General features: G+C 41.5%; 2 protein-coding genes across 4 annotated transcripts; one reads left to right on the top strand and one right to left on the bottom strand.

Annotated features, from left to right (window-relative positions):
- Positions 1 to 3980: 3980 nt before the first annotated feature.
- Positions 3981 to 59913, bottom strand: LOC146490469 (protein NLRC3-like). Of its 3 annotated transcripts, XM_085153184.1 has the most exons (8): positions 59322 to 59913; positions 57358 to 59155; positions 48444 to 48596; positions 48045 to 48218; positions 46676 to 46849; positions 37146 to 37319; positions 31114 to 31160; positions 29178 to 30966 (listed from the first exon to the last, which is right to left on the bottom strand). In XM_085153184.1, exons 1-8 carry the CDS (start codon positions 59356 to 59358, stop codon positions 30431 to 30433), a joined length of 3093 nt encoding a protein of 1030 aa, XP_085009310.1. In that variant the 5' UTR covers positions 59359 to 59913; the 3' UTR covers positions 29178 to 30430. The 3 variants fall into 3 exon arrangements, with proteins under 3 accessions (XP_085009312.1, XP_085009310.1, XP_085009311.1); XM_085153186.1 differs by lacking the exons at positions 29178 to 30966; positions 31114 to 31160 and adding an exon at positions 3981 to 10510 and having other exon boundaries at positions 59322 to 59911; XM_085153185.1 differs by lacking the exons at positions 48045 to 48218; positions 48444 to 48596 and having other exon boundaries at positions 59322 to 59912.
- On the top strand, positions 14376 to 17334 carry LOC146490470 (uncharacterized). The gene is made up of 2 exons (XM_085153171.1): positions 14376 to 14379; positions 14461 to 17334. The coding sequence occupies exons 1-2, from the start codon at positions 14376 to 14378 to the stop codon at positions 15102 to 15104; spliced, it is 648 nt and encodes a 215-aa protein (XP_085009297.1). The 3' UTR covers positions 15105 to 17334.
- Positions 59914 to 63277: the final 3364 nt, after the last annotated feature.

Raw genomic sequence — 63277 nt, forward strand, 5'->3', positions numbered from 1 at the left:
TAGTAGCTGCATGCAGCATAGTTTCAGTTTTCAGAACACCTGATCTCAGTGATGCACCAATGGTAACAACACTCATTTAACAGAGCTGTATAAAGGCTAAGAGACATCAGGGGTTTGATTTGGATCATACATTTGATTTATTTTATGTCATGACATAAAATTAATTTGTTTTATGTCAAGTGAATTAAAATATCTCACTTCCTGTTCTGTTCTATCAACTCCATCAGTTTCTGTGATGCCTCAGTGATCAGCCATCAACAGAAGAATGTTTAACTTCCTCATGTTTAAGTGCGTCACACTATGCCTGTGTTTGAACATTAAACATGTTATTACATGTAACTTTACTGTGTGCTGTTTCTTCTGTTTTTGAATCAAGTCTTCTGTTTTTCATGAATAAACGAGTCCTTGTTAAAGATGTTAAAGGAAAGCATCAGCAGTCAGGAACAGATGGCTTCGAGCCCTCTGCTGACCAGGAGCAGCACAAGGTCTTAGACAGACTCAGACCTGATCTTCTGGACACAACCGTCTGATTCTTGTTAAAAAAGTTCAGATCTTTCTATCTGAACATTTCCCACACAGGTAAGAATTCTTAAAGGACCAAACAACTAATTACTTTTGTCCCTTGAACAGTTCATTTGTGTTTAATTTGAAACAGATCAAACACTAGTATCAGGCTTGCGTTCTGCACTTTATATCTTACACATCTTCAGTTATGGAGTGAGAGGTTTAAATGCGTTTGAGGCTGTGAGACTTTGCTCTTACATTAAAGTCATGATTTACTGAGAATTCATCACAACAAACAGAATCGTAACATGCATCAGTTCAACTATTTAACTCATCTAAATGTACCATTAAGTGACTGGATAAATGTATTTAATACAAGAGTAACCTGGTTCGTTGGCAAAGGTTTGTAGCTAAATTCAGGGCAACAAACTTAAATACAATCAAGTGACTCTTCATTCAGACTGAAAATAGTTCAAAAAGGACAAAGTTCAAAGTGTTCAACAAAAAATTGCAAAGACTTCAATGGGATGGCAACACACAGACACAAGAGACACACTGTGACCAACTAACAGTGATTAAAATCTTCAAACACTAAAAGAAGTCAGACTCAGGTCCCTGATTAAAACACAATAAACACAAAACCCTCAGAGTGTGACAGCAGCAATCAATGTGTTCATCACAATAGAAAGACACAGAAAAGCAGAAGAGTCCAAATATATTTTTAAACTTGTGTATTTTAAACTTGCAAACTCCATATGCAGATATTATCAGCACACACAGCATTTAAAACATGAATCTTATGTCTGATTGACTTTGCAGTGACCCTGAACTAAACTGAGCTGCTTTGTTTTGTGTTTTTTCACTTCAGTAAAACCTGAATGCCAACTTCTTAACAACAAACTGATTTGATCTCTTTGTCCTTGTTTAAAGGGAAAAACAATGTTACATGACGATACTGATTAGTGTCAGTTGGGTCTAAAGTTACACACAGAACCATTTAAACTGTTGATCACAGTAACAAATGTTTAAGTGCAGAGTAACTGACTGATAATCAGTGTGGATTCCAATCAATCAATAATCTATAATCATGTGTCTTCAAACACAAGCGATCCAAAGTGTGTCCTGAAATAAGAGCTGAACATCTGGTCCAAACATCACAGAGCAGAAACAAACAAACTGTTAAAGGAGGAAACAACACAAACGTACAGTTTCTTCAAACACCAACAACAAGCTCCACAGCTGGACACCAAACACAGAAACCCAGGTGAGCTGCTTCCTGGAAGGAGGCGGGACTCCACCTGAAGTAGGACAGGAGTCAGATTTTCACATTAAGAGCATGCTATTCTCTAGTTAATTTAAGATTTGGCTCATTCCTTCTCATTGCCACTTCAAGGTACTAACACTTATTTCATGTGGGAAAGCGCCCTTAACCCCTTCAAAGTTTATACGTCACAGTTCTTTAATACGTCGGCTCAACTGTCAACAACGTTGAGTCCAGATGTGTGGACAGCTTTCGTGCTTCCTCAAACCTTTGTTCAAGTTCACTACAGTGCTCCCTCATTATAACGCGGTTGTACAAAAGCCAGTTGGCAGAACTGACGAACAGAGCCACATCTGCCGAGTAAATATATCAGGATACAGCTGCCAAATAGCCAATGAGCGGGAAGGCAACCCATCCTCTTCACCAATCAGAAGACACAATTCTACCTCATCATTACGCTTCGACGCAGAGAGTTCGGTCAGAGCTGCAGGTGGGGAGAGTCAGCAGAGGTGTGCGTCCATGAGACTGTAAGTTTCTGTGTTTTATCCTGTTTGTTCTTTGCTGCGGCCATTATCCTCCTTTGTTTAAATCCTTGGCGCACACTTAGTTTACCGAATGTTACTGTCATTTACTGCGAAGCAGCCTCTGCCAGGCGCTCATTATGGGACCGTCACTAATTTCTCATGTTGGCACTTGTGTAAAGAGCCTAGTTAGGATTTATGTAAATAGTTGTGACGGAGTTACACCGTCCTGGGCCGCAGACAGCTGATCTGGGCGCATACACGCACCACCACCATTAGTTTCTACAATTACTGTGAATGACGTGTTTGTACTGCCATTTATATCCAACAACATCAAGCAGTTAAATCAGAGAGTTCATGTTGCTAACAGCTCAGCTCTCTGCAGCAGACAGAGGCTGGACTTTAAAATCAATGAAGCGATCTTTAGACGCGTCACTCTTTAAGGACACACAGCTGGGTTCAGGTCCAGCAGGTCTCCCATAGATCCTGTTAGAGAAGAAAAATGTGTTTTTCATTTGCAGGCACAGAAGCTATTGAAGACTAAGCACACCTTCATTATCCTAAAGAGAAACTGGTTTGCAGGCTAAACATAAGCAGTGTAAGTCTCTGCAATGTAAGAACAGAGATAAACACTGTCATTTACACTGTTCAGGATTATGGTCGCACTGTGAGCAGCTGGAGTTTAAATGTATTGTATGTATGTAAGAATTCCTCTGGGTTATTCAAAGAAAAGGCTGAGGATGAGTTGGTTAGAGCACAGAGTTTAAATACATGGACTGAACCATGTGACCTTTACAGACAGCTGGGACCAGAGTCTAGCTTTGCATGAACAGTTTCTAACTGGAAGCTGGAAAATAACAGATCAAAGACCAGTGAGAGTTTGAACTGTTGAAATAGAGACAGAAATATAAACAACATTTCCAGTGCACATTAATTTATGCATCACAATCCCAGGATATACAAAAAAAAAGCAAAGAGAAATCTCTCTTCCTGTCCAGTTCAGGTTTGGCTTTAATCCGGATCTGCGTCAGCAACATGTATGGCTGGATTATTTTCCTTTAGGGTTAACTTAGATTTTTAAGTTAATCAGTTCTAAGTTATCCACTCAGTTCTAATATCTTAATGTAACTAGGTGCAGTTCAGATTAATGCAACCCTTTCACTCACTGGACCTACAGAGTGATCATTTAGGAACGTTCAGTGACACCTAAATGAGTTACCGGTCCAATGCCAACAAAGTGATTGGAATTAGTGCTAGAGGCACAAAATCAAGTTTCCATAAAACTCAGAGAGAAACTATTCAAACTGACAATTTGTAATCAGGTCTTGCGATAACCCCTTTAGACATTATGGTCCTATTAAAATCTTTCTTTCTTAAATGGGAGGTGATCCAGCGTTAACAAAGAGGGTGGAAGCTGTGCTAGGGCTGTCTCGAGACAGTCGAGGATTTTCAATGAGAAGATCTCTAATTGGTATAAAAACCTGGCTTGTCGGCAAAATGACGCAAAATACACTCTCTAGTTTTTACCTATCAGTGCTTCAACAGCAGATTTGGTAAAGAAAACAAGGGAACAAGGTGCTAAATGATAGTATTGAAAAAAAACTTTGACTCAGGTCTAAATAAAAACCCAAACAAACCAGATTTTAGCTACAAGGACTAAAGTTTACGTCATTACTCTCTCTTACTCTTTTCCCCTTGTCCAGCTTTCTCTTGCTTGCTCTCTTCTGCTGCTTTCCCCCTCCCACTAGTGAGTGGGACTCTGGTTACAGGATGGATGGGAAGCTTGAAACAGACATGTTGACACTGTGCCAAGCTTCCCAAGCGCAGATGTTTCGAAACACTGAACCACACCAGTGTTTTGAACCACACTGCTCAGAAGTTTGGTGTAAAACAACCAGGTGGCCTGACCCTGACTACACAAGGTTTTAGTGCCCCAGTCTCAACAAGTGGCATAGCTGCTGCTTCTCGTCATTGCCGGGCACAAGGAATCCTATTTTTTAATAACCAGACTCTATTGTAATTACTGAAATAATGTTTTTGATACTATCACTTCTATTTATTACAGAGAGAAAGTGAGAGACAGAGACTAATGACTGAGAACATTAACTCATATTAGCAGAGAGAGAGTGGCACACTGAGCTCTATAATAATTAAAATATCTCAATAAAAGCGGCGTCTGCTTGTGGACGCACAGGTAAGACTTGCTTGTAAAAAGCTCACCAGTCTGATCACCTGAGTTTATTCCAAATAATTGTTGCACTAACAGAGAAATGCTTCTCATCCTTGTTCTAAGCAAAGGCTTTGGGATAACCAGCAGAGCCTCTGCTGGGGACCTCAGATTATAATTAGGTTATGAATATTATGAATGGATTATGAATAATATGTGACAAGATCTGATTCCAGAGCATGATGATGGGTTACAAAAATCTAAGCTAGAGAAAATCTAACATGTATATCACCATCTTTAATGTCTTTTGGACAGACCGTGCTGATGTAACTGAGTCTTCTACACGGCATAAAACAAGACTGATTCAGGATCAGGCGGTTGTCAAAAGTGAAGTGAGGACGTTTAGAAAATTGGTTCATCTTCAGGGACAAAGCACTCAGAAGTGTTGAATATGGGTTAGCTGCAATAGGGCAGGAATAATGACAACGGTTTGATCTGTATTTAGCTACAAGATGTTTTGTGCCATCTAGGATTTAATATTATGGATGTGGTCATTCAATGTGCTGAGTTAGGGTCACAAATCATTCATGTGCACATCAACTGAAATCCTCCTTTCATCATGTGTGCTGTCCAAATATCAGCTGCTTCTTTCCTGCTTCATCTCAGTGTCAGCTGAGAGAATGACAAACCCACTACGTGTCAACATTTGATGGATGATGACACAGAAATTAAAATGATATTGACCTAAATCTGTCCTGATGATGATGAGAAGCTCTGATGAGTTGTGACTGTCTGAGGTGTTACTAGGATGTAGAAACACTGGAGCTCAGCCCTGAAATCTTTGCTGTTTTCACTTGATAACAGCAGCTGTTTAAAGTTACTGAGTGTGTTTGACAGTAAAGTGAATGTAAATGTGAGACACTGTGTGCTCACAGCTAAAGGCTGCAGTCAGCTGTGTCAGAGCCTCTTTCACACAATGATCCTTTAATAAACACTCAGAGCTCCATGTTGATGAAGCAGTCATGTGTGAGCTTGTGTGCTGACATGTTGACAGTTTGACTTCAGCTTTTACTGAAGAAAATCCACAGAAGGCTGAAAGTGAAGCATCACTTCCTGTTTGAGGAGAGCCAACAGTCTGTTTACACGTCATGTCTGAGTTACAGCTGGAATAAATGATCATTTGCAAAGTCTGCTGCTCTTTCTGTAACCATCTGACCATCAACTAACTCTGTGCTGCTGCTGCTCTCATTCACAAAGTGCTCAATTACATTTTTAACTCGTGTAAGAGCTCTTAGTGTTAGCTTAGCGTTAGCTTAGCGTTAGCTTAGTGTTAGCTTAGCGTTAGCTTAGTGTTAGCATGCTGTGTGGCGAGCTTAGCGTCAGAGCTCTGCAGGTGTCTCGTGTGTAAATATTAATCACAGTGACAGTAAAGGAGGTAAAGGGCTGTGACGTCATCACGTACGCTGCGTCCTCTGTGGGCTCTGAGTGAACTCACAAAGTACAAACTACAAGTACACAAACACGAACGTAGCTCAGAGTGGCGGACACACTCGGTCTCGTTGGTCCAGCTGTGAGTCCGTTACCGTGAACTATGGAGCGGCAGATTTGTGCTGAACTAAGCTGCACACAGCTGATGTTAGCCAGGAAAACATTACACACTGACTTTAATGGAGAGACCGGAAATACAAACACACACAGTTTGTTGTGTGAAGAAATCAAACATGAGCTGAACAAACAGTAAAGTTCCTAAAGACAAACTGTTAAAGGAGGAAACAAAGCAAACTTACAGCTTCTTCACACACCAACAACAAGCTCCACTCCACACCTGGACACTAAACACGGACACACAGGTGAGCTGCTTCCTGGAAGGAGGCGGGGCTCCACCTGAAACTCAGCACAGGTGGGAGGGGCTCAGCTCTGTGTGTGCTGATGTGTTAACTTTAAAAATCTGCGTCTGACTGCTCAGACTGAGTCAGAGTAAAGTTCACATGCTGACGTGTGGAGACATGAAACCTTGTTGTAGCTGCAGGTGTGAACACACTGATCCCAGATCAGCTCTGCTGTATTTGTAACATGAACATTTCTGCTGCAAAGCTTCAAATGTTCAGCATGTTTCTCTGTTTCCAGTCTATAGATCCAGTCACACTTTCTACCTTCACCTGTGCAGGAAAGACTGAGAGCAGAGCTGAAACCAAGCGTCCAATCAGTGAGCAGCATCAACACCTGAGCTTCATTCAGACTCTGTTATGTTATCATTGAAGATGTTGTGTGAATGAAATGATGTAAATATCCAAACAACTTCTTGTATGAAGCAGTCACTGATACACTACTGTGTCGCTGACACACACTGTGCGAGGTCACTTCCTGTGTTTGCTCTTAGAAACATGGCTGTACAGTGTTGTATGTGAGCAGCACACAGCCATACGTCAGCACATCTTCTACATTTACACAGTCAGGCTGTATTAGCAGAACAAAGAAACGCTGTGGATGCTCCTCATTTGAACAAATGTCACTCTGATCCAAAACAAACAGGAAAATGCATCAATACAGAAGATGACAGAGCCAATCAGAAATGTGCATATTACTGCTCAGAGCTGCAGCTCAACAACTTGTCATATCCAGATTGTTGACACGAGTGATGAAAGGTGTGCTTGTGTTCTCAGAGCTCTGCTTTTTAAACTGGAGCTTATTCCTTCTTCTGATTGGTCGATCTGTGAGCGACTTCCACAACAATGAAATACAGTCAGACTGAGATCCACCACAACTCACAGCTCATCTTTACTACAATCATGTTTTTCAGTCCCATCAGGAAAAGTTTGGGATCCAATAAGATCCACTTAGAGTGGATGTTTCCACTCAGTGTTCCCACATCTTCCAAAGCCAACAACAGCTGAGCTGGACAGAAACAATCCCAGGTTTCCCTGACTGAAGGTCACCATGCTCACCTCAGCGTGGGAGGAGTTTCAGGCCTTCAGACAGACGGCTGCAGGTCAGTGCTGCACCGACGTTGTTGGGTCCTGAGTCATGGGGACAGCAAACGACTTGTCAAAGCATCTGCAGGAGAAGAAAGCTGAACTTTATTAAGCAGCAAAAGGACATCAAAGCACTAGATGTGAGTAAAGAGCTGCTCCTCGGCCCCATCATCGTGTGCTCGCTGCAGCTTCTACATCAGCTTCTAGTGGACAACCATGAACCTGAACTCAACACCTGAAACTGTCCAGCAGCTCTTTGTGTCTCCACGTCTCTGCTGGATGGACTCACCCACTGAAGCCAGGACTCAGTGTGGAGCTGGGTGTGGAAAACGTCCTGTATCACCATCACATGACACAGAGGGTCCACAGAGGGTGTCACGGGTAAGCTCACGGTCACTGGGAGGCTGAGTGTGGAGTCAGTGTTGCTGTGGTTTGTGTGTGTGTGGAGATGAAACACACCAGTGTGTCCTGTCACATCTGTTTGACCTCTGTCACAGTGAGCTGACCTCTGCTCCTCCTGCGTCTCTCACTGGACTAACTTTGTTAGCTGGACAACGATCGTGTCCACAAAATGTTTCCTTACAAGGTGAACGACGTTTCATTTAAACTGAATCTTGGATTTTATTGTGAAAAACCTCCTTCAAACATGTCCGAGCGTTACAGAGTCTGTGGATTTTCCCACAGACGTTGCTCCTGTGCTTCCACAGCTGTCACACAGACACATTACCGACTTCATGTCCAACGAAAGCTGCCAGATTTGTACTTTTCCACATCCTTAAATGTGTTTTCAAAATAAAAGCAGCACTTCCTGTTTCCATGGAGGAAATGTAAACCACGTGGAAGCTTTAAACATTAATGTGTTTTCAAATTAAAAGCAGCACTTCCTGTTTCCATGGAGGAAATGTAAACCACGTGGAAGCTTTAAACATTAATGTGTTTTCAAATTAAAAGCAGCACTTCCTGTTTCCATGGAGGAAATGTAAACCACGTGGAAGCTTTAAACATTCCCACAGAGGGACAAAAGGACCCCTGATGATCCTCTAATCGCCTGAGCCAAGGTGTAAACTGGGTGTGGGTCCCAATCAGCCAGAGTTTCAGGTGAGTTCATTGTGAAACCTGGCCCCACCTTATCATGTGATTTCCTGAGGTCAGATGGCCCAGGATGTGAGTGGGCGTTAATGCGTCTGGGGAGGAACTCAAAACTGGATTATAGATGGCAGAGAGTTGGTGTCGTAAACCACCGCCTCTGTTCAAAGATGGTCGCTCACAGTGGACATAGATGCTTCTTTCACTCCTCTTTCAAACCATCTGTCCTCTCTGTCCAAAATGTGAACACTGGCATCCTCAAAGAGTGACCTTTGACCTTTAGATGCAGATGAACAGCTGAGTCTTGTCCTGTGGAGGTGGCTCTTCTGTGTTGTGCGCTTGTGAAGTGGCTGTTTGGTCTCTCCGATGTAGAGGTCTGGGCATTCCTCGCTGCTGTACAGCAAACACCACATTGTTAAGTCTGTGTTTTGGAGTTTTGTCTTTCGGGTGAACCAGTTTGTGTCTGAGTGTGTTGCTGGGTCTGAAATGCACCGGGATGTCGTGTTTGGAGAAAACCCTCCTGAGTTTCTCTGATACACCGGCTACATAGGGGATGACAATGTTGTTGCGTCTGTCCTTCTTATCCTCCCTCGCTGGTGTCTGATCTTCTTTTTTGGGCCTCTTTGCTGACTTTATAAACACCCAGTTAGGATAACTAGGGTGACCATCTCCCTGACTGCTCCTGCTGCCCTCCAACATCTCCAGCTTCAACGCACTTTAGGATTATTTTCCAACTGTTAATTATCCGAGCCATTTCCTGTCATGTTTGATATATTACACTGACATGTTTTTCACCTTATTTAGCCTCATTTTCAAACTTGCGAGATAAATAAAGCATTTCTTATGTTAAGTAATGATTAATTATGACGTCACAAAGGAATCATCCTATTATCACATCCTGATGAGTTTGATCCTGAAGCAGCTTTATGTCAAACTTGCTGCCTGTTTGACACCCGTCAGTCTCTGCAGAGGTTTTAGTTGCAGGCTGACGCTGCGGTGATGTGCTGCCACCTGCTGGCAGCTTCCTGTAACTACACAGTCTGTGTGAACAGCTCCACAGGCGTTCAGTCCCTGTAGTGTCTACTCCACAGTGGGAGCTTGTGCACTCTGTGTGCTGGTGTGAACACTGAGCTGAGAGCATCAGCGACCATAACCATCCATTTCTTAAACACAGAGGTCTCTGCTGTGGTTCCTCTCACTCACCACCAGGTGAGGATTTCCTGTCATTGACACTCACTGGACCCAAACAGGTAATTATAGTGTAAAAAGCTGTTTGTCTACGAGCTTGTCTCTCACACTATCATGTGATTTCCTGAGGTCAGATGGCCCAGGATGTGAGTGGGAAGGGATCTTAGGGGGACACTCCAACAGGGTTAAATCTGGGACTCTTCACCATTTGAAGATTTAAGCCCTAGAATTGAAGAAGCTTCTCAGATGAAGGTGAAACGTCTTCAAGCAGCTTAAAGAAGTCCAGACGCTTTTCTTTCCAAGCTCCTTCGACTACGATGACCTGGATGAACCTTCATGGACATACTGACATAAACTGATCTGTAGAAGAAAATGTAGAAAAATGACTTATATGATAAAACATGTTTATGATAGTTTAAGATATATTTCATACATCACACTGACTCCACTCTGACATCACTGATCAATAATCAAACAGATCAAACTGATTGATCAGCCATCAGAGGAGTGGGATCAATGGAGCTGCTTCTGTTCCTGATGTTTGATCCTGGACCTGCAGAGGAGACACGACAGCTTCACACAGAAACACAATAAAAGAATAAGTGAAAGCAGAGAGAACCAAGTGAAAGTGAACAAACACCTGTAACTGTGAGCAGCACGACTCTCCATCGATGATGTTTCCCTGGCTCCAGGCCACACAGCTGTCTCTCTCTGTGGGGCGTTTAAGGGTCAGGCTGAACCGTCCGCTTTTCACACGCTCGTCTTTCTTTCACTCGGTCTATGTTGCAATCTGGACTGCAGAAACTGAGCCCTTTGAAAACAATGACGCATTTTAGTCATATGATGCAGTCATGTGACCAATTAAACTGAGTGGGTGGACGGCATTATACAGCAGTTCTTTTGTTTGCTCTCAGTTTTGACAGCCCTGTTAAAGATTAATATCAGTTTATACATGCTGCAGATAGCTCCACATAAAACTTTTCCTCCACATTTGGCAGCGAAGCTTCAAAGAGCCGGAAAGTAAATAAACAGCACATGGAGATGACTTCCTGTGTGAGGCTTCAGTGTTAGTGGAGCCGCTAAAAGTGGTGGATCTAAATCTGCACCTCAAAGTGCGTTTGCATACAAGTAGAAGGGGAGTGAGGGGTCAGCGCTCAGGGCTCAGACACTCAGCTGGCCTTAAACACACCATTTATTTCCATGGAAACAGACACAAGCAGAGTTACAGGTTAAAATCCCCTATACAATAAAAAGAGTCTCAACACGCTAAAAACCAGCCGCAGAAATAACTCTACACTGTCAACACAAAGGCTAAACTAATGTTTCCATAGGCTAAAATTCCCATAATGCCACAGTCCAGCCACACGCGGGCAGATGTTCCTGATCTGAAACAGGAGAGGAATTTCTCTTCCGGGATGGAAACCACGCCGGAACAAGGGGGCGGGGCTCCTGTCGCAGACCTGTCTCCTCCTGACAGCGCGTCACAGTCCCGCCCCACTCCACACCTGAACACGGCCTCCGTCGTAGCCAGATGCAGGCAGAGGGACACCTGCTGTGGATTGCATCGCCTCCCACTATGCTGGCTTGTGCGCGTTTCTTTTCCTCCTGCTCGCCTTTCGTGCGTCGCCTTCCCATCTCTGCCTCACTATCCCCTTTAACAGGTCAGCCTGGCAGCTGATAGGCCGCCTCGGGGAACGCCCCCACCTCCACAGGTGCTACTATTGTCCGCTTAGTCCACAGTGGATTAAAAGAATATTGTGCAACAACACTAAAACACACAATATCAGGATAAAACCTGATATTTAAATAAACAAACATATAAATATGACAATAAAATCATGGAAGTAAAACCAACACTATGTACCAATGCACAGTCTGATCAAACTGTGTGACATCAGCATGTTTCACACAGCTGTGACATTAAAGATCAAACTAATAATGAATCACTTTGTTTGTGCAGCAGCGTCAGGAAATGTTCAGGAGCTCGTCTCTTCCTTCCAGCTGCTCTGATGGATCAATAAACCTGTGATAATGTTGTAAAGTGAGTTTGTTTCTGCACTGTGTGAACTCGACACACACACTGAGTCAGTTTCTGGAGCATCCAGCACACAGTCTGAGTGCAGCTCTGCTGGACCTGAGCGATCCCTCTGATCTTCTTCTTTCTAATCCTGTCCATCCTGCTCACCTCCAACCAAACTCTCAGCATCTTCAGCTCTGCCACCTGCAGCTCCTCCTGTCTGTGTGCCACCGTCTCCATCACAGCAGGTCTCACTGCATCTCCTCCTCTTCACTCTTACTGCTCTCCTCCTGTCATAGATCAATCAGCCCTGACCACCTCCTCATCTCTCCTTGTTTGTACTTTCTCTTCTCTGCAGACTCTCCTCCTCACTCTCACTGCAGATCATAACTTTGTCTGCAAACATCAGAGTGTTCATCAGCACTGCAAACGATAAAGGGCTCAGAGCCACCTCTTTGTGACCCCCACTGCCTGAGCCTGTGAGTATTTAGAAAGTAGAAGGACAGAAACTCCAGGTGTGGACGAGGCTCGTTGCATCATCCCCAAAAACAGCTGCTGCTGTGATTCCTGCTGAAGTGTCTGAATATCAGGAAATGTTAAAGAAACAATCGTAAAGTTGTGTTTCCAGTTTGTCGTTATTAGAAACATTATCAGCCACAGGCTGAATGGATTCAATGGAGTAAACTGATACTGGTCCCACCATGACCTCTGACCTCTGACCTGCATCTACAGCACTGAGCCCTGACAGTGAGCAGCACTTGTTTCTTCAGCAGGATGTTTCCCTCCCTGCTGCAGACGGTGCAGGTGGAGGTGTTTGTGTCTCCATCTGTGGGTATTTCAGGGTCAGACTGAGGTCTCCAGGTTACAGCAGCTTTCTCTTCATCTTCGTTGGGTCTCTGTAAAACTTGTGTGTCTCAGTTTGTTCCTGATGTGTTCCTGACTCGTTCTTTGGTAACTAGTCTGCAGCGTCCTGTAAAGTGCTGCAGACATGTTGGATGAAGAGCAGAAGAACAGACAGACTGAGCCTCCACAGTCGGCCGTGTCTCACACGCTTCGTTTCTTTGGGCCTCAGCATCAGCAACGTGTCTGCGGAGGATGTAGGTTTGAGTGACCACACCTGCGTCTTTGTTGACCTTCACTTGAGGACATGCCATTGGATAAAAGAGTCGATTTTAAACTTTAGACACAAAACTCAGATCAGAAAATGGGAGAAATTCCAAAGTTTTGTTTGACACAATCAGCTGTTGCGTCTCGAGCTGCCTCACCTATAAATGTGCGCTCTACAGCAGACAGCAACAAAAGTCTGATTTTCTGTAGATAAGATCAAAGAAATCGATGACAACCCCCCCAGAGCGTTCTTGTTGTGGCAGCTCACTGCTGCTCTACTTTTACACCTGTGACGTTTGATGATAATTAGCCGTCTTCAGCTCCCTCAGATATTCTCCCCACAAAGCTTTTTGCCTTGTAAACCGTTTTAACGCTTTTCTTCAGACTGGAGTGTTCCAGCTTTTTCAAACATGCTGTTGTGGAAGCAAAGCTCAGCAAACCCAGCTTAGAACCAACATTATAGATCAGTTTCTCCTTCAGGTCAAAGCTTGTTGAGAAGCCGCTTGCTGCCCACCTCACAGCCTGCTTGAAGAAACACGACATCTATGACCGTTTCCACTCTGGTTTTGGTCAAATGCATCCACTGACACTGCACTACTAACAGGAACCAGTTATACTGTGATGTCAGCAGATGGTGGAAAATACACAGTCCTGGTCTTGTTGGAGCTCTCCTGCTCTGAACATCTGAAGCTCTCCACCACATGACTGAGCACAACTCAGGGAGGAACATTTACTGAAGCTGCTGCAACATTTCCTGTCAGCACATGATTGTGTGACAGTCAAGGAGCCACCAGAGGACACCTGCTAACAGGGCTGGGTATCCTCACTGATTTCTACAATCCATTCACTTTTAATCGCTGAAGTTTGCCTCAGACAGTCAGAAATATTATCATTCATTTCCATATTTTTATATCTATAAAAAGAAAGCTGACACTGTGAGACTTCATCAGAGGTGTGAGCATCACAGCAGATGTGTCAAAGTAACTGAGGATCAAACAGAAAAACATGAAGCAGATTTTCCTGGCCTGGCTTTTTATAGCAGATGACCTTAAAAATATTCTGCAGTAGAACAAAAACACAAGTGAACATGACCTGATGAAGTGAAGCAGAGCAAAGTTACAGAGGTTTGATTACAGACACAGCTGAGAGTTTTGCAGTTTTGCATCATTTTACAAAGTTTGTTCAGTTTGAACAGCAGAAATGAGACTAAGTCAAAAACAACAACAAACCCAGCGGCCGACAGCGCTGTCAACAACGGTAGACTGGTGGGTAATAACAAGCCAATAATGCAGAAAACAGAGATTTTTAGATGGAAACTGATTCTGATGCGTCTTTGTGCAGAATCCATGTTCCTGCTCTCAGTTACTGTTTTAGCTGTTTGATGGTTGTTGAAACTGTGGCAGCTTTAACCTGAGATTCAGGCGTTTCAGGTAAAATACATTTATATTTAAAAATCGATTCAGGATTTTAATGGATCAATGTGACGTTATCCAAGCTAGAATCCATTTAATCACTAATCAAAACCCACCCCTACCTGCTAACCATCGGCATTATGGGTAGTGTAGTAGGAGACACTCACCTGACTTAAAATAGTGCCGGAAATGAAATAAAAGATCTCCAGAGATGATGAGTACAAGAACCAGGAGAACCAGGAGAATCAGGAGAACCAGCAGAACCAGGAAGACCAGGAGAACCAGGAGAGCCAGGAGAGCCAGGAGAACCGGCAGAGCCAGGAGAGCCAGGAGAGCAGGGAGAACCAGGGGAGCCAGGAGAACCAGGAGAACCAGGAAGACCAGGAGAACCAGGAGAGCCAGGAGAACCGGCAGAGCCGGGAGAGCCGGGAGAACCGGGAGAACCGGGAGAATCAGGAGAACCAGGAGAGCGAGGAGAAACCGTAGAATCAGGAGAACCAGCAGAGCCAGGAGAACCAGGAGAACCAGGAGAACCAGGGAGACCAGGAGAACCAGGAGAACCAGGACAGCCAGGAGAACCAGGAGAATCAGGAGAATCAGGAGAACCAGCAGAACCAGGAGAGCCAGGAGAACCAGGAGAACCAGGAGAGCCAGGAGAATCAGGAGAGCCAGGAGAGCCAGGAGAACCCGGAGAACCAGGAGAACCAGGAGAACCAGGAGAGCCAGGAGATTCTCTCCTGGTCATGGTCTGCATCTGCACCTCAATCCTTCCATATCCCTCACGGTCCCTGCAATTTAAAAATGAAAACGTCCCCTTAAAACCCTCTTTTGCCCTCTGTCAGCTGAGCACAATCAGACATGCACAATAAAGTTGTGCATTGTCTCTTAAAAATTCCCAGGGCTTCTCCCCTGGAGTAGTTTCACTCCAGGCCCTGTCGTAAGAAAAACATTAGCCAGTGGTGTGTCCTGCTGTAAATCATGTGATTAGATCCCACGATTAACCCTCTGCTGTGGAAAAAGTGATGTAGATGTTAGCGCAGCGCATCTGTATGCACACTTTCTCACAGTGACCTCTGCACTGTAAACAATACAAGGTCATGAATAACACACTGCTGGTAAATTCACAGACACAGAAAGTGGTGATTAAAAGGTTAAATCAGCACGGCCCAAAAGCTCATGCAACCTGCTGCTGTCACCTTTCTGCTCCTGTAAAAAGAAACAAACATACATCCACCCTTTTGTCAGGTCAAGGTGGAGGTGCAATCTTGCATACTGGTGTCAACTCAGTCAAAGCTTTTGTCAGTCCAGTCAGTCCCCATTTTTATTTGCTGACAGTAGAACCTCTCGTGACGCAATAAGTTTCTACTGCCAGCAATGACGTCATTTCAAAAAGGAAAAAAAGAATTTAGACTGGATTACCTCGCTGAATCCTTTTGACAGGGACTTGTTTTCTGATTGTCCCAAATAAGTGGCTTTCTCCTGAGCCCATTTTAATTTTGGAGAAGCTCACTTGCGATTGTTCAACATGTTGTGTAGCGCTTTCGATTCCGATCTTGCAGGCCTGCTCAAAAAAGAGAAAATTGCCAAACAAAACATCTCAGTGCACTGTTAAAAATAAAAATATGAAGGTCTCTTGTTAGAACTTGTCTAAGCGTACTCTCTTAGAATGATAGATCAAAACTGGTTCAAAGTGGTACCAAAGGAAAATGCATCATAAATCTCCAAAACTTTCATCCACCAGTCACACCTCACACAACAGCAATATTCTATCAGATAATGAGTTTTGTTTTCCAGATGTGTGTCATGATAAGACCTCCCCCACACATCAGAAACAAGAAACTCAATAATCTATTAGTCTCCACTCATCTGACCCCCCTGCAGCATTCTGTTCACCGCTGATTCAATCATCCTTCCCCAAAAATAATACTAGTTCACTAGTCTGTGTATCACTTCTTAACCTACTAAATGAACCGGACAAGATGATGGTAACAGAAACGCTTAAAACTATTTGGTCTTCATGAGCTTCATTGCATGTGTGTTTGTGTTAGTAGGATTAATGCATTTTTCTGTTTGGGTAATTTTTGTGTACCTCTCCTCTTTGCGGTGCTCCAGACACTTTTCAATTCTCCACGCAAGGCAGTCGTTTTTCTTCCCGGTTTCTTAAACCCAAATTTCATTCCCACACTACAACAGCCTTCCTCCATGTTGTCCCCTGCTCCTTCCACTGTGGTCTCATCTCATCTCCCCCCCTTGCAGCAGTCCAGTGAGAGTCAGTTGTCTTTCAGCTTTGTCCTGTTTTCCACTGTCTCATTTTGCCATTTTGCTCCAAAAGTGGCAAATGTCCAACTCAGGCAGTCTTTCCAAAAGTCCATTCACACACAGTGAAGTTGCAGCTCGTTGGAAATGCACATCCATCCATCCAGTCATGATGATGCCATTTTTCTCCTTGCTGTCGCTGTCTTGCACAGCTGTTGCTGCTGGACCTTTTCTTCACTGCTCAGGATGCTGCTGTGAGCTCTCGAGATCCATCTCGTTGTTCTGAAACTGCATTTCTAGTCTTCAGGGAGAGATTCTTGGAGCTTGTGTTCTCAGGGTGACAAACACATGGAAGTTAAGCTGTAAAACAATTCAGCCAAAACTTGGCTTGAGTGTTTCTAATGATGTTAACCTATAATTTTCTTCCGACTGCTGCATGTGGAAAATTGATCCAGGTCTGCTCTTCACCTACAAGTGACACACGGAGACATTTTGATCTCTCGCAGCTTAAAACAACACATCTCCCCTCTCTGGTTCTGAACTCCCCTTTCTTAAAAACCCAGAGAGATTGTAGTTGTTCTACGTTGAAAACCACCAAACCCTCTTCCTATTTTATTGCTTATTTTTACCAACAATTCTGTTAAAAAGAAATTTTTCGTGTGTCCACCCTAGGGGAGCTGGTGGCCTGCAGTACCACCCTCTCCCACTAGTTGGAAACAACTTTTACAAACATTTCTACACTCCTCTCTTTTTTTTTTCTTTCTTGTTTTTGTTCCCCATTTTCAACATTTTGAAACCCCATTTCTCACTGTTTTTATACACACACCAACTTTTCCCACACAACCATTCCTTTACCCTTTCCTTTAATTTACTCAATTCTTACCATACAGTCATGTATTGAGTTTTGTCTCTGGTCGCCCGGTGGAGCGCTTGACGCAGTCGTCCCTCGAGCCGCTAATCCGGCTCCGCTGACTGCCCCTGGAATCTAGATTCTCTATTACTGCACGAGACGTTTCTCGTGAGGTTCCTTGCCTTCTACGGACCAAGAACGAACACCGCCACCCCCAGTCTCCTTTGAAGAAGTTAGGATCTTTTAGAAGACGCTAGCGATGTCACTCCGTGATTCTACACGAAGACTCCTTCGGAGCTCTTGCCCTGGAAGGTCGTAACACGTTCACCTTCTTGAGCTCCCCGAAGGCTGCAACACGCTCACCTCTTTGGCCAGACACAAAACTTTCCATGACTGTATACAAGTTAGCTACAACTCACCCATCTGCAGGGTCAAAATGGTCTCGGTGGTGACTGAAACACACGGCTCCGTGACTCCTCCATTTCCTTCGCTTCAACAGCTGATAGGACAAAGGCAGCTTTTTCCTCAGGGGTGATCAGCCCGTCCACCGGAACCGTTGTTCAGTGACCACACGGACCATCCCATCCTCGTCGCCATTTTGTTGTGGAAGTTTTCCATTTAAATCAAGCCTGCAGACGAGCGGTGAGCGGTAGCTAACATTCTTTAATCCAAACACACAAAGAACAGACAACCAAGCTTGATGGAGCCTACATGACCACGGGGCAGGGTCAGCAGAGTCTCTCTGAGCCTAGCATGGCTCTCAGTTAAATACCTTCTTCAGGAACAAAAGGCAGCACACAGCTGTTTCACACCTTAAGGTTCACACTCCCTTGCTACCTCCCAGAGTCCTCGAAGAGACAAAAGACTCTTCCTGTGGAGTTCCTGTTTCCCCCAACATCCTTACTGCACCCCCTCTTAACGTATGAGTGTCAGACATGTTAAAATCCAGTGGCACCAAGGCATCATACAATAATGTGATTAATAAGTGAAAGAAATTCCTATACACGTGGTTAGCCTACTCAACGTAAATTACACACGAACAACATTAAGCTACTCATGCAGAGAAGAACGGCTGCTGCTGCATCATCATCCTCATCATTTCTGCTACACTGGCAGGGCTAGGGGCCAGGACTCTCCTCTTCGGGTTTTTGGGGGATGTTGCTAACTCCGGGTCCGATAACAGGCACCACACCCGCAGTAGATGTGCTCGGTGTGAGGTCTCGCAGCAAGCTATCAAATACGGCGCATTTCTCGGCTTTTAAAAAAACTCTATGCGTCGCCAGGTGTTTCATCAGATTTGAGGTGTTACCTCCTTTGACAGTATCACAGTATCAGCTTAAAGCACTTGTTGCAGCTGCTGAGTTTGCATCTTTTGCTGTGAAGTACAGCCAGACTTTTGACCGCTTCGCCTTGGGCGTTTTTAATCTGTAGCTCTGCTCTAAAAGAACGTACGTACCTGGACCCGCCTACTATCCTCGGAAACGTAAAATGATTGGCTAGAATCTAAAGTGTATCACAGCTCAGGAAAAAAAAAGCACCGAAATGTGCGCTGCTTTTTGGTCTGGTTACTACCGTTTATGTCAGAACCGGCGCCATCATGGCACATCATCATCATCATCATCCCTAGCTGTTAGACACCACTGTACCTCTGCCATTTCAAAAAGAGCAGCTTGGTAACATTTTGGCTCCAAACACTTTGTGTTTAAGTTCCTAATCTTTGTTTTCTTTGTGAAGCCGACAACATCTGGAGCTTTTTGACTCATAGAAACATCATTTTGTTCTTTAGATGACAGCAGATTGGGACTGAATAATCAATCACTATCAAACCAATAAAGACAAAAATGCTGATTTTACAGGAACTTTGTTGGAGAAGCTGTAAAGACATGAAACTGGTGGAGATCCCAAACCAGTTGATAGTGCTGGTTATTCCAAATAAAGCTGTTTTCATTTGAGATGAAATGACTTTCTGTCCTGATATATAATAAAGATGGTAGTTGTTTTTGAGCCCCTGTATTAAAAGTAGATCCAGTTTAAAGTCAGCTTGAGTTTGATGTCTTTATGTCAAAGCTGCTCATGATGTTGAGCTGCTGATGGAATAAAAACAGTGAAAAATCTCCTCAATATAAAAGCATGTAGTCCAGACTTAAATGTAGCCTATTGTTAGCTGAGGTCCACACACAGTGTTTGACAGTGTAAACTGTGTGAAAGGGCTGCTGGTGGAGCTCACTAGGATGAGCATGACAACAATTTGACTTCAATGTGAACGTTTGCCATTAAATAACCTTCTTCATCCAGCTGACAGCAGCTGTTTCCAACAGCTGTTTCCACCCCCAGTGTCTCAGGACTGGACACCTTTAAACATGTTGAGGATCAAACAGCCGTCCAGCTAAACATACATGAAACTATCAAAGCTGACAATCATTCCAATAACATCTAATGGTTCATATATATAGACACAGCACTACAAGGAAATGCTCTCAGCATCTGGCTGTGGTAACAAATGAGTCCCTGTTTGTGTTCAGATTGTGTGCATGTTTTAGACGTGTGTCACATGTAGAAACACAACAATCCCACAATGACACAAAGATTGGTTTGACACAACTGTGCAGCTGTAAGTTGTTTCTAATGATTCATTGAAGCTCTTCTAACATTCTGGAGACGATCAGTACATGAATCTGTTCAACACGACAACAATTTGACTTCAATGTGAACGTTTGCCATTAAATAACCTTCTTCATCCAGCTGACAGCATCCTTCATCCTATGATATTAACAGTTCCTCCTGTTGATGACAAACCTCTGACATGATCTGCTTGAGGAGCTTTTTCATGTGAAGCTCTCTGAGCTCAGGGCTAAGCTGCTGTGTTTCATCTTTAAGAGCTGCTGCCTCCTCGCCGGACTTGTTCTTCTCTTCTTCTACTAATGACACCATTTCTGCTTCATATCTTTCACTGGGCCTAAAACAGATGAAGAGTAGATCTACTGCTGTTCACTGTCTGTGTAAATATGGAGAAATATGAACAGACAAACACAGCACACACTGTAAAAACTGTGATTTGGGTTCATTAGTATCTAATAGGAAAGTAATACTCAGTAAAAATATGTATGTGTTGTTTTAATTAAATCTAAGCAAAATTAAACATTTTTGAGATGTTCAGTTATGTAAATTTACACAATTTTGTTTGGGGTAAATTAAGCAATAGTTTGTTGAGCAGATTTAACAAAAATGTATGAGTACCGTGAAAAATGAAGAAATCTAATAGATTTAACTGATGAAAGCATTTTCATTTCAATCATTCTACACTTCCGCCTGTAGTCCGTTGTGCCACGTGCAGGACACACACGCTTCAGCAGTGGATGATCTCCATTTTGTCCGAGGTAAGATTATCTTCATTTGTACGAATATACGACACGTTTTAAACAGTAACGTGTAGCAGTTTAGAGTAAAAGTTCTAAACAGTCTGATACGTCAAAATTAGATTAATAATGACCGCTGTAATGACAGTATCGTATTTTTACACAAAATGGCACGAAGTGGACTGTTAGCATAAGGTCACTATCCAAGCCTTCACAGCTGTGTTACTTCAGAGCTTTGACTAACCACGTTTACCATATTAAAAAATATATCAATGATGTATTTCGATGGGCTGTAGCCTCCCTCATTTACTTTTAACATTATGAAAAAGTTTTGCACTCAGCAGTGATGTAGTTAAAATCATTTGTGCAGGATTTTGTCAGTCACAGTTTTTCAAAGCTTTTGTCTCCACGCAGTTTTTCAGTTGTGGTAATGAAGCTAAAGTGGCTCAGTCCAGCAAAATAACTGGTTTTCATTTTCATGCTGTCGGAGCCCCGTGACTTTAGTGCAGGCACAGCTCACATAGAGGGATGATGCAAGTTTCCAGTTAAACTTGGTCGTGTATCAGTGAGACCCACGCTCAGTCACGATGTTTGTGTAGAACGATCTTCAAGACAAAGGTACACTCAGGAAGTAATATAGTAATACGTGTTTAATCTGACATAAGTCTTTCATAATTTCTATGTTTAACACCCGATGGTGTTTGGATACAGAGATGACCTCGTGTAGATTAAAAGGACATCTTTTCAAATATGGGAAGATATATACAGTATATAAATACACAAATAGTGTTATTTCATGTCATGATCTGTCACCAGATCGGTACAGAAAATAGAGTCTATCCCCTTTTTAATCTAATAAAGAGTTTCATTGTTTTATATGTGAACCTCACCTTTAAACATTTTAGTATTAATTCAAATTTGTCTTTAACAATTTGTGTGTGTAAAATTGTTACTTTGGAGAGTGCGATTGTTATTAATGTTGTGTTCTTTTCAGTTGTTGGAAGATCCCTCAACTTAAATTCAGCTGATCAGTATGTAGACTATGCATTTTGAATAGGTTGTGATGCATGATTGTATTAAATTAAACTACTAGTTTTGAAATTGAAGCAGCAGAAAATGACTAAGTTGACCCTACTTAATCTAACGTAACTCTGCCCATTTACATTTTATTCTAGGTTGAACGAGATAGAGCTCCATGTAATCACTGATGACCAAATGGAGAAGTTGGTTCTTCCATCAGGATCCCACCAACAGTAGAGGAGCTGCAAAGTGTTGTGAAGGATACCTTTGGGATTTCAAACGACTTCAGTCTTCAGTATTTTAAACCAAAATTTCAGGACTACTGTGAAGGTTGTTGGCATCACCCTGGTCATCCTGCCAGTTTTCGGCAGCCCCTCTGATCAACTGTCAACTGACTATGACTCATCATCCAATCCAGTTGTGTCCAATGCAGACTCTGCTGCAACCACATCTTCTCAGGACACCATTATTCTCAAAAGGCAGAAGTTCACAGAACGTTGTGAGCCGAAGCTGTTCCCCACAGTCTGCATATGAAACTGAAATGTACCTGGAAAGAGCCACCGAGGAGTATAAAAAGAGTGGAAATCTTCTGCCCACCTCCAAAGTAAAGACTGACATTCTCGAGAAGTTGGCTGAAACTGTATTTTCAATTATGGCCTATTCTTCCTATTATTTTGGGGCGAGCACTAGTGAAGAATTTCAGTGCAAACAATCTAAATTAATCAGAAAAATGTTATATTATAAATTTTGTATATGTTTTATATTCCACAATAAAAACAATTACTGTTTGAATGTTGTCTTTGTGAAATTGATTCATTTTAATCAGAAAAGAAGTTAAATTAATTTGATTTTCTCTTACTATTCAGTCATTAATTATGAAGTTTAATTGGAAAATTAGTGAATCATACAGAGAAATGTAGACAGGATGTGCAGCCAGTGTAGTAAATGGTCTCAATATCAGCTCTTTAGAAAATGATCCTGATGAACATGAAACTAACATCCAATGAGAAACACAGCTTCCTTGTTTCATGTCCAATAACAATCAATGAAGAGCTAATAAAGAGTTATTCTATTGTAAAATGCTGAGATGATTATTAGACAGAACCCAGCGGCTCACCAAAAGCCTGCATTGAAAATCTATATGAAAGTAATCTATGCTCATATATGACAAAATCCTTTAACTGTCACTGTGTTTTTCATCTGTGCTCTTGTTGGTTGGACAAGTTTGTAAATGACAAAGAGCTCAGTGGACTTTGCATCCATCAAATCCTGTTAGATGTTTGGATTGTTTTTCCTTAACAGCTTTGTGATGAAGGCTAAAGAACAGAGATATGAACTATTGCCAATATGAATCCTGATGGCATGACGTGGGCATAGACCCACCAAAGCAACACTCAGCTCACCTCATTCCAGGCGCTTGTCTGCTGGAGACCATGAGCCTTGTTAGTCACACATTAGCACCGTGGTAGGAAACAGCCTCCATCATTTCATTAGATCTGAATTTGGACTGTTTCCCTCTGGATGAACCAAGTCTGTCAAATCTATTGATCCAACACAAACTATCAAACACATTGGCTCACAGTCAGATTGGCTTTGTATGGATGGTGTAACAGGGGGCTGGGAAAGGATGCTGAAAGCTGAATATAATACAGAACAATAACAGTATAATCAATTAAACATTGATTATATTGAGATAAGCAGCCGACCCAGTCTAGATAAAGGCGAGCAGCTGGGACCGCTGCTGCACCAAAAACAGGTTTCAGTGTTTCCATGTGTGTGTGTGATGTCTTTACTTATACTGGTCAATAGATTTTAGTCAACACATCATTGAAAGGTGTTACACATGAAATAAAAACATTGTTTCATCTTTATTCCTCTGAAGCAGCTGCATTATAACCAATCTGCTCCTTTGTGGCCATTTAAAACAGCCTTAAATAACTGTTGTTATATTTGTTGCAGTTTCTGCTCGTCTTGGACAGACGACTCTTGAAAAGACATTTTTGAATTTCAACTTTTAACTGGATAAATATCGGATATATAAACGTCTGCAACAAACTGATTCCAGCTTCTACCTCATGATAGGAATGTTTTTGTGGCTCAAGATGACCTGATATCTTTCATGATGGAGACATTTGACATATGTTTCACATATTATAGACCAACAAGTTATTCATAGCAGTTTAAATACGGGGAGTCACTTTTGGGCCCAGCAGATAAAACAGAGCCAATATTTCCTTCTTTGTTTAAGTGACGTGTGTCACAGATGTGACCTAGTAAAGTGTAGCTGAACATTAGTAACGTTATTAACACTCTCAGCTCGTCCTTGTTCCAGACCTGAAGATCCTCTTCTTTCATTCAGCAGCAGCTTCAGGTCTCTGATGGTCCAGGGCTTGTTGTTGGGAAACAGCCCTGCTGGGATGATGGTGTCCTCACAGAAACAGTCAGTGATGCTGTTGATCTCCATCACAGAGCACGTCCCAGTCTGCAGTCTCAGTCCTGCAGGGCCTCGCTGGCTTCCTGACTCCACCCAGTCAACAACAGGAAGTGTTTGAAGTGCAGGAACAAACTGAGGCTGTGGTCAAACAGGAGTTTTTATCTCCTCGCTCTGACTCTCACTGCGGCCCCGCTGCTGTGTCAACATGTGTTTGTGCTAAACAATGATGGAAAGTGTTATAAATGACTTGTTGGCCTCTGATCTGTCACAAACAGCTGAAACGTGTCTCTCATGAGTCACATGAAGGTTTTTGACAGAAAGGACAAAAAGTAGCTGCAGTCAGTTTGTGTCATTTTTATATTTATTCATCTGGGAGAAAAATCTGAGGGACATTAAAATGTGTTTTTCAACAGAGACAAGAACATAAATATAACAGAACAGGTAAATGAAGATATTTCAAGTAAACAGCTGGACTGATCAGGTCCAAACACACAGTGATAAACTTGTCAAACAGCTGTCATATCTTTATATATAAGCTCTTTATAAATCCTGTTCACTGCAGTCTGTTTACTAATAATGTCAAACTGTTAGAAACACAGAAACATCAGAATCGTCTTTGTTCACATAAACCTGTCTGGGATCCTTTGTTGTTCTTTTGATGCAGAGTTACATTATAAATATAAAGAGTTATTTCAGAGTCTCATCAGTTTTCCTACATGTCTTTATTGAACACATCAGCAGGGCTGAAGCTCTCATGTTAAACACACACTGATCTATGGACACGTTCATGTGTTTCTAACAGAAGCAGGCTGTTATCAGCCCTGCACTAACATTATGTCAGACACACTGAATGTAACAGTGACAGTTTACATCATCACACAATCAGCTGTGATTGTTTCACTGTCATCAAACTAGTCAACAGGAAGTAGAATCAATAGAAACCAATCATTTACTGACAGCATGTCTGATGGAAATAAGTGCAGATTATGTATGAAGTATAACTGCACACAGTAAGTGTATTACAATAAGGACTTAACAGCGCCCTCTGCTGGAGTGTTTCAGTACTGCGTTAACTAGAATACACCACCTCCTCCTCCTCCTCACACCACCTGCTACAGCTCTACTCTTCTATGACTACAGTCATCCACAGCACTGATGTGAGGTCACATGGTTCATATGTAAGGAGCACAGAGACGTCCTAGCAGCTGACCTCAGGTCAGTTTAATGACTGTGAGCAGCAGCTGTGTTATTGTCACTGTGACAGGGAGACACTCTCAGACACAGCGCTCATGTCAGCTTGTTCTCATGCAGGAGGATCAGGAGCTCCATGTTTGTCTTTCTGTTTGAATCATGATGTGTTTGTGCCATCAGAGTCTGTCATGAGTACTCAGGGTTTCACAGCAGCTCTTCTGAATGCTGACGAGGACTCCAACCTCATGTTTCACCTCTCTGAGCTTCTGATGTCTGTGAACACTCGTGTTTCTTCTCTGGGCTCATCTGGACAAAAACACCTTTCTGTGTTTGGCTCCAGCCTCATTCTGACTGACAGGAAGTGTGTTATCCATGAGCTGCACTTCTGTGAGAAAGTTTCCTGCTGTGTTTCCTGTCTGTGGACAAACACGAGTGTTTCAGCTGAGGACTTGGTTCCTTCCACCTGTCCATACAGGACATCACGCTGTCTTTTCTCTTTAAATGCAGCTCCAGGTCCTTCCACGTGCTGCTCTGTATTTGTGCAGTTTGTAGTGTGTCCTGGGAAACGTAGCACACATGGTGTTCTTCTGCTGTTTTCTCCTTTCACTGAGTGTGAAACACTGACGCTGTGCTGTTGTTCACAGAGGGGAGCTGATTCTAGCTGCAGCTGGACTCTGTCATCTAACTGAATGTGTTGGTGCTGATCACGGGGCTCTGAGGGGGGAGCAGCAGGAGGACTCTGGATACTGACGTCAGTGTATCTGTGGAAGCTCACACAGCGTGTCTCTGTCATTCAATATTGTGCTATATATTGTATCTATGCAAAGATGAACAGACTGTGTATTCACTGGTCTCTGTGCTGCTGACTGCTTTGCTGCAGCTCTGATGTCATCACTCCCTCCTCCACCCTCAGCAGTCCCAGCATGCTGCTGAGGTGCACCCCACCCTCACTCTACACCTGAGCCATAGACCACACCCTCCACCTCAATATACACCACAGTTTTCTCTGCTATGGAAATGAGATCAGGAGGAAATCATTATTATTATTATTGAATAAATGCTCACATTAATGTGGGCTTATTTGTTTCATATTAGAAACATTAGTTGAGTGTTTTTAGTATAAAATGGTGAAAGTCCCTCTTTTTGCTCCTCCCCTCACCTGTGGATGGACGGTGCTGTTACCGTGGTGACAGCTTGGATGTGTTTCAGTCCTGCCTGGTTATCACTGCAGGAATCTTTACTTTCACATTTATTACAGGTAATAACTCTGATTTTTCTGTGTATTATGAACTAAATGTATCCTGATACACACAGAGATGGATGAGCAGAGGTCACATGATGAAAGAACAAACATGGAGTCTTTGATTTATTTAGATATTTATTGATGAATGCAAACAAACCCTGACACTGAACCATCGTCCAGCTTTCACAGAACAAACCTGATCACATGACCTGCTGACCCAAACAGTGAAAAGCTCCATGGCAACAACAACAAACAGCCTCACATATGTTAACAGAGGCTGTTAGAAGCACAGAGTCTTTACAGTCTTTCTCCTGTTTGTACACAGATCTCTGCACATCTTCATCACAGTTACTCACAGACGTGCAGAGTGTGTGGATATCAAAGCTAAGTTTCCACCATGTTTGTAGTCTGTACTGGGACTCATGGAGCATCTCTCTATGAGCACTCAGTGCTTTAAACAGTGAGTCCCAGTCAGGGCCGTGCAGAGAGGTTTAAAGGGGCGGGTGCTCAAAGTTAAAAAGGGGCACATTGAACCAGGCTGAATAACAACAACACACATTCATCAAGAATCTAATATGGGAAGGGCAGGGCTGTGTTGATCTGAGACTGTAGACATTAAAAAGTCCATAGGAGAGATGGTAGCTGATTAAACAAATGTCATGAGATAATAACAAAATGCAAAGATTGGTGACAGCACTTGGAACCATAAGGCAACAAAAAACTGTGAGAAATAATTTAGGCTCTGCCTGTGAATCACTCTTTGTTTCTCTTCTTCCTTCCATCCCATCATCTCATATTTCACTCTCCACTTGCTGTCTATCTGAGAACAAGGCACAACTTGCTATTGCAATAAACTATAATCTAATTATCCACACCTAACAACTCTTTCACTTAATCTATAATAAAATGATAACAGAAAAATGTTATAGCACTGCCTTTAGTAGCCTCACACAGCTCCTACTGTTTCCTCCTCATGTCCTTACCAGCCAATGTTATATCATGAGTAATTTTTTTTTTTACATCCATCTAAATAAAACAAACACATGCACGCACACACAGTGACATTTTAGACCTTCTTCAGAATACTGTATATACTATGGGCATCACGGTGCTGATCCAGAATCCTTACATTATTATTTATTACTAGAGCTACAATAATAAAGCAATGAGGAGGGGGAAGTAATAAATATGAAATAATGTATTTATGATTATCCCATTTGTTTCACTGTCCACTCTGTGCAGGGGCAAAGCTTATTACATTTTTAAACTGTAGAGATACAATAATTTTACTGCTGTAAAATCCAAATTTTGTCTTATTTAAAATATAAATCTAATATAATCTGCTTCTTAATGTATGTTCTTTAAAATACAGCGTGTGTTTTTTTAAATATTATAATAATGCATAATTATGTGGACATGCACATTAGATCATTTTTTAGTGAAATATAATCCCTCCAGAAAGGCAGGAAAAGCCCGGAAACTTACTTTAAAAATAAATATGTCCTAAAAACTTTAAAACTAAATATGTTCACTAAAACGGTGACAGAGCTACAGACCCATGACAGCCTTACACAGGTAGCCAGCAGCTATGACCAGCACTACTTGTGCAGTTAATAAAAGGACAGGTAATGTTGTCACGCTGTTGCACACACAGCACGCTCATTTGTTTCAACATACCAACGTGTACATAATGAGCTAATACTCCTGTGTGCTATACACTACAGTGTACGCTGTACACCTACTTATTGGTTTTGTCGCATCAGTCTGTGTCTCTGAGTTAACTTGTGTTTCTCCTGCAGCTCCGGACCGCAAAAAATGCGCGTGCTCTTTGTGAGCTCGTTCCCGGCTCGTAACCAGCGCGTTCTGCCGTCAAGGGCGATCATTGGTTAAATGTGATCATGTGACTGATGCAAGACAGATCCTTTTATTTAACAAAACTGTGATTAATAGTTAAATATTATTGTTGAGGGGCACAGACAGGACTCCGCACGCACACACACATTAAATTTTTTTTTTTTTTTTTTTTTAAAGTTGCCTCAACAACAACTGCTGCTGGTGATGTCAGCACATCTGGAACAATACGAGGTATCTGCTACCAGACTGAGCAGGACGTGAGACCTGTGGACTGTTTAAAGCTGTCCCTCCACAGCTCACTCAGACCTGATCCACACCTCAGTGATATTCTCTGACTTCCTCAGTAGAGACAGAAACCATTCAGATCTGGACGATCAGCTGACTGATGATGTCACACAGACTGTGTTTTTCAGGAACAGTGATTCTGATGTGAGCCTGCTAGCTGACAGCAGACCTGATGAAACCACATGGTTCACATCTGTGAGGACAGACTGGACTCTTTGACTGCACCTTGGTTCTCCTCAGAGGTCTGTACAGGAGCATGTCCACCCCCACTGAAGATCTCAGTCACTGTGAAACATAGAAAGCTGCTTGTGTAGCCTCTGCCTCACATGTAGATACAGCTACAGGTTTCTCTGTCAGTCAGACTGAAACAGTGTCCTGATGCTGCATCATTCAGCTCTGTGCCCCAGTCAGCATCACTGTGAGCTACCAGTGTCAGTGTTTCTGCCCTTTTCCTGTAACACTACACTCAGCACAGGCTCAGCTGCTATCCAGTGTTGGACTTTGGCTTCAGCTGCTGTGATAGATCCTCTAACATAGATCAGCTCTGCTACATGTTGTTAGATAAGTGCAGCTGCCTGTCATGTCCTGATGTTTCTCTGGCTCAGCAGCTTCTCCATCAGAGGTTCACATGGAGCTGATCCAGTATCTCCAGTAACTGTGTTCTGTGCCTCACTGGTTCATCCTTCTGTCTGTGTGACGTCAGTCAGATGTTGAAGTTAAACTCTGTAATCTTCACTGTGTCACAGAGTTCAGTGAGTCCCGTTATTCACAGTATCAATCAGATCATCAGAGAACAGCTGATCAGCAATCAGTGGTGCCAACAGCACCTCCTGTGGTGAGAGGATGCAATAATGCAATGTAGCATTTTTACACTCAACACTTCCAGTCATGGAAACTGTCTGTTGGATCTGTTTGACGTTGCTTTCTTGTGTTGCTTTCTTGGTTAGAGTTCCTCACAAATGTCCAGATTATTCTTCTAATGAGGCGATCGACCATGTTTTCAGTTCTTTGGAAGAAAACATCGCCCTTTGCCATCCTTACTTTTCTTTGACTTCTTCAAATGCAGCTGAACTCCAGCTGGTATTTTATTGGAATTTGCAGCTGTTTCTGGTCATCAGTTCATTCCTGCAAACCTCTGAACCTGAACAACAATGATGCTGCATTGCTGGCTGATCCCAAAAGGTTGATTCTGTTCATCTGGACGTTTTCACAAACGTTTGCTCACTGATCAGGTGACTTCTTCAGTCTCAGCTGACTGCAGCTTTACAACCTTACAAACAGCACATTTGCACAATGACTGAAACCAGCAGCAGCAGCACCTGATATATATGATACTAATATAATACATATACATATATAATCCATACTAATGATGAAGGAACTGAGCTCACAGTCCATTGTTCATTCAGTGAACTACTCAGTTTATTTTGGGCCTCAGAAATGCTCACTCTGTTTGTACATCACTGTCAGCAATAGACTCATTCTGCTGTGTGGACAGGAACACATGTGACATCACTTCCTGTTTGTTTGGGACTGAAGAGGAAGAAGTTTACAAGGAATCATTTAGAAGAGTTTCAAACATCAACTGATTGAATCCATGAATCTGAAAACGTGTTTGAGAGTGAAAGAGACAGACATGTACAGACTGAACTATCTGTTCAACAGTCAGAGTGTTTCTGTAACAGGAGACACTCTTTACACCCCACTCAGCACAGGGACACTGAGCAACCAGGATACAAGCACCAAAACCCAGGATAAAGAGTTTGAGTGAATGTGGTGTTGAAGGTGTGGAGGTGGATCAGAGTGTCAGAGGAGACTCTGTAGAAGGACAGAGTGCCAGCAGGACAGTCCACATACACTGCTGCTCTGTTAGAGACAGAGGAGGAGGAGGAGGAGGAGGAGATGGATGTTTCTGTCTCATTGTGCCTGACAGAACAAGGACCATCTTCAGAGCAGCACAGACTCCAGGACTGATCATTCCATCCAAACACACAGTCATCACTGTTTCCTTTCCTTCTGATGCTTCTGTAACTCACTGATATATAAACGTCTCCTCTCCACTCGACCTCCCAGTAACAGCGACCAGTCAGACCATTTCTACACAGCAGCTGATAATCATCAAATCTGTCTGGATGATCAGGATATGACTGAACCTCCTCCACATGTGTCACCTTCCTGTTGTTGTCAGACAGTTGGAGGTTTGTGTTCACTGTGTTTGTGTCGATTGTGAGTTGACAGGAATCTGATGGAGAGAACAAACACAATCCAGCTGCAGTTATTGATCCATCATCTGTTCATTGATTGACACTTTGATGATGACTCCTGACATGATGAAGATGGTTGAATGTGTGCTGCTTTGTTTTCATGAATCCCATTAAAACACACTTACACTTCCTCAGACCTGGTCTCAACCATCGGACTCCAGCAGGCTCCACCCTGAAAGGAGGAGGGGGGTCAGAGCAGCACAGTCAGCATGCACACATGGACATTACATGGCTCTCATACACACACTGTTACACACTGAGCTCAAAGCTCGGCTCCACTGTTTTATTCAAAGAAATCTACATTTATTTATCAGCACATTTAAAAACAGCTTGAGCCAAAGTGCTGCACAGAGTAGAGAGAAAATAGGAAACATACACAGTAATTACTATAAAGACTCGTCAGAATTGAAAGCTACAGAGTACAAATGTGTTTCCAACCGGGTTTTAAAAATGTCGAGCGTTGGTGACGACCTGATGTGAAGGGCGACTGTTCCAGAGTTTGGCTGCAGCGATCGATAAAGCTCACCTCTGTTTTCACGTCTAGTTCTGGTCAGAAGCTACTTATCTGCAGACCTGAGGGCTCGACTTGGATTATTTTGTTAAAGAGAGATAAGATGGAGCCAATCCATTCAGAGATTTAAAGACAAACAACCAGATCTGGAAGTGGATTCTACCACGTACTGGTAACCAGTGGAAAAAGCTGGAAAAAGCTGGTGATGGGTCGTCTAGCACAGACCCACCGCTGGAACCAGACAATTCATGAGGGAGAGAACTGTGACAGCGCCGTTCCTTCACTTGACCTCAGTCGCTCTCGTCTGCTCCCTCGTAACACTGCTCTTTATTGAGGTTACATGAATATGCATAAGTTCATTAACATATGACGTCTTACACAGGTATGAACAAAGAGTACCAGTCTGTGCATAGTGTACGTATGTGTGTGTGTGTGTGTGTGTGTGTGTGTGTGTGTGTGTGTGTGTGTGTGTTCCAGATGTGACCCTGTGACCCCAAAGCTGGTGCTAAGAGTCCAGTGGTCCCCCTAACAAAGGGCTCTTATACTTAACCAGAGGTGGATGCAAAATACCAGGGAGATGAGAGAGCGAACCGGGTTGCCAGTCTTAAAACAGATCTACTGAGGCAGCAAGATTTCTTCAAGAAAGCAACCAAAGAGAATAATGCAGCAGTCGAAGCCACGTGGTTAGTGAGATGATTGCTAAAGCAGGGAAGCCATTCACAGAAGGTGAATTTGTCTAAAAGTGCATATTGCAGGCTGCAAATATAGTCTGTCCGGGAAAGAAAGGTCAGTTTAGCAACATCAGCCTTTCTGCCAACACCGCAGCAGATCGCATTTCTGACCTGTCAAGTGACATTTATGACCAACTGTGTGAGAAAGCAAATGTTTCAGTGTATACTCAGTCGCTCTTGATGAGACCACAGACATCACCGACACTGCCCAGCTCCCAATGTATGTCCGTGGTGTTGATGACAGTTTTGAAGTGATGGAGGAGCTGCTCACAGTAATTCCAATGCATGGCCAGACCACCGCTCAGCAGATATTTACAAGCTGTGTGATGCCATTGAGAATGTGGTTTGCCATGGAAGAGGTTTGTTGGAATAACAACAGATGGAGCGCCATCAATGACAGGGAGGAAAAATGGACTGGTGGCACTTGTTCAAAAAAAACTGGAAGAGGAAGGCGTGGAGGAGGCCATTGCTCTGCACTGCATTATCCATCAGCAGGTCCTTTGCAGCAAATGCCTGAAGTTTGACAATGTGATGTCTATTGTTGTGAAATGCATCAACCAAATCAGATCCAGGGGCTTAAAGCACGAAGGTTCTGTGCTTTTTTAGAGGAAATGGAGTCAGAATATGGGGATGTGCTCGACTTCACTGAGGTACGTTGGCTCAGCAGGGGAAATGTATTAAAGAGACTTTTTGAGTTGAGAGCAGAAGTGAAGCCTTCATGGAGAAGGATGGAGTTAGTGTTCCTGTGCTAACTGATCCCAAATGGCTCATGGACTTAGCTTTTCTTGTTGATATAACACATGAGCTTAATGTACTGAACAAGACGTTACAAGGCCAGGGGCAACTTGTCAGTGCTGCCTATGACAACGTGAGAGCATTCTCCACAAAACTTGCGCTCTGGAAAGCTCAGCTCTCTCAGACAAACCTTTGCCATTTCCCAGCATGCAAGGCACTCGTGGATGCAGGCACACCATTCAGTGCTGACAAGTATGTTGATGTCATTTTGAGGCTACAGGAGGAATTTGATCACAGATTTGCTGACTTCAAGACACACAGAGCCACCTTTCAAATTTTTGCGGACCCCTTCTCCTTTGATGTGCAAGTTTCCCCTTCTGTGCTTCAAATGGAGCTCATTGAGCTGCAGTGCAACTCTGAACTCAAAGCAAAGTTCAGGGAGGTGAGTGGAAAAGCAGACAAGCTTGGACAATTTTTGAGAGAATTGAGCCCTAGTTTCCCTCGGCTTTCCCGAATGTTCAAGCGGACCATGTGCCTTTTTGGTAGCACATACTTGTGCGAAAAGCTCTTCTCCACTTTGAACTTCAATAAGTCCAAGTACAGGTCCAGACTTACGGATGATCATCTTCAAGACATACTGAGGGTCGCAACTGCTTCCTCCCTCAGGCCGAATCTGGCTCGGCTATGCGAGAGGAAACGCTGCCAGGTCTCCAGCAGCAAGGAGTAGGCAAGAGAAGCCATGTTCAGAAGAACAGTTCATTTTCTACAGTGTTCCATTCATGTTCAGAAGAAGGTTATAGAACTGTTAATACAGACATTTCAATCTAACTACAGCAGAGTATAGAAGACTGAAAAAAACACACAAGTTCACTGACTAAAAATATCTTATTATTATTTTATTTATGTATTACAGATGATTTATTTTCTTATTAATTCTTAATTTGTTAATTTATTTTTCATATTTTGTGTTTAAAAAAATAAAAATAAAGAGATTTGAGAAGATTGGAATTTTTTAACCATGCCTTTCTTGTGGAAAACCTAATGCGGCCCAAGCCTCACCCAGACTCTGCCTGCAGCGGCCCCCAGCTAAATGAGTTTGAGACCCCTGTCCTACACCATAAATCAGTAAGAGAGGGTACGACCTCTCTCATGGCCCCAAGTGGTGTGTGCATGCCAGAGCACTCTGGAAGGCACACAGAGTCTTTACAGACTACTAAGGATCAAACCTCTATCATCATGCAATCGATTATAAAACTCTAAGCATATATGAGTAAATATTTCTAAACATAAATGACAATCAACAATATAAACCTTACAGCTGGTTTTAATAACAGAATTTATTTGTTTCTCAAATGAGAAAGAGCTATCGAGCTACATTCCTAAATCTTTAGTTCTTAACTTTTCCAGTGGGCCAAGGTCGACATTATCTGCTAATGCTAAATAGGATGCCGTTATTAACTAATGCTAATTTGATGTGAATTAGCATTATGCACTAATGCTAACACTTACTTTTTAACAATGTCATTAGCTAACGCTAACACAATTTTCCTTAACTTTATAACAATGTGAACGGCTAATGCTAACACTCTTTTCCCTAGCATTACAACATCTGAGCTGCTAATGCTAAGTAGGCCGCCATTAGCACCTACGTCTAATTTAAGGCAAATACGCATTAGAACCTAATGCTCATATCGTTTTCCTTTGCTTTATAACAATGTGAGCAGCTACTGCTAAATAGCATTAGCTAATAACAGCAGTCTAATTTAAATCAAGTTAGCCTCATTTGCATTATAACGATGTGAGGAGTTAATGCTAAGTATGCTGCCATTAGCAGCTAATTCTAATTAGGGGTGAATAATTATTACCAGCTAACCACCAGTTTTCTCTTCCCTTTTAACAATGTTAGTAGCTAGTGCTAGGTAGGCTGATGCTATCAGCTAATGCTAAAGCTAATTTGATGTGAACTAGCATTACATTAGTGAGGAGTTAATGCTAAGTAGATTGCCATTAGCAGGTAATGCTAATTTTAGGTGAATAGGAATTGGCAGCTAATGCTAATACTATATTTTCTAATTTGACGTGAATTAGCATTCATCTGTTAATGCTAACTCTTTTCCCTCTGCATTATAACAATGTGAGCAGCTAATGCTAAGAAGGCTGCTGTTATAAGCTAATGCTAATTTGATGCGAGTTTAGCATTATCGGGTAATGCTAACACTTTTCCCTTCCCTTTTAACAATGTTTGTAGCTAGTGCTAGGTAGGCTGATGCTAGCAGCTAATGCTAATTTGATGTAAATTAGCATTATATTAGTGAGCAGTTAATACTAAGTAGACTGCCATTAGTGGCTAATGCTAATTTTAGATGAAAAGGAATTGGCAGCTAATGCTAATACTATATTTTCTTGCTTCATAACAATGTGACCAGCTAATAGGTTGCCGTTATTAGCTAATACTAATTTGAGGTGAATTAGCATTATCCGCTTATGCTACCAATGTTTTTTCTTACTTTTTAACAATACGAGTAGCTAATGTGAACACTTTTTTATTCAATTTGAACTTTTCCTCTGCGATGTGAAGAGTTAATGCTAAATAGGACGCCATTAGTGGCTAATTCTAATTTTAGATGAAAAAGCATTAAAAGCTAATGCTAATACCATATTTTCTTGCTTTATATCAATATCAGTAGCTAATGCTAGATATGTAGCCATCATTAGCTAATGCTAATTTAGCAACTAATGCTAACAATGTTTTTGCCAACTCTTTTCCCTTGCATTATAACAATATGACCTGCTAATGCTAGGAAGGCTGCCATTATTAGGTAATGCTAATTATTATGTGTGTCAGCATTATCCGCTGCTGCTAGCAATGTTTTATCTTACCTTTTAACAATATCAGCAGCTATAGCTAACATTACTTTCATTTCACTTAAGCCTATTTAGCATTAATTAACTTTATTTAGCATTAAGAAGTTTATGCTAAATAGGCTACCATTAGTGGCTAATGCTAATTTTAGGTGACTAAGCATTAGCAACTAATGCTTATACCATATTCTCTTGATTTCTAACAATATGAGCAGCTAATGCTAAGTAGGTTGCCGTTATTAGCTAATGCTAATTTATCTGCTAATGCTAACTATGTTTTCTCTTACTTATTAAAAATGATAGTAGCTAATACTAATACTCTTTTCCGTTGGGTAACAACGAAGTGAGGAATTAATGCTAAGTAGGCAGCTTTTAGCGGCTTATTATAATTAGGGGTGAATAATTATTAGCAGCTAATGCTAATACCGTTTTCTCTTTTCTTATAACAATATGAGCAGCTAATGCTAATTTGATGTAAATTAGCATTATATTAGTGAGGAGTTAATGCTAATTAGGCTGCCATGAGTGACTCTTTTCCCTTGCATTATAACGATGTGAAGGGTTTATGCTAAGTAGGCTCCCATTAGCAGCTAAAGCTAATTTGAGGTGAATAAGCATTAGTAGCTAACGCTAATACCCTTTTCTCTTGTGTTATAATGATGTGAGACGTTAATATTGTTCTCAAACAACAGAATGAGAATGAAATATTGATTCTAACAGGGCCCATAAACAGCATTATCTGAGCAGCATTAGCTTATCAGAGTTTCCATCATGGTCACACAAATCCTTTCCAGAGCAAAGTGGCCTACTTAGCAATAGCTGCTCAAGTTGTAGAAAGCAAAGGGAAAACAGTATTAGCATTAGCTAAATGTGCACTTGAGAACAGATTTATTGTGAATTCAGCCGTGAATGTAGAGTTTGTCATTATTTAACCTTCCATTTCCAAATGTTAGCTGCTCCTGTCTTCCTCTTTATCACACACACAGACTGAAATGATTCACAGCCTTGTTTCATCCTTCTGTCACTATCACTGTGGACATACAGCATGGGAAACATACACATGGCTGACACTTTATTAGGTACACTGGCATCTATCTCAGGTACACCTGTGACCTAAATGTTCCTGCAAACAGACTCATTGGAGACCCCCTACATAAATATCCATGTACTATCCAGTTAGATTAGTGTGTCTGTCCCTGAAAATATTCCTGCATGTGTGATTGTTCATGTCTCATCTGCAGCAAACAAACAGGAAGTGAGTGAAGGACACAGGAAATGTTTCCAGCTCTTCCTCCTCTATCAGACATTCTCTCCATACCTGAGAGTGTCCAGTCTCCAGCCTGGATCCTTCAGTCCAGCCGACAGCAGCTTCATTCCTGAGTCACCTGGATGATTGTAGCTCAGGTCCAGCTCTCTCAGATGGGAGGGGTTGGAGGTCAGAGCGGAGGCCAGGGAAGTACAGCCTTCCTCTGTGATCAGACAGCCTGACAGACTGCAGACACACAAAACAACAATCCGTCTGTTATCCATCTCTATGGCAGCATAACTAAGGGATGGTTCAGGGTCACCTGATCCAGCTCGAACTATAAGCTTTATCAAAAAGGAAAGTTTGCAGCTGATCTTCAAAGTAGAGAGGGTGTCTGTCATCACAATTTTACCTAAAGAAGGTAAGAACAAAGAGTATTGCAATAACTATAGACCCATTTCCCTTCTTAATAACGATTACAAACTGTACGCCTCGATTATTAGCAAAAGACTTCAAAACTTTGTACCAGATTTGATAGAAGTGGACCAAACCGGATTCATTAAGGGACGTCAGGCACAGGATAATATAAGGAGAATCCTTCACATTATCGACAATGCAGAAAAGACCAATATCAGTACTGTGTTAATAAGTTTAGATCAAGAAAAGGCATTTGATAGTGTTAGTTGGCTCTTCCTATTTGAAGTATTGAAAAAAATTTGGGTTTAAGGACAGTTCAATACAATGTATAAGGACAATTTATAATCAACCTACAGCCAGAATCAAGGTGAATGGTAGCCTGACGGACAGAATTTGGCTACATAGAGGTACAAAACAGGGCTTTGTCTTGTCACCAATTCTTTTTGCTTTATATGCTGAGCCACTAGCGCAATCAGTGCGGCAGCATCCAAATCTGGAGGGGGTAACTCTTGACGGACAAAAACATCTTATTGGATTATTTGCTGACGATGTCATTGCTTTCTTACGAGATCCTGACAAGTGCTTTCCAACTTTGATGCAACTATTCCATACCTTCGAACACTTGTCGGGCTACAAAATTAATGTACCCAAAACACAAATTTTATCATTCAGGTATACACCTTCTCAAAAGATTAGAGATGAATATAAATTAAATTGGCACTTGAATACCATGAAATATTTGGGCGTAACCTTGACAAAATCATTATCTGCTATGTTGGACACAAACTACAATCAGGTGGAGGGTAACATAAAAAAAGACCTAGAACGGTGGTCAACAACACCTACAAACTTTTAATCTAGAATTCAAATAATAAAGATGAACGTTCTCCCAAGATTGCTATACATGTTTCAATCACTCCCACTTCCTATACCTCAAAGAAAATTTAAAGTATGGGACAAGATGATCTCAAGGTTTATATGTGATGGGAAGAAGCCCAGAAGAAGGCTAACAACATTGCAACTCCCGAAGTGTAAGGGAGGGATGGCTTTGCCTAACCTAAGGGAATACTTTTATGCAGCCCAACTTAGACCTCTTGTTGGTTGGTGTAGACCAGAATATGAGGCACGGTGGAAGGAAGTTGAAATTGAAATGAAAGGAAATTGAGAAAGAAATTGAGGGAAACAAAATTCAAGTGTATCTCTGACAAACAATTAATGACCTCTTACAAAAGTAGAATGAATCAAATTGTGAAATTTACATTAGACATATGGCACACAGTAATAGAAAAACATCAGTTAAAAGAACAATTATTTTTGCTGAGATGGTTTAGACATGATAAAAAAATTTAAGCCGGGACAATTGGACCAAACATTCAAACGGTGGGAGTTAAAAGGGATTACAGCAGTTTGTACTCTAATGAAAAATGGAAGACTAATGAGTTTCCAACAATTAAAAATAAATACAAAAAGGAAAATAGAGATTTTTTTAGATATCTGGAACTTAGGGATTATTGCGTAAAGCAAATAAAGTCTGACTGGCTTGAAAAATCATTGGGTATTGTTGGAATAGTAAAAAATTGCTATGAACATAAACAATTTAAAGCCATTTCCACTTTCTATAGATCATTAGAAGAAGATAGACAGGACACAACCTTTTACCTTAAAAAGAAATGGGAAGCTGAACTGGCCATAACTATAACAGAGAAGGAATGGGTCAGTATGTGTGAAATACAACACAGCACAACGAATTCGCCGTTGTGGAGGGAATTTTGCTGGAAAAATTTGACACGTTTTTTTCATTACACCCAAAATTAAAAGCAAACAGACCTCAAGTCCACAGAAATGTTGGAGACTGTGGAGAAACAGAAGCAGATCATTCACATGTATTCTGGAAGTGCATAAAAATTAAAAAGAAGACCTTAAAATGACCATGGATAATATTCTGGGTTATGCACTTCCAAACACCTGCCAAGTGATGTATCTAGGAAACATAAAAGAACAGATAATAAAGGAGGACTTATATCTAGTTAAAATAATTCTAGCCGCAACCAAAAAAGCAATCACAAAGAAGTGGTTACACCCAGACCCTCCCACTCAGCGAGATTGGATTAGTATTGTAGATCTCAGAGATGGAAAAAATAACATTCAATATTAGACTGATGGGATGTAAATACGATAGACAATGGAGGAAGTGGAAAGCATTCCGAGTAAAGTAGAGAGGGTGTCTGTCTCCTGAACTCAAACTGGGAGCTGCTTCCACACCCAGTCCAACATAGCCAGGCTTTCTTTGCTGCTTTGACAAAACCTCAAATCCACCAGAGATGATGAGCATCATCACAGTGATGATCATTTCTCTGTAACCCAGGCTTTCTGCTTCAGGATCTGTGCACGCTCACAGAAACAAGGAGACCTTTAAACATCATTTCACTAAATGGATGGACTGAGCTCAGCCTACAGATGAACTGGTGCCAGAGATCATAAAGAACATCAAACAGTCAAATTCAACACTTTTAATGGAAATATGAGATTAATGCTGCAGACAATCATGAACCTGCTGAATTCATGAACATCAAGAATGCAGCGAGTGGTAAAATAAAGATTTGACCTCAGTGTGCTCAGTGTTCCTGTCTATTCCTAACATATTCCTAACATGATAGCTGCACTTTAGAGCTCTAAAACTGGAACTGACACGACAAAAAATACTGAGAACACAGACTAGCAGCCACTGCATGGCCTCGAGTACCTATGTGGTGCGTTCAAAGAGCATCAGCACAGACATGGTGGGTTCAATAATATAGGACATAACAATTTCTACGGTGAAAATATTATCAATGAATGAGCCATAACATTTTAGCCATGTAAACATGTTATCAGTGGGCTTTCCAACAATTTACATTGATCATTAAAAGATAAAATACGTGGTCGAGGTCACTACGAGCCATGTGAGGGTCAAACATGGCAGATAACCTTCCAGCAGCATCGTGGTTTATAATCCGCCTTTGGGTCATCAGTTTAGGAGATGAAGGATCCAAGTAAAATAACAAGTTAAACTAGAAAGCGAAAATTTCAGAAGAAATTTTAAGTGTGCCTATGCCGCTGCAAATCAGTGTCGTTTGCCATTCATCATTCAGATCTGCAGACGCTGTGCACAGAGGTTCATGAGCAGAAGTCCCATTGTACCACGGCAGACCCGACAATGTTTGCATGAACACGCTTTGTAGCATTACTTTATGGACCACTTTTCACCAGTGTTGGGTAAGTTACTTTAAAATAGTAACTTAGTTACATTACTAGTTACTTCTATCAAAAGTAACTCAGTTACTTCAAGTTACTCGTTACTTTCAAAGTAACTAGTTACTAGGGAAAGTAACTTTTGGTTTTACTCAGAATTCTCTTGTTAATGTGTTGCTTCCATAACTTTGCCAGTCTTCTAGCTTGCTTACTTGCCACAAGTGCACTGTGGCCACCTACCAATAGAAAAGGAAAAGATAATGTGCATATTTCCACGAGAGAAATCCCACGCCTGGACCGTCATTGACCGCTGCCATGATTCTAGCCCAGCGTCATGTGCGCCTTTTACATCCAACACAAAAACTGCAGTCGTGGTGCTTTGATTGTACTCAGAACTCGGAAATTCTGCCTTCTGAATAGGAAGATGTAGGTAACACCAGACTGCAGATGAGCTGCATACAGGGCTGGACTGGGACAAAAAATCGGCCCGGGCGTTTTGACTAGAGACCGGCCCACCATTATAGGAAAAATCATAAAGCCTTTGAATGAAAACGAACGCTGTTGTGACAGTGATGTTCACTGTTTTGATGGTATATATGCATCAATCTATCAATCGTTTGTTGTAAGATTCAGATAATTATTTTTTAAAAGCGAGACATTTTAAATGAGAATAAGAAAGAAAAGTATTTCTTTGTGCCCACCTCTCCCTGTTAATGCCCTACCTGCCCCCCCTGGCAAAACTTTGCTAGATCCACACCTGCACAGTTACCAGCTGTCAGCTACCTAAAAAAGGATCCTGGGGTTATCTGTCTCTCAGAAACAGTTCATAACTTCAACTCATCCATGTCACCTAAAAGGTAAACCTGTTTCTCCATCACCTGTTCAGCTCTGATGATTCAGTAAGGACATCTCCTGTTTCATCTTCATGTTTCCCTCTCACCAGATAACCAAACATCATGACCAGCAGCTTTTTTGCAGCTGTGGCTCCAGCAAACATCAGCTGATACTAGAAATTAATATATAAATAAATTCTAACAACTGCTGATCAAGCTTAAACGTGCCGCTGTTGTTTAACGCGACATCGGCTGGTTTCCTCTTTCTGGCGCAAAGTGGGCGATAAACAAACAAGAGAGCCGATCAGCTGATAATTGATCAGTTTAATGATTGAAGTAGAAAGGGGAGAGGGAGGGGGAGAATGAGAGAAGAAGAGGGCAGCTGTGCAGCAAAGACACAGAATAACTCCAGCTTTGTGTCTTTTCATTGTAGCTTGAATTACGGGACAAACTGTTCCTTTTCACCTCAATAAGAAAACGCGTAATATTTTCTCTGAATACCAGACGGGACGGTTGGCAACTCTAATAACTTATGACAAAATAAAGTTCAACATCATTAACTTCATAGCAACCCACCCAGCTGTATAAGAAACTCCGTCATGCTAGCTAGTACGCAGTGGGAAAAAGTCAGAATAACGAAAATAAACTCCACCTAAACTTGGTTTATATCTGACCCAGATAGACTGCAGGTCATAACTTCTTACCTGAAGTTCAGTTCACACTTGGACCGGCGGCCGCCTCGGGTCTCTTTTCCTTCTGCGTCCCCTTTCCCTCATCCACCTGCTGCCTCCACCACTTGCTAATGTTACAGAATCTGTGGAAGCTCCGCGATAGCCACCACACGAAGTAACGAGTAACGACCCTATCTAAATCCCAGTAACGACTAACGCGTTCCTGATTTTGGCATAATAACTGGTTACCGTGCTCGTTACCACAATAATAACGTAGTTACTGTAATGCGTTACTTAATAACGCGTTACTTAATAACGCGTTACTTAATAACGCGTTACTTAATAACGCGTTAGTCCCAACACTGCTTTTCACACATGGTTGCTGTACCCACACAGCCGGCTGTAGCTTTTCATCTCACAGCCCGACACATACAATGAAAAACAGTCAGTGGGCCTTGATCAGTAGTTGTTGATCAATGGTCATGAGAATTTGCATAATTATGTTTAAGGAACTGACCTCATGGACCTGAGACCTCCCTGAAATCTGACCAGCCACTTTAACCAGGTTGTTAAGTCTGGTCTTATTATTCAGGGACATATTACCGTACCAAGCAATGATACAGAAAGTTAAAACAGATTCAATAAAACTTTTATAAAAAAGAGTCATCATTTCAGATGAAACATTGAAACCTCTCAACCTCATTAAAAAGTCGTTGTACAACCTTTTTCACTGTAGCAGCAAGATGTGACTCAAAGGACAGAGTCTTATCAAGAACAACCCCCAAATACTTATAACTGTCCACCAGTTCAATGGCAGCACATTTACCACTGTTAGTGCAGGATGGGGGGATGTCTTCCTGAAGTCAGTTACCATGTCCTTGGTTTCCAGTGTGTTGATCTTTAAGAAGGACTGATCACACCACGAAACAAACTCATCCACAACAGGCCCATGGGAATCCTCTTCACCATGAAGGAGGCTTACAATGACTGTGTCATCTGCATATTTAATGAAATGCCTGTTGGCCTGCGTACTGCGACAGTCATTAGTGTACAAAATATACAGTAGAGGAGAGAGACAACAACCTTGTGGTGAGCCAGTAGAAGAGTTCAGCTGCTTGGAAAAACAACCGTTTACTCTCACACACTGAGATCTGTCAGTTAAAAAGTCTAAAATCCAACCAACACGATTAAGATCAAGTTTAAACTGGTTAAGAAGCTTATCAACTAAAAGATGTGGCTGGATAGAATTAACAGCTGAAGAAAAATCAATAAATAAGAGCCGAGCATGAGCTTTGGCGCCATCAAGATGGCGATAAAGGAAGTTCAACAGAGTGACCACTGCATCATCAACACCTCTACGAGGCCTGTATGCAAATTGTAGTGGGTCTATACACTTCTCTACTTGCTGCAGGATCTCCTTCCTCACAAGTTTTTCAAAGGACTTCATCACTAAGGATTTTAAAGCGACAGGCCAAAAATCATTTAATGATGTAGGTTTTGTGGTCTTAGCAACTGGAGAAATAATTGATTTTTTCCTCTGGAACCTTCTGTTGCTGAAGAGATAAAAGAAAGATGTAATAAAAAACACTGCATAATTGCTCAGCACATGTTCTAAGCACCTGGCCACAAATATTATCAGGATCTGGACTTTTTTAGTCTTACTCATTTTAAAAAGATTTCCCACCCTTCTTTCAACAAAGAACAAAGCTGGGGGGCTCTGGTGCTCTCTATTAAGGAATCAAGCGTATTCCTTGAATTATTATTATCATTAAATCTCAAATAAAATCTATTCAGCTCATTGGCTAACTGAGAGTCTGAACTAAAACCAGGGAGACTTATCTTATTACAGTCACTGTAACAGTGACCAGTCATGTGTTTCATGCCTGCCCAGGCAACCCTTAAGTTATTGCTACCCATCTCCGCCTCTACCTTATCCTTGTATTTTATTTTGGCTTTTTTAATTTCTGATCTGATCTCCTTCCTAATTTCTCTGACTTTCAAGATATTCCCTTCAATTAAAGCTTTTTTTCCTTTCATGAATCAGCCTCATAAGAGCTTTTGAAGACCATGGTTTGTTATTAGGGAAAAAATGCACAACCTTTGAAGGGATAATCATGCCTCTGCAAAAGGAGATATAGCTGCAGACAACGTCAGTGAGTTCATTAATGTCTCTACATGATTCTGTAAACACCGACCAGTCTGTACAGTCAAAGCAGCCCTGCAGGGCTAAAGAGGCGTCGTCACTCCAAACCTTTATGTGGTGTTTCCTCACTTTCTCTCTTCTCAGCACAGTCTTGTAAACTGGCAGAAGATGCACCGTGTTGTGATCCGAGGATCCGAGGGCGGGCCAGCCACAGATGTATACGCACCTTTTATGGAACCGTAACATAGATCCAGAGTCTTATTGAAGCGTGTGGGACAGTTCACATACTGATAAAAACTGCTCAGTGTTTTCTTCAAGTCGCAGCGATTAAAGTCCCCAAGAACAATATCAGGAGACTCAGGAGAGAGAGATTGTAGTGAGTTGATGACGTTAGAGATGGTGTCAGTCTCATTCTTAGGATTCGTTTTAGGGTGGACGTAAACGACGATGACGTTGATCTGTGGGAATTCCCTCGGCAGATAAAATGCCCTCAAAGACACAGAGAGGAGCTCAATGTCAGGCAGACACACTTGTCTACGAACGGTCACGTTTTTACACCATTTCTGATTTATATACAAACACACCCCTCCTCCTTGAGATTTCTGGGTAGCTCCGGGGTCTCGATACAAACGTATGGGAAACCCGAAGCCATTTAGTTCCAGAGCACAATCAGGGTCAGAGTCCTTGAGCCAAGTCTCTGTGAATGCCATTAGACATGTATCCCTGTAGTCACGTAAGTGTGCGACATTCAAATGCAGTTCATCCAATTTACTCCTCAGAGACTGCAAATTAGCCAGGATTATTGATGGTAAAGGAATACGATTGTATCGTATTTGCTTCTGCAATCGCTGACATAGGCCTCCCTTCTTACCCTGCTTCCTTGCTTTGACTCTGTTAAAAACAAAAGTGCCCCTGTCGTTACTGGATAATCCATAGCTGGGAAACACTGGAGGGTGAGAAGAGTCCAGAGACGGGCCTTTCCACCGAAGATCCAGAAGAAACTCCCGTGAGTATGTAATTGTTTGAGAGTAGCAATGACTCCAAACAACCGTCAGGATTGCCAATAAAACCATGCGAAATAAAAAACCCTTACTCTTCGTTAAAAGAAGTTCCACAAAGCACAAGCCGATGCTATAGGATTTCCTCAGGCAAAAAAATATATTTAAAGGAATAAAAGAATGAAATAAAATAAGTTAAAACACTGACAGAGAGAGACAACCTGCTGGTCGCCGTAAGAGCAGCGCCCCTCTTTCTAGTCTAGTCTAGATTGAGAATGCATCAAGACCACTCACTCACTCTTCCCTCCCGCCTCTCAGCTGCTGAAACTCACAGTTTGTTACCATGGAAGAGTCACTCCTTCATCTGAGATGAAGCCTGATAGTCTGACTGATGCAACATAACATTTAGTCTACACTTTCGTTTTTGTGCAAAGATAATAAGCAGACTAAAGGAAAAATATATGAACTCAGTTCCACCACTGTTAAAAAAACAGTGTCTGACTCGCAATCTGCTGCTGCAGTAATGTAAGTAAAATAATCTGAAAGTCACTATTTGACTAAATTATTTAGATGAGAAAATATATATTTAACACATTTGAGGAAATACTAATAAAATAAACAAAATAAATGTCCAATTTAGAAATCTTAATCTTTTTTGCTCTATAAAATAGTTGTTTTTATTTTTCAATCACTCATCGTAGCAGTAGGATTTACATGAAAATAAAAACAAATTAAGTTTGAGTGAAAAAGTACATTTTTGGCACTCTCTGGGACACTGACTCAGTGACTCAAATGACTTAAAAAACCTGATTCATTTTGGTGAGTGACTCATTTAAACTCGATTCGGTAAAAAGAATCAAATTTGCCATCACTAATGCAAATCCCTTTGGAGAAAACAGCTTTAAAACATGTATTGTTAAATTCCAGATGTTTCTTTGCAAGGAAAACTCAAACACTGAAACAATACCACCAGTAATCTCCTACATATGGAAATGTGGTGTCATTAAAGACATAATAATTTCATTAATACCCAATATCCAGCAAAATATGTAATTTGTACATTTTGTTCCTAATGAAATCAAATGTATATATTGTGGAAGATTAGCCAAATTTATGTAAAATGGCCAGTACATGAATTTTGTTTAAAAATAAACAAACATATGACTGTGACAAATTTTACACAGTAATTCAGAGTCTAATAATCCACTCAAATATAAATATAAGTTGAGCTAAAAGCTCTATAGATAAGTCAATCAATAATATAATTCACATTTTAAATGATCATATGTGTTAATGTTTGAATTCTGACCTGAGAGTTTCCACTGCACACTGTGAACTCTTTAGTCCACCAGACAGAAGCTTCACTCCTGAATCCTGCAGGTCACAGTTACTCAGGTCCAGCTCTCTCAGACTGGAGGACTGGGCACTAAGGACTGAGCACAGAGCTTCACAGCTTCTCTCTGACAGGTTACAGCCACCCAGTCTGAAAAATAAAAGATAATCTATAATACTTATGTAAAGTTTGCTATTATATTACATGCCATCTCTTTATTTTTGATGAAACCTTAACATACTAAGATACAACATCATGTGGATAAACTTGAATAAAATGTTTTTTTTTAAATATATCTTTATTTGGACTGGACAAGAAAAAACCATCTGCATAGCAGTATATGAATGACATGGGAACAAAGTCCTCCCAGGTTTTAGATTAAGTCCAGGAGAGCAAATGATAAACAAAGTGATCAGCGGGTGCATATTAACCTCCACTAGCTATTACTAGGAGAGTTGCTCGCATGCTCTCCCGAAGGAGATATATAGAACACATTACATGGAACTATAAACACAAACTGGGGGGTTGCCCATGCTGCAATCATGGTGAACAAATAAGTAAATAAACAAGCAATCGTAATAGAAGTAAATGTAAAAAACCAAAGAAACCAAAAAAACAACAACCAAGTAATAGTGAGATCAAGTGAAAAGATTTAGTAGGGATCATGGTTGTGGCATTTTTCAGGATGAGGAAAAAATGTGACTAAGCATCATTGAACTCGGACAGTTTGCATTCATGATCAATATATGATCCCAGCTGTAAGTATCTATGAAAGTTGTATTTTGTCAGATTGTGATTGTCCCGTAAGGTCTCAAATCTGAGCACAATATTTCTATTGGATCTTTTTCCTCTTTATGTGCACTTAAATGGTAAATGGCCTGTATTTGTATAGCCCTTTTACTAGTCCCGCCTAGGGACCCCAAAGCGCTTTACACACCCAGTCATCCACCCATTCACACACACACACACTCACACACTGGTGGAGGCAAACTAGAGTTGTAGCCACAGCTGCCCTGGGGCAGACTGACAGAAGCGAGGCTGCCATATCGCGTCATCGGCCCTTCTGGCCAACACCAGTAGGCAGTAGGTGAAGTGTCTTGCCCAAGGACACAACGACCGAGACTGTCCGAACCGGCAACCTTCCGATTACAAAGCGAACTCCCAACTCTTGAGCCACGATTGCCCCTTAATACACTTAGTGTATTAATTTACTTGGGGCAGTTTTAATAAGTTTTGGTCGAGAGCTCTCTTACTAGGTTGCCATCCCCACGAGCGCCGGAACTGGAAGCCTTGAATAAAATGTTTAATTGGTTCAGTTTAAAAAACAAATGTCAATTGATCTGACCTCAGAGTATTTAGTTTACACTTTAAACTTTGTAGTCCAGCAGACAGAAACTTCACTCCTGAATCCTGCACATTTTTGATACTCAGGTCCAGCTCTGTCAGAGTAGAGGACTGAGAGCTGAGCATTGAGGACACAGCTTCACAGTTTTCCGCTAAAAGTTCACAGACGTTGAGTCTGAAAATGAAAACATGAACAAAGACTGATGTTAAAGTGTAATCAGGGTGCAATAACTAATCTTATATTTTAAGAATCCTTGTTGTTTTATGCTGAGGAGATGTGGTATGAAACAACAGTAAATTGATCAAGTTTACCTTTACTGTTTAAATTGCTGGATTTATTTTCTCAGTTAAAAACAACAAAAACAAACAAAAGAAAAAGAAGAATACAAATCGGTCAGACCTCAGAATATTCAGTTTGGCTGACAGAAGCTTTACTGCTGAATCATTCAGGCTCTTGGTGCTCAGGTCCAGCTCTCTCAGACTACAGGACTGGGAGCTGACGACTGAAAGCAAACGTTCACAGCCTCTCTCTGACAGGTTACAGCTGTTCAGCCTGAAAAAAATAACAAGAACAACAAAACAATAATATTTATTATCAAATAAAATCTCTTTATATGTTGAACCTAAGTAATCAAATGTGTACAAATGAGTACACTACAATGCACAATTAAATAAAAAAATGTTCAAGAATTTAAGTGTAACAGAAGAAAAATATTTCAAATTAAACACAATTATTCCAATGTATGTAAATGGAAACCAGTGAAGAGCAGCTTAATTTAGTGACAGTAGTTCAGTGTCTGCTGGCACAGGCCTGTGAGTACTGCAGTATTACAGTTACTACAGTACTGCTGGTCACTTTATTAATTCTAATATGTGTGATTACTGTAAATGTACTTATAAATAATGTATCACATCCTGGACTTGGTGCAGACTCTCGTTTCATTCTCTGTCTAAAAGCTGCTTTGGCTCATTCCCCTTTAAAGCCCCTCTCCCTAAAGGCCAACTTTATTTTGATTGGATGATTTCATAAAGCAAACTGAAGGGCAGTAGCCAGTTATCATGAGCTTGATCTCCTCCACCTCTGGTTTAGAAATTATAAGAAACTGTAAACCTCATAAAAACTTGTCTTGATGCATGCTCAATCATCCAGGTTAGTAAATCCCAAAAGTTGATTCTGTTCATCTGGACATAGCGCTTTCAGTGGGAGAAACGTTTCGTCACTCATCCAGGTGACTTCTTCAGTCTCAGCTGACTGCAGGTTTCCAACCCAATAAAAAGGACATTTGCATAATGACTGAAACCAGCCCACTGAAGGAACAATAGGCTGGGAGGTCAGTTCCTTGACCATTAGGTTTCAGTCATTATGCAAATGTACTTTTTATAAGATTGGGGAAAGCTGCAGTAAGCTGAGCCTGAAGTAGTCACCTTGATGAGTGACAAAACGTTTCTCCCGCTGAGAACGCTACGTCCAGATGAACAGAATCAAACTGTGGGGGCTCATAAAATCATGATTAGAAATCTTCTCATATATTTTTACATTTTAGATCCACAGCTACAAAGTTCACAGCAGGACGTCTCTGTTCAGTAATTATTATGCCCATTACCTGTAAACTGTGAGGTACGCAGGTAATGTCAGGTAAACACTAGCTGTCCGAACCGCTTCCTGTTAAATGTGTGTATAAAGAAAATAAGCTGAAATACAGAGACTGGATGGATCTGTGCTTTGACTTTGACACCAAACATTTCTTCCTGTTAAAAGGGAGTTTTTCCTTCCCACTGTCGCCAAAGTGCTTGCTCATAGGGGGTCATATGATTGTTGGGTTTTTCTCTGTATCTATTACTGTACAATCTACTGTACAATATAAAGTGCCTTGAGGCGACTGTTGTTGTGATTTGGCGCTATATAAATAAAATTGAATTGAATTACATCCCATTTCAGGTACCTGGAACCTGAACCTTCTCTGGAAACCTGGGACGCTGGCGGGTTTCTCTTGCTTACCTATCTGCTCATCCTCTTTCTTTCTGCTCGCATGATGATTTCCTGGTTGAGTTTGTAAAGACTTTTGCTCAGGACCTTCTTGCTGTGCGGCAACAGTGCTAACCACCGTCCGCTGTATTTTTTTCAGTCATTAAATCAAACCATGAAAGATCAGCTTGCTTCTCGCGATGAACCTGTCTGTTTTCGATTCCACACCATGGTCTGCCCACTGGTAAGTTCGGGGATAAGGGTGGAGGATACTAACACAAACAAAAAAAAACCCTGATTGCAACTCCAAGTCTCTGTGCTAGTTAACCAGGCTTTCAGGCTCTTGTTCAATCAGAACCTCATGGAGTCTGAGTTAGCAAGACAGTTAAACATTCCTCTATGCGCCCTTAATCCGCCCATTCCCACTAAGTCATTAAATAACCGAGTGTCCCCTCACATAACTCACCGCACAGAGCCTGTCACCCCTGGCAATCACAAGAAAACACCTTTTTTGCTTTTCATGCACCTCACAAACCACTCATACTCGGGTTTCCTAGAATTACATAACCCACACTTAGACTGGTCAGGTCAGAGGGTAATCAGTTAGAGTCTGTTCTGTCATTCAAATTGCCTTGTTTCCGCCTGTCCACTGGAACCTTGGAATCATCAACCAACACTGAGACTGTTTTAGATCTCTCCTCTGTGCCCACCAAATGTCATGATCTTCAGGAAGTATTTAGCAAAAGTAAGGCGCTTTCACTGCCACCTCACAGACCACATGACTGTACCATAGAACTACTCTCTGGCTCCACCCAGCCTTCTAGCTGGCTGCATAACCTGTCTAGACCTGAGTGTGCGGCTATGGAAAATACATTAAGAAATCCCTCGGTGCAGGCATAATCCAACGATTGTCATCTCAAGTTGGAACTTCTTTTTAGAGGGGGGAAATGATGGTTCTCTCTGGCCATGCATTTACTTCAGGGGCCTCAGTGATATTACCATCAAGAATAAATACCTATTACCTCATTAGCTCTGCTTTCAGGCCATTTCACAGCTCCACAGGGTTTACAAAATCCCACCTCCGCAACGCTTACCACTTTTTCCAGATCAATCAGGCAGACAAGTGGAAGACCGTTTTAAACAAGCCATTGGGGGACTATGAGTATTTGGTCATGCCACCTGGGTTAACTAATGCTCCCGCAATTTTTCAAGATTAGTTAACAATGTCCTCCGGGACTTCCTTGACAGGTTCATATTGGTGTATCTGGATATCATCATCTATTTTTCCAACGTTTGCTGGAGAAAAAAACCATATGTCAAAGCAGAAAAGTGTGAATTCCATTGCTCATCAATAACTTTTTTCGGTTACATTTTGGCACGGGGGCAGGTGAAGACGAATCTGGCAAAAGTGAAAGCTTTCACAGAGTGGCCTACCCCTTGTACCCATTGTAGTTTCTAGAAGCATCTCCAATGGGTTTTGGGATTAGCAAATTTTTATAGACGGTTCATTTGCAACTATAGTCAGGTAGCTGCACCACTCAAGTCTCAGCAAGCATCTGAGACCAAGACCCATTTCCGGAAACCTACCATAGAGCCCACTTCATGCTCACAGCTTCAAGTACTTGACTTCCGCCATAGTTCACAGTTTATGTTAAAAATTAAAAGTGTCAAGTTACTGTGTGTAAATAACGCCTTCACGTCTAGTAATATTCAGTTCCCTCACCTTTGCCTGTATTTTGGGTTCACCATGTTGTTCTGGCCACACCGAGATAACAGATTTATATTTGAAAAAAGAAAAGAGACATTGGGGATAGGGCTGGGCCATATTATACCGTTCAAGATAATACCGGTAGAAAGCTAGGCAACGATAAGAAAATGACATATCGCGATAAAATATGGGTAAAACACGCATGCGCAGTGCCGAAAAAGCACGGAGAATGCACGGTAACGGAGAATGTGAATGGGGAAAGTAGATTGTTGAGTGAAAAGGATGAGCCAGAATTGTTTTGTAAAAATGGTGCAGCTTAACTGGTTTGGTGTTTGTCCGTCAGATACACAAAAGAGCACTTTTTTTTGTAGAACATGCAAGCGGGCCGTCGTTATTGCCGTATTTGTCGGACTAAGGTGCTTGTAAATCTGGGAGGAATCTGGGTCCTAAACTCTGTCCTTTAAAGTCCCGAAGTCAAACGAACATCACTGAGACTTTAAAACTGTCTAAATTCTTTCACCTTTAATGAAATGATCAGCATTGCTACTTTACCAGGTGTAACTATTTAGTTTAACGTCCAGGCATCCATGAAAAAAGAATTCATTACATTTAACGGAGTTAGAAGTTAGTAGGAAGTTAGCGGAAGTTAGCTCGCTAGTTTCGCTAGTTACCTAAACATGATGTAGCATGTTCTGACTGAGAGATTTCTGAAAAGATTCAAACGTAAAGATCTGTTATCACTTCCAACATAAATGGAGACAGGAAAATAAACAGCAGTGACGTTTGTAGGGTTACTGAAGTTGGGCTAGCTGGTATATAATGATGTGCTACGTGATCGCTAGCTACACAGCTGTGTTAGCATAACATAAACAGTGAAGCTGGAGGATGAACGCTAACACTTTTCCACTCGATAAAAGTTAACATGAAGGTTCCTGATGGTTAGAGACAAATGTAATCGCATGGCAGGATGCTGTAAACGGACCAAACTTCAGTCAGGAGAACAACTGAGATAATCCATCCACAATACGAGGTTAGTCATTAATATACTGCAACAACATGGGAAAAGAGCCGCTGTGATAGAATACAGCATTAATGAATCAATGGTACAGAAGTGGAGGAAGCAAGAACAATGAATTGAATAAAGTTTGATTTATCTGACTGCTTTGTTTCGCTTAATGTGTCTTATAATCCCATGCAGCTTATGGTCCGAAAAATACGTATTTGACTTTTTTATTTGGCACACTGCAGTTTAATGTTGCAAGGCACCTCTTTTTTAACTTCAGTGGATATTATACATGGTTATGCTCAGGATATGTCAGCCCATTTCAGTGTTGGGAAGGTTACTTTTAAAATGTATTCCATTACAGATTACAGATTACATGCCCCAAAATGTATTCTGTAACGTATTCCGTTACGTTACTCAATGAGAATAACGTATTCTGAATACTTTGGATTACTTAATATATTATCATGCTGTTTACAACTACGTGAATGTACTATTGCTGTGATTTATTACTGTTACTGACGGTCGCGGCTCCGAACCGTAGTAAAGGGACCTCTGGCTAATACGGTGGGTTCGTGTCGGGCTCGTAGCCGAAAAATAGCTTTACTTTGTTGTCTGGGTCAACTTTGCTTGAGAGAGACAGAGAGAGGCGTTGAAAGGCTGCTCCAACGGAGCTTATTGTTTCGGAGGAAAACACGAACACGGTGTACAGTCGAGTCTTAATAGCTTACTTACAGCTGGGCTCATCAGGCACTCTTCTTGGCTGCAGTGGTTATTATATTTACATGCTTCCAGCTCCTGTTTCTGCTCGATGACAGCTCGTACTTTTCCTTTTTCTCCCTCCCTCGCTCACAGACACATAACGTGTATGGCAGTCCATTCTCCCTGCAGCACGGACTACACTGCCCATGATGCTACATTCTTTAGAGCCTGTAGCATTCTGCCTGTTAGCTTAGCACAACAACAACAAAAAGGCCTCTCTCACCCAGGAAACACGCAGAGAGAGAGCGTCACCCTGTAACCATGGCAACCGTAACGCTGCCGCCTGGAACAACAGAACGTAGCTGTCAAACAAAACCCAAACATTCCTGACCCGCCACAATGTGAAACAGGGAAGTACCGCAGTGTAATCCATTTATTTCAACAAAGTAACTGTATTCTAAATACCACCTTTTTAAACGGTAACTGTAACGGAATACAGTTACTCATATTTTGTATTTGAAATACGTAACGGCGGTACATGTATTCCGTTACTCCCCAACACTGGCCCATTTCTACTGGAAATGCCTTTTGGTTAAACTTTCAGCAAGGAATTTGCATTTGCACTGTTAAATGTTTATATAGCTTTAATGCCTATAAAAACAGCTACTTGTTTAAGGAAAATGAATGGATGGTTTTTTTTGCGCTAGTAAAGTTGTGGAGTTGTATTTTGTCTCGCAGAAATTATATCGTCAGTTATATCGTTATCGCAAATTTTCAAATATATATCGTGATATATATTTTTGGCCATATCGCCCTGCCCTAATTGAGGATTGCAATAAAAGGTGAGACACAAACCAGACCTTAAAATAACAACATCTGAAAAAGATGAAGATGCAGTCTGGTAGCTCAAGTATTTGCTTTAGAAAAAACAGAGCTAAAGTCCTGGTTGTTGGAGACAAGTGAACAACTGTCAGAGGGGCTGAAGCTGGACTGGGACAAAAAAATCGGCCCGGGCATTTTGACTAGAGACTGGCCCACCAGGTATTATAGAAAAAACAAACGCTGGTGTCACAGTGATATACAGTGTCCTGTTGGTATATATGTATCAATCTAATAAACTACACCATCCTCCCTATTCTGGTATTCTAAACAGTACTTAAACCCAAAGACTGCTTGGTCAAGTTAACCTCCTGAACTATCTACAAAACATGGTGGAAACCTGAAATTAAGACAGAGAAGACTAGAGGTGAGACATGATCATTACTCAATATTAAAAAAAATAAATGACAGATTTATATATTTTCATAAACTATTCATTTGCCACATCAATAAACAGCATGGCAGGGCAATATATTTTTTCCAACATGGCAACCTTTTAAAAGTGAAAGGAAACAGAAAGACAGGTGAGAAAGAATAAAACTTAATTGACTTTTTGATGGCATTCTACACGCAGTACTGGTACAGAATCTAGAAAATGTGGGAAAATACTGACATCATATACAGTATTTATTATTAACCCTTTAAAGCCGGTCGGAGTGGACACGCTCCATTTTGCGTAACTATTTTTAAATCCCAGTAGCACTGCAACCACGTAAGCTAGCGCAATAATTTTTTTTGCATATGAAACCGGAGGAGTTGTACTTAAATCTTATGCCATCAGCTTGTCCTCGGTCACCGTTTCCTTCCACATATAGCTTTGCAAAAACTGCATAAAAAGCGAGTGCAGCAACAAAAACATAATATTCCAGAAACACGCTTTGCCGATCCGATCAGCTGTTCGTAACACTTCCTACGTCCATCAGCACAAACTATCACATGTCCGAAACCGGAAGTGATGTCATTTTGCGGAAATGTAGTGTTTTTTACCATCAGAGCCTCATGAGCCTATACTGGTGTTTTTAAAAGTTATTTGACTTTATGACTTTCTGTGTCGTTTCTGGGATGCTTAGGACTCATATTGCACTGCTGGAAATAGTTTATTTTGATGCATATGCTGCTTTTTTGCAAATTTGCATCATAATATTTATTTTCGTTTTTCCTGCAGTATATAAAAAAATGGTGTATTTATGTGAACTATGAAGACACGTAAAATAAATTTCCTGTGGTGGGAAACTATTTTGTATTTACAGTTTTGAGGGATAAGCCTCTTAAATTTCTCTAACTAGAAATATATGTTTAAAAAAAACAACAATAATTTTCAATTTTTTTGTAGTTTATTGCTCTTTTTTGCAATTTATGTAATTACTATGCACTTAATGCATATATATTATTAAAATTTAGGCTGTAATGGTTGTATTGATGTATAGCAACATGAAATGCTCCCAAAAATGGCTCCACAGCATGTAAAAATATAATATAAGCTCTGGTGGACTTGGTTCGATGGTAGGTCTTAAAGGATTAATTTCTGAAGAAATTAAGATGGGACTCTGAAAAAAATGACTATGCACAATAATGATTTCTATACATTTTACATCAGATGAAAAGGTTTGGTATAAGACTCAGATAATTATTTGTTAAAAGTGAGACATTTTAAATGAGAATAACATAGAAAAGTATGTCTTTGTGCCCCCCCTTTCCCTGTTAATCCTCTACCTGGCCCGCTGGCAAAACTTGACCTGCTAGACCCGCCCCTGCACAGTTACCAGCTGTCAGCTACTTAGAAAAGGATCCTGGTGTTATTTGTCTCTCAGAAACAGTTCATAACTTCAACTCATTCATGTCACCTAAAAGGTAAACCTGTTTCTCCATCACCAGTTCAGCTCTGATGATTCAGTAAGGACATCTCCTGGTTTCATCTTCATGTTTCCCTCTCACCACATATCCAAACTGACATCATGACCATCAGCATTACAGCTGTGGCTCCAGCAAACATCAGCTGATACTAGAAATTAATATTAAATTCTAACAACAGCTGATCAAGCTTAAACGTGCTGCTGTTGTTTAACCTCCGCTGGTTTCTTCTTTCTGGCGCAAAGTGAGCGATAAACAAACAAGAGAGAAAAGCCGATCAGCTGATCGTTGATCAGTTTCATGATTGAAATAACAACAGGGGAAAGAGGGAGAGAGAATGAGAGAAGAAGAAACAGCTGCAGCATAAAGACGCAGAATAACTCCAGCTTTGTGTCTTTTTCATTCGAACTGTGTTCCTTTTCAGCTCAACACGAATATGTTCTCTGAATACGAGACGATTCCGTGTTTTGCGGGACAGTTGGAAACTAATTAACCTTAATAAAATAAATTTCACTATCAGTAACATCATCATAACCCGCCCAGCAGTATAGAAACTCCATCATGCTAGCTAGTACGCAGTACAAGTTATTGTAACTGACTGTAAAAAGTCAGCATAATGAAAATAAACTCCACCTAAACTTGGTTTATATCTGAACAAGATAGACTGCAGGTCACCTGAAGTTCAGTTCCCCTGACAGTCGGACCGACACCGGCGGCCGCCTCGGGTCTCTCCTCCTCCTGCCTCACCTTTCCGTCATCCACCTGCCAGCGTGTTGCACCTGCTGGCCTCCACCACTTGCTAATGTTACTCAATCTGTGAAAGCTCCGCAATAGCCACCACCAAAAAGTTGAGTTATTTTTATACATCTGCCAGCATCTGGCCAATACACCACCTTTTAGTGTTTATACCGTTACGAAAAAAAACCCCATCTGCCCCTAAAAATGAAAAAAATCCTCCAGCTATGGGCTGAAGGATCAGAGCTCACGTTCTTATAGGCTGGATCTGGATTGTGCTTTGATTAGAGTTAAAGACAAAAATATTTCAGAAATGATGACATGTCCTGCTGGAGTGAAATATTTAAAGTATCATATTTGACTAAGTGACTATGTTTTTATTTTTTATTAAAAGGCAGTGATCTTTGAATGGAGCACCTCTGATTTATTTCCCATGATTTTAAGAATGAAGCGATGACATGTTTACTTACAGAGCTTTGTTGGAGGCTTTGACCACTGGCAGCAGCCTCAGAAGAGCCTCCTCTGAAGCAGAGTATTTCTTCAGGTCAAACACATCCAGATCTTTTTCTGATGACAGTAAGATGAAGACCAGAGCTGACCAGTGAGCAGGAGACAGTTTATCTGTGGAGAGACTTCCTGATCTCAGGTACCATTGGATCTCCTCCACTAGAGAACGATCATTCAGTTCATTCAGACAGTGAAACAGATTGATGCTTTTCTCTGCAGACAGATTCTCACTGAGCTTCCACTTGATGTACTGGACTGTTTTCTGATTGGTCTGTGAACTACTTCCTGTCTTTGACGTCAGACCTCGTAGGAGATTCTGATTGGTCTGCAGTGAAAGACCCAGGAGGAAGCGGAGGAACAAGTCCAGGTGTCCATTTGGACTCTGTAAGGCCTTGTTCACAGCACTCTGGTAGTAGTGTTTCTCTGCAGATTCTCCTGTTTCAGACTTCTGGGAGGTTGTTTGTTGTTCTTCCAGCAGATTGAGTCCAGAGTTGATGAAGGTCATATGGACATGAAGAGCAGCCAGAAACTCCTGAACACTCAGATGGATGAAGCAGAACACCTTGTCCTGGTACAGTCCTCTCTCCTCTTTAAAGATCTGTGTCAACACTCCTGAGTACACTGAGGCTGCTCTGATATCGATGCCACACTCTGTCAGGTCTGATTCATAGAAGATCAGGTTTCCTTTCTGCAGCTGATCAAAAGCCAGTTTTCCCAGAGACTCCATCATCTTCCTGCTCTCTGGACTCCAGTGTGGATCTGTCTCAGCTCCTCCATCATACTTGAACTTCTTCACTTTGGCCTGAACCACCAGGAAGTGGATGTACATCTCAGTCAGGGTCTTGGGCAGCTGTCCTCCCTCTCTGGTTTCCAGCACATCCTCCAGAACTGTAGCAGTGATCCAGCAGAAGACTGGGATGTGGCACATGATGTGGAGGCTTCGTGATGTCTTGATGTGGGAGATGATCCTGCTGACCTGCTCCTCATCTCTGAATCTCTTCCTGAAGTACTCCTCCTTCTGTGGGTCAGTGAACCCTCTGACCTCTGTCACCATGCCAACACAGTCAGGAGGGATCTGATTGGCTGCTGCAGGTCGTGTGGTTATCCAGAGGCGAGCAGAGGGAAGCAGTTTCCCCCTGATGAGGTTTATCAGCAGCACATCCACTGAGGTGGACTTTCTAGGGTCAGTTAGGATTGTAGTTTTGTGGAAGTCCAGAGGAAGTCGACACTCATCCAGACCATCAAAGATGAACACAACCTGGAAGTCTTCAAAGCTGCAGATTCCTGCTTCTTTGGTTTCAGTAAAGAAGTGATGAACAAGTCCCACCAAGCTGAACTTTTCCTCTTTCAGCACATTCAGCTCTCTGAAAGTGAATGGAAATATGAACTGGATGTCCTGGTTGGCTTTGTCTTCAGCCCAGTCCAGGCTGTATTTCTGTGTTAAGACTGTTTTCCCAATGCCAGCCACTCCCTTTGTCAGCACTGTTCTGATTGGTTCATCTCTTCCAGGTGGGAGTTTAAAGATGTCTTCTTGTCTGATTGTTGTTTCTGGTCTGTCTGGTTTCCTGGATGCTGTTTCAATCTGTCTGACCTCATGTTCATCATTGACCTCTGCAGTCCCTCCCTCTGTGATGTAGAGCTCTGTGTAGATCTGATTCAGAAGGGTTGGGTTTCCTGCTTTAGCGATGCCCTCAAACACACACTGGAACTTCTTCTTCAGAGCAGATTTAAGGTTACGATGACAAACTGCAGCTTGAAGTTCTGAATGAGAAAAAAAATAAACACTCAATTCCAAATTCAATTCAATTCAATTCAATTCAAATTCAATTCCAAAAAGAACTAATCTTTAAAACATGTTGCTCCATCTTCCATCTCTGGAAAATCTTCATTTATCCAGCAGCTTAAATCTTTACATAAATCCTCTTACGTCTCTGCAGACGGTCAGCCAGCTCCTCCTTCTTCATTCTCCTCAGGAAGTCCACTGTGATCTTCACAAATGCCTCTCTGCTGCTGCTCCTCTGACTCTCTAAGCATTCTGGGTAATCTGGACTCAGAACCTTCTGAATCTTCTTCAGCTCGTTCTTCACAAAAGTGATGATGTTGTCCTCCAGCAGCTGGAACAGAATACTTTATGAATGACCCACCACTCTGAACTTCAGTCTACACAACATCAAGAAGGTCCTGAGGAAATGTGAACGCTGGTTTGAGGGCGGAGTCAAGGAGGCCATTTATGTGAAAAGGAAAGACCATCTCTGAATGGAGGAGGGGCCTAAGGGTACATCTGTCACCATCTTTAACAACACTTTAACAAACAACATGAGATTTTAACAGTAATGTAAAAATCCTGTGATTCATTGTTATTAAGCACAAACACATCTATGGCCCCGTTTCCATTAGTAGCTGCTCAGATCGACTCACAACAGGTCGCCACGACTGGACTGGATCCACTGGTTTCCATTACAGTTGAGGACCACCTAATGTGGTTGTCTCAATACAGCCGAGTGTCAACTCACATCATTAGTAAGTGTTTTTTCCATCATATTTGTCATTTATTGCTCAAAGTTATTGAAGAAATAGTTATTCAGCTTCATTCTCACTGATCTCAACTACAAACTGTTTCGCTTTGGTTTTTGTTTAAAGCCTCGATGTTTAAAACGTTTCCCTGTGATCAATGTTCCCTCTAATGTTTCATGTGTCTGAACACACAAACTCCCTGAGCGTCCCTTGGACCACTGTGAGCAACAGCAGACGTGTGCACTGTGGTCACGCCAGCATCGAATCCATCCAGTTACATGTTTATTAAAGTAATCAAATACAGCATTTATGTTAGACTACTTTTAATTAAGTGCTTTAGCCCACCTACAATGAAAATTAAAACAATCTTGTTCATGACCTGTGTAGCATGTTAACACTATTGGAAGTAAAAAAAAACTTGAACTCCAATTTTAAAAACACAACTTTATTTTTTCTATTTTTATTTATTATTAAGCTCTGACTTGTATTATGAGTCTGTGGTCTGGGAGAGAGTCTGTAACTCTGGATGCAAAATACAGTATATAATGACAAAAAGGTAAAACAAAGTAAATGGCCTGCATTTGTATAGTGCTTTACTCAGTCCCTAAGGACCCCAAAGTGCTTTACACTACATTCAGTCATTCACACACTGGTGATGGCAGCTACATTGTAGCCACAGCTGCCCTGGGGCGCACTGACAGAGGCGAGGCTGCCGGACAAAGGCGCCACCGGAACCTCTGACCACCAGTAGGCAAACATGGGGTTAGTATCTTGCCCAAGGATATTTGGCATGCAGCCAGGAGGCAGCCTGGGATCGAACCACCGACCTTCTGTTTAGTGGCTGACCTGCTCTGCCACCTGAGCTACAGCCACCCCAGTTTTTGCAGCTGTTTACCTAAAAATGCAGCCAAGGAGTTTTTTTAAAATAAACATTTCAAACTATTTACAGAACAATCAGCTGTTCTGCATCAAATCTGATGCCACACAAATTATTTGTGCCACTCCAAAAATAATTTCTGTCCACTGTGAGATGAAGGAGAACAACAGCCTGATACCTGCAGGCCTGACAGCAGCAGATGTGTCACTGCTGTAACACCTGTAACACTCAGCAGTCGCCTCATTGTTCTGACACACACAACAACACTATTGACTACACTACACACTAACTACACACTAACTACACAAGATTTGTGCTAAACGTCACAAATCTCTCACATCTCAAACACGCCGTCACTCCTAAAACTTCCCCCTCCCTAAACAACTAAATGCCATGTTGCCATATCATGTTTTGATTGGTCGACATGGTACTTTTTTCCACCAATAGGAAAGGGTGGGGTGTTTTGGTTTCATCTTTGATCACAGGCAGAGTGCTTTCCTTATAAAACGCCGTTTTTACTGGTTTTTCTCGCAGTAAATATAAACAACGACAGTATTCAGGAAGAAAAACAAACATTGCAGATATTTTATCATAACTCTGGTTTTACGTGGCCGATCAACACAATTTAAAAACTGGTATAAAGTCCACACTTTTCCCGTCAATTGTTCTGTCTGTCCTGCTCACATCTCCAATGGTTGTCCACGTTTTCATTAACGTGGCTTCACTCCACATCAGCCGCTTTGCTCGCTAAAACACCGGTTTCGGCACATAAGGACGCTGTCATAGCCTGTCAGCCACATTGATTAGCTGCGTATATACGAATGTGAATCATCATTGGCTGGACTGTGAGATAAGGTGGCATCGTTGTAATCCCATACGGGAGCAGCCAGTCACTGACTAACACTGCAAAACAGAATTGTTAACGTATTTACTTTAATTTCAATTCAGGTGGATTTTTTTGTGTGCAATGCAGATTTTCTGTGCACAGAGACGTGGCAGCAGTGCACAATTGCACACGTGCAGCTTAGAGGGAACATTGCCTGTGATCACATTTGCACCGTCTGATTTCAAAGTTTGTTTCTTTTGGACATTTAGTCCACAGAGTCCTTGGTGTTCTGAAAGGGACCTATAAATAAATGTATTATTAATAATAATAAAAGTAGTTGTTGTACATGTACAGACCATAAATATGGAGTCCAGCTGTGTTTGATGCTGCTGGGCAGACTGACCACTGGGAACCTCTGAGCTCTGCTGCTCCACTCTGTGGAGGAACCATGAAGGATTAGATCAACACAGGATAAAGATCCAGGAGTTTCTGCTCAAATAACTTCATCTGAATCAACTTTATCAAGTTTTAGACTCTCAGATTCTGAAGATATTTTCTGTTTTCTATGAACTTTCTTTCATCAGTGATGGAAGTGATGATGTTGCAGAAGCTCAGAGGAAACTTTGAGACTTCATCAAACTGATAAATTCACTCACTGGAAGGTAAAACTGTGATGAACCATCAACTAATGCTCTCAGGAGGCCAAAGGTCCCTGAATGTAACTGTGCAGTAGATTCATCGAGTGTTTGAAACCTGACGACTTCCATATGTTTTCATTCTAACACAAGAAGTCCTTTTCTCATTGGTTTGATTTGAGTTTTGAGTTTTCTGAGTCTCGTATTTGGAGTCGAGTCTAATCAATGATCTGACAGAAGAACATTAATTATTATTTATTATAAATTATTATATATTATTATATATTAGTGCATACTTACCTTTTAGTATATATGTTTGTTACAAAGTTGTATTTACAGGAGAGAAGCCGAGTTAAAGACTGAAGAAAACTATTCAAAGTCTCTTTGAATTGAAGCGTTTAACATTCTTTCTGTTTATTCTGCATTTACTTCATTATATGGTGTAAACGTCTGTAATCCTCATGCAGCAATAGGACAGACACACAATCATTTATCTCTTTGTCTCAAACACACACACGTGTATTCAAAGCCTGATTTGTTCATATTTCATTTGTTGTGTTTTTATCTTCAGCGTTTTCAGTGTTGGTGCATTTACACCAAAAATGTTTCCATTGATGAATCAGATTGATTTGAATGTGTTTCACACACATCCATACAAATCCCTCCCTGGTGGTCACATGACTCTATAACATAACAGGAGTCATGTGACAAGAGTTTCATGCTGTGGCCTAAAATGTCAAAATGGTTGAATGTGGTGGAGTAAAAATGTGAGATATCAACTACTTTTCTTCAATATGAAATGTTTGCAGGGCCTGACAGGAAGTGGACGGACGCTCTGATCACTTCCTGTTTGCTGAAGTGGGTTTTCAGTTGTTTAAAAACCAAAGGCTTGTTTTAAAAGACAGTTTAAATGGGACTGAGGGAACGACGTGTTTGCACTGCAGTTTATATCCAACAACATCAAGCAGTTTAATCAAGAGTTCATGTTACTAACAGCTCACCTCTCTGCAGCAGAACAGGCTGACTTTAAA

This window comes from Neolamprologus multifasciatus, unplaced genomic scaffold (assembly GCF_963576455.1).
Source record: "Neolamprologus multifasciatus unplaced genomic scaffold, fNeoMul1.2 chr03_unloc_2, whole genome shotgun sequence".
In the NCBI taxonomy this organism is placed as follows: Eukaryota; Metazoa; Chordata; class Actinopteri; order Cichliformes; family Cichlidae; genus Neolamprologus; species Neolamprologus multifasciatus.

Bases quoted from the DNA above. Each gene is read 5' to 3' on its own strand.
- LOC146490469 (XM_085153184.1), bottom strand. From the start codon at position 59,358: ATGAAGAAGGAGGAGCTGGCTGACCGTCTGCAGAGAC. The intron at 48,597-57,357 runs GTAAGTAAACAT...TATTTTTTTCAG, and splicing joins AAAGCCTCCAACAAAGCTCT to GCTGAACAGCTGTAACCTGT. The intron at 46,850-48,044 runs GTCAGATCAATT...TTTATTTTTCAG, and splicing joins TGTAAACTAAATACTCTGAG to ACTGGGTGGCTGTAACCTGT.